Source organism: Mixophyes fleayi, chromosome 1, assembly GCF_038048845.1.
Source record: "Mixophyes fleayi isolate aMixFle1 chromosome 1, aMixFle1.hap1, whole genome shotgun sequence".
Taxonomy (NCBI): domain Eukaryota; kingdom Metazoa; phylum Chordata; class Amphibia; order Anura; family Limnodynastidae; genus Mixophyes; species Mixophyes fleayi.
In genome coordinates, this window is record NC_134402.1 from 83,401,527 (window position 1) to 83,473,615 (window position 72,089).

Below are 72,089 nucleotides of genomic sequence, written 5' to 3' on the forward strand. Positions count from 1 at the left end.
TATACTGGCCTGAACTTTGACCTGTGGAGCCTGTCCTGGGCCTTTCACTGGATGGATTTGGATGACAACTTCACATACTGGTAACATTGGATCTCTTTAGACATACTAGGGGGTTGAGGTCCCAGTCAGACCTCTCGTTGGTGTACGCTGGGCAGAACTTTGACCAGGGGAGCCTGTTCTGGGCCTTCTACTGGATGGATTTGGATGACAACTTCACAGACTGGTAACATTGGATCTCTTTAGACATACTAGGGGGTTGAGGTCCCAGTCAGACCTCTCGTTGGTGTACGCTGGGCAGAACTTTGACCTGGGGAGCCTGTTCTGGGCCTTTTACTGGATGGATTTGGATAACAACTTCACAGACTGGTAACATTGGATCTCTTTAGACATACTAGGGGGTTGAGGTCCCAGTCAGACCTCCAGTTGGTGTACGCTGGGAAGAACTTTGACCTGGGGAGCCTGTTCTGGGCATTCCACTGGATGGATTTGGATAACATTTAATATAAAAACAAAAACGACACTGTGCAGCCACCGAATGGACCTCATGGGCTTGTTGGAAGAGCTGCTAAGCTGTTAATTATCTTGAAAATGTTGACAGTTACATCTACATAATTAACAAGACTTTGATCACTGGAGTGGCAATTGGGGTGTTTGAGAACGTAGGAAAGCACATTTCTATTTTATTTTAAAAACTACTTCAAACAAAGTATTGTACATGGGTTCTGTTCATTACAGTTGCCATTTTTTTGTGAGAAGTGCATTACATTACTTGGAGTGCACCTGCAAATGGGTTTCTCCATCAAATGGGTACAATAAATGTACAGGACAAGACCCAACCTCTGCCATTCGAGAAGTCTATTTCAAAGTGCACTCTGAGCAATGTAATAAAGAATTACACATTCACAATAGTGACATGTAATAAAAGAACCACAAACAAGGCTATGTAGAGCACTATTTTAGGAGAACAACTCAGGTTGCTTCCAAGTGGGGAGAAAATATTGTTATTGTTATCTTTGACTTATAAGGCGCCCCAAGGGTTCTTCCGCACTGTATGTTCGGCTTTGGAGGGGGTGAATGATATATGAACTCTAACATCGGAAATAAATGTAAAAAAAACATAGAAAAGAGGAAAATTAAATAAGGGAAAATATATTCAGACTTCACACTGGAAGCCTTAGATACCAAATTGAAGATTTGTTTAACATTTATGAATCTGGCTGCTATGGTAAACTAGGTCTCCTCCTCTACTACTGAAGTTATAATTGGGTGCTTTTAGCAGACAGCTTGAGTTTTATGTCTAAAGTTCAATATTTAAAAGGCTCACATGAGAAATGAAAAGAATGACATTTTAGTATGTACTTAAACAGGTTCTGGGATATAGAAAGATTGATCTAATCTGTAATACATACACCATCTGTAATTCTTAGCAGAACATAACATTGCAAGAAATCCTTAGACTTATCTGAGCATAGAAAGCATTTTATGAGTTTGCTGGGAAGCAGATCAGTGTTTAGTAAAGGATTAGACTTGGTCCCTGCTGGAGGTTGTAACTCATATCCATTTATTAGATTATTGGGTTTCATATTCGTTAAAGGTGGAACTCCAGAAATGTGCATGGAAGATTCAGTGTTTTTTACTTGCGCTGTCAAACAAACAATACATTATTTTACCTACAGAAGAGATGGGAACATGTTTGCCATCACCTGCAAGGGAGACACAATGGGACGTAATTTACAAACAAAACTACAAAATACATATGTGCAGTGACCATCACTGGCAATATTTAAAGCATGCTATATTAGTTACTTTAGTGACTTATATTAAACAATTTGTGAATATAGATGGGTGAAGTTCATGTACTTTATTCAAATGATTTTTACATCTGCACTGAAAACACCCTGCAGTCATTTTGTGCATTCTGGACTACAACCCCCTCCGTTCGATCCAGGTGGCAATATTGCATTGTATGAACGCTCTGGGGACACACACAACAAAAAAATGCCCAAACCTTTTAACTTTAGTTGAGACCACTCTAATCAAGGAAACCTGTTACAATACAGCGTTCAATGATTCAATTAAAGAGAACTTAGGGTTAGTGTATTAATCAGTGGTTATCTAAAGCCACTAATTTTATTTTGCCACCGTTATTTAAAACTGCAATTTTATTAAAGGCATAGCCCAGTGGATTAAGCCTTTAATATAAGTGGCATTTAAAATACAATAACAATCTACTCCATTTATATCTTGTATATACATTGGAAATAATTTCCCTAATAGATTAAAACAACTCAGTTAAAAATAGCAAATTTTAAAATAGCAAATTAAAAATCAGTTTGATACCCACTATGCATCTAAAATATATAGCGCTCTCCACAGTGAGATGTCTTCCTTTTTATTGGTATTGAATTGAAGATGTTACTCTCAATCTATCAAATTGGTCCATCTGTGTGACAGGTATTATTTTCACATATAAATGCCATAGTTAAACAAACTCATTCCAGGCACTGATCCACATGGGCCTCCACACCATTCTGCACTATTGCTTTAGGGGTCCCCTTGGGCTTTTTGACCCTGGAGAGCAGCCCAGTTTACCCCTTCCCCACAAAAGCTCTATTACAGTGCAAAGAACCCAAACAATTTTTTTTTAACACAAATATGCTTTTTAAAGTAACATACTTAGTAATACTTCAAGTGCATAGCATTGACTTGCTTCTGAGTTATTTAATATATTTAGCACTTTCTAGAAGTGCAGCCTGTTAGGGACAGGTTGTAAATCAAAATACTAGACTAGGACATGGAAATCTTCAATGTAAACAGCTTAGGCCAATTTGCACTTACAGTTTATAAGCTATTGCTTAATGATGCATTCTACCATTTTTATGGTAATTGATCCTCTGGGACGCACAGTTCTACAATGATTTTTCTTTCAACATCTGGCAGCACCTGTTAATATTAATAAATACAAGAAATAGGAAAAATATTTTTGTAAACAATAATTTTAAACGCATATGTTGAACTCATTATTTAGAAAATAAAATGAACCCTACTGTTAAATAGGGAATGTTCCCCCATTTAAAGCCCAGACACTATTGTATATCTGAGGCCCACTGATATTGAACAATGCAAGATCAAAGGCTAATGTATACCAAACACAAATGCAACTAACTTGTGGTTGTTAACTTGCGTTATTACTCCTATTTCACTGCATTGATTTCAATGTTTTTAAGTTGAGTTAAACGCATTTTGCAAACGCTAAGTTACCATTTGAAAAGCCACCTGTAACCACTCTTCTATCCATTTCTTAAAAATGTGAAGGTTGAGTTTGCACCTCTAATCCTGGACTGCTGTTGTGTATCCATGTTTGAGTTACAGATTACCAGTGATTATGGAAGGGGTGGCCAAACTTTTAGACTCAGTGATCTGCCGATTTAACGTCAAAAATATGGTCTGGGCGCACATAATGCTACAGCAACAGTGTTGGCATACCTTTCGCATAGTAGAGGGAATATATATAAATATTATATATATATATATATATATATATATATATATATTGAAAATTCGTAGCAGTCCAACTCATTACTGAATCAAATTCATAGATATTCCTGCTTAAAAATATAAACACTGGTTTATTGGGAATAATAATTAGAGCAGTGAGATCATCTGTGTGTGCAAGTCTGGGGAGGACACAGCCATGTGGATGCGCAAGTCAGGGAGGGCACAAGGATGTGTGTGCACAAGTCAGAGGTGGGCATAGGAGTGTGGATGCGCAAGTCAGGGAGGGCACAGGGATGTGTGTGCACAAGTCAGGGAGGGCAGAGGCATGTGTGTGTACAAGTCAGGAAGGGCACAGGGATGTGTGTGCACAGGTCAGGGATGTGTGCGTACAAGTCAGGGAGGGCACAGGAATGTGTGTGCACAAGTCAGAGAGAGCACAAGGATGTGTTTGCACAAATCAGGGAGGGCAGAAGCATGTGTGTGCACAAGTCATGGAGGACACAGGCATGTGTGTGTACAAGTCAGGGAGGGCACAGTCATGTGTGTGCACAAGTCAGGGAGGGCAGAGGCATGTGTGTGCACAAGTCAGGGAGGGCACAGGGATGTGTGTGCACATGTCAGGGAGGGGATAGGGATGTGTGTGCACAAGTCAGGGAGGGCACAGACGTGAGAGTGTGCAAGTCAGGGGATAGCACAGGTTAAAAACTCAACTTTCTGCATGATCAGTGTAGTACAGTTCACCAGTCACAGTGTACGTCCCCAATTGCAGATATCAATGAGTAGTATACTGGGGGCTCCAATGTGACAGCACAGCTTGGTAATTGCTGGCCACCTCCTACGTCCACAGGAGCAATAGTATATGGTGTTTAGTAGATGTTGCACTTGGGGGGAGGTGCGGACAGCAGTCTTGTAGTACCAGTGATCAAGGGCTGGTGGTCTAGAGGGGTGTTTCAGATGAATTGGGATCATCTGTATTTTTATGAGAGCATTCCCCCGAAGGGACTTACCATGTGTGATGATTTGGAAGCTGCACAGCCAGTAATGGCTGGTTGCTCATAGTGCAGGGGGAGTGTACAGGTCTAGGAAAGTAGTGCTTCCAATAGTTCTTATAGCAACTTGCAGCATCACCTCCCCTCCTTCCCACTGCGAGAAAGAAGTTAAATGGAGGCAGCAAGAACCCTGGAGCCGTTGCCAAGACAGGTATGGTGGAGTAGAGAAGACCGGGCTCTGGTAGTATGGGTCAGGGAAACTAATGCCATAATCTACCAGCTAACTGGCAAACATTTACTAGTAGATAGCGATCTATTGTTTAACTACCTCTGGATTGTGGTATTTACACTCGAACAATACATATTACTCATTGTTTCTTTAGTTTCTACATTTATGAGTGAACCTTCTTTCCCTTTCCTAAGATCTGCATCTAGTCCTTTTCAAAATCAAGGCTTGGCATTTAGAAAGGGGGTGTACAACCCATTTAAGTATTACTTGCATTTACTGAAATATAAGCAAGTGTCCCTTTAAATGAACTCCTTGCCTTGCTCAAAACAATCATCTATAGAAATATTAACAATTTTACAGTCAGTTATCTTCAGATACCCAAAATGATTTTTATATGCATACTGAATAATATTTCTAGATAGTCATTGATAATTTTTGCATTTTACTTTTAATCAATTAGTATTGCTATTGTGAATTTATATCTAAAAAATAATAACCCAAATAAGTGTAAAAATTAATTTGTGTAGTTGGGTCAAATCTGACCCCATTTTGTGTCATGACTTGCACCAGTGCGAATATTATTTCTTTCTCTAGGTTTTACAGTTAGCGCAGCACATAAAAGGAGGGGTTACCTCCTTCGCACATTATAATGGTCAGAGGTGACACATGCCAGTGCATCTCATGAACTTGTGGTGTGTCTAACAAATCATCGATTTCACATGTTTATGTCAAAGTTTCTTGCGTAATGTCGAGATGTTTGACCCAAAAAAAGTTGGAGGAAAAAGCAGAAAATGTGGATTTGGATTTTTTGATGCATTTAAATGCAGAATAACTAATTTTAACTTTGACCCCATTTCGAGCTAAAGTACACAAGAAAATATTTTGGGTATCCGAAAGTTATAGATTGATTTGAAGTGCATGTGAATAGATTATCGATTAGGGAATTTAGACTGTGAGCTCCAATGGGGCAGGGACTGATGTGAATGAGTTCTCTGTACAGCGCTGCGGAATTAGTGGCGCTATATAAATAAATGATGATGATGATGATGATGATTATCAGTATAGCTTTAATATCCATGAACATTGATGGCAATCTACTCCATTTATACCTTGTATATACACTCTAAATAATTTCCCTAATAGCTCAAAACAACTAATTTAAAAATAGTAGGAACAAAGGAAATTAACCAGAGTACAATCCAACAAATTACTGTATGTATTAATTTCTTTTATTTTTGTTTGTTATACCAGTTTGAATGCTGTTAAGCAAATATATTATTTGTGAGCTTTACTTTTATATTTTAAACCAGGGGATTTAAACGTACATGTGACAGCGGAAACATTTTCTAAACTAACCAATAAACCAAGTGACAATGGAAAACATGGTTCATAATTTATGAGCTCACTTTAGGCAAGAAATCTACAAGTCTAAGTCGGTAAATCTCTCTGCTTTGTATAATGACCCTTTTACTAGGGGAGTCAGAGAGAATAATCCTCTTATAAATCCTGTGACTTGTAAAGGGCAGGATGTTATTTTTTTTCCTCCTTCTCCGAGAAAACCAGCGCAGTTTAACAAGACTGTTTCGGGGCATATTTTAATGCTGATCTATTTAAACAAGAATAAAGATAACCCCGGGTTAATGGAAACAAATTAGTTTTTGCCTTTTTTGTCACAAAATGAATCCTCCTGGCTTATCCCTACTGTACACGTCTGTTCTTTTAGAGAAATGTGTCATTATGCTGAACTGTGTCTGTTACTTTAATTGAGCAACTGGGTCAGCTAAACCTTAAACAAATCACCTTTACAAAGTTTATAACACATACCAGTAACATATGTGACAATTACAACATGCAGATGCTGCTGTGCATGATGATTATGTTATCATAGTTTATGTAGGTGTGTGTGTGTGTGTGTGTGTGTGTGTGTGTTTTATGCACATACCATAGTGATGCGTTAGATTACAGTCAACCCAACATAATTTACGTTCTCTGATTTTACTCTTTTTATCAGTCACCTTATTCCCTAATGCAATCCACTGGGCCAGTTATATAACAAGTTTTATCTCTGCAGATGGAAGTTTTTCATGGACAGTGTGCTATCAATTTGACTAACTAATCATGGGTGCAGGGTCTAAAGGGTACCGCAGTTTTCACCAGAGACCCCTTCAAGGGAGTGATGGGTGTCAACCATGAGGAACCCAGATTGCAGCATTCAAGCTTGTGTCATGGGCAGTGTCGGACTGGCCCACAGGACTACCGGAAAAATCACCGGTAGGCCCCTCTGCCTTTTGACCACACCCCCTTCTAGAAGTGGGCGGAGCCCATTCAGCTCACATGTTCGGTATCCCCGCTGCCCTCCCCGGCGTCCCTGCTGCTGTGTGTACAGAGTTCATCTCGTCTGCTTGTTATAAACCTTTGTAATCATTCTCACTGCCAGCCTGGTGTGGAGAGTTCCCCAATCACCATCCTGATATCACCCGTGTTACACGCAGTACGTGTGCCCAGATCCTCCCAGCGTGTTAGACAGAGGAGCGTGTGCCTGCTGGGAGACCAGGTCCGGGGATTCTTGTCAGATATTTCCAGATAAGGTTTGACCACAGGGAACAGTTCCCCCTACGCACATCAGACTTCTTGTCTGTAAGTGTGTTACACACAAACTGTCTGAGCGTGAGCGGAATAATAAAGGGAATACTCGTAGAATATTTAACTTAAACCAGGAATTAATGAATGGCTGCTGAACATACGTATCCTGTCATCCAGCCGGCAGCCACGTTCTGGATCAAAGGGGGGGGGGGTCAGCTCACCTGGTGATCGGCGTCCCTGCTGCTACAGATGACTGGCTACAGTCATCTTTCAAATGCGATCGCAGCTGCGATCATGTGACCTGCCCCCTCCTCCTCCTGTCAGCTGACTGTCTTATGATCCCGCCGCCGCTGAAGGACTAAGGAGCAGAGGCTGCATCAATCCAAATATGGGTAAGTAGATTTTCTTTTTTTTATTTAATATTATTGGATATGTCTTTTAATTTCCTCCAAATTCCAGGACTTTCACTTGACACAGAATTATCTTATATATATATCCTCCATCTGTTCTCTAGCTACTGGGTAAGCAGAGGCTTACTGCAGAGAATATATATATATATATATATATATATATATATATATATATATATATATATATATCTATATCTATATATATATCTATATTAGTGTGTGCGCGAATTAAGAGAGCACTATTCCATGGCATAAGTGAATTTGGGGGCACTATTGAGGGTATAATTTGAATTGGGGACACTATTGTGGGCATAATATGAATTGGGGACAGTATTACGTGGCATATGTGAATTTCGAGTACTACTGTGTGTCATAACATTGTTTGGGGCACTACTGTGTGGAGTAACATTGTTTGGGGCACTACTGTGTGGAGTAACATTGTTTGGGGCACTACTGTGTGGCATAATATTGTTTTGGGGCACTACTATGTGGCATAGGGGGGCTGCCTATCTATATTAAACTATAGTGAGGGGGGGGCTGCCTATGCTAAACTATAATTAGAGGGGGCTGCCTTTGCTAAACTATAGGGAGGGGGGTTGTACAGAGAACACTATAGGGAGGGGGTGTTGGGACCTTTAATTTAATGCTGGGGTGGTTTGGGTCTATAATTGAATGTAGGGCTGAGTGTGGTGAGGAGGGCTATCTATTAAATGTGAATATTAATAATTAATGTGGGAAATGGATGTATTAAACGTAAATGCTATTAATTTCTTGCTGGGGCTGTTTGGAGGGAGGGTAATAGGTTTATTTATTAAATGGGAATAGTATTAATTTAATGTTGGGGTCGGTTAGAGGGAAATAGATCTATTTATCAAATGTGAGTACTATTACTTTAATGTTGGGGCTGGAGAGAGGCCTATTTATTAAATGTGGGTGCTGTTTATTTAATAGCGGGGATGGTTGGTGTTTTCTAAATGTATCCATTATTTTTTCCAAATAGGACCCTCAACATTCCAGGATACAGACAAGCCGCAACTAAAGAAACCAGAAGCCACAGGTGGTAAAAGTGACAACAACAGGTAGGACAGTTTGTCAAATGTTCTGAGTCTAGTGCAAGCTTAGCTAACCTGTGGCACTCCAAGTGTTGTGAAACTACAAGTTCCAGCATACCCTTCCAGCAATAAGCTGCTATATATTGGCAAAGCATGCTGGGGCTTGTAGTTTCACAACACCTGGAGTGCCACAGGTTAGCCAAGCCTGGTTTACTGGAACAATCCCAATTTTTGGTGACTGTTCTACCCAATCTAAGGGGCAGGTCAAGACTGTGTACTCTATATACACACTGCATTCTTTATATACTACCCTATGGTACTAGCTGTCCTTCGTGAGCTGACCACTCCCCCTCTAGTGTCTGGTCCCGCCTCTATGATGGCCGGCCACACCCCCACTGGTGGGCCCCTAGCGTTGCAGTCCCCCGGTGGGCCCTTCATGCCCCAGTCCGACACTGGTCATGGGACACAATGGGCCTGATTCATTAAGGAAAGTAAGGCAGGAAAAGGAGTAAGTTTTCTCCTGGACAAACCATGTTACAATGCAATGTGTGCAGATGAGTTTATTATTTTAAATATACGTAAGTAAAATACTGGCTGTTTTTTCATGTAGCGCACAATTACCTGATACCTTTATTTGTTCATTGAAATTTAAAGTTGATCTAGGGCAGGGTTTCCCAAACCCAGTCCTCAAGGCTCCCTAACAGTGCAGGTTTTCCATATCTCCTTGCTGGAGCACTGGTGTATTCATTACTGACTGACACATTGTAACAGATCCACAGGTGGTCCTAATTATGTCACATGTGATCCGGAAAACCTGCACTGTTAGGGAGCCCTGAGGACTGGGTTTGGGAAACCCTGATCTAGGGCATTCCCTACCCCAAATATAAATCTGCCATCACTTTTTAAATGTACCTCTCCCTCCAATGCAACATGGTTTTGCCAAGGTGCAAAGTTACTACTTTTTATTAGCCATATTCTGTCACCAGATATTAATGGGGTCACCTTTCTATGGCATTAAGATGTTTCCCTATTTGACAGGAGAAAGCTTTGTGAACATATTGAATTTTGGGGCCAAACACATGGGTGACAGTAGAATATGGTGGAGAAATCCCAAAGAAGAGGAAGAAGCTGGATTATGGTTTTAGTACCATTGACAATTAAGAAAGTTGTTTTGTTCAGAAGAGCCATGGGGTGATTGTTCTGGGTGAACTCCACCCTGGAAAGCAGATCAACCTTGTCATTATGGTGAGAAGACATGTACATTCTTAGGTATTGTTCCAGGATCGGCTTAAATTTTTCAGTTTTTCTGTTGGATTGTGGATGTAACGTTAAAGTTTAACTCAACTGAATCTCTGGAAAAAGGTTCTCCAAACCATAACATAAATTGCATTCTGCAGTACAAAAGAATTTGAAAGGGTTGGTCATGTAAACAACCACAGCCTAAATGGTAGTAAAGCCTCTGGAAGAAGGAAGATTATATATGATCATTTATTTATGTTTCACTCCCATATTACAAAGCACTTAAAAAAGACTATGTAATCATTCACACCTGTCCCTGCCACATTGGAGCCTACAGCCTGCAGTCTACATTCTCTAACACACAAGGGTCATTTTTTTCATAAGCCAATTAACCTGTCAGTTTGCTTTTGGACTGTGGGAGGAAACCGAAGCACACGGAAGAAACCCACACAAACAGAACATACAAAGTCCGCACAAATAGTGCCCTGGTTAGTAGTAAACCCATGTCATCTGTAGTATAATCTGTACAGATATGAGTCAGTCCAACAACAAGCATGTTTTTTTTGTGGTAAGTGATGTCAATTATGTGTACATTTTATTTAGTAACTAATATTGACTGTGTTTGGAAATTTACCTTGAGGGTAAACAGTACACACACTATGTGGTGGAAGCAGCTAATTTCACCATAGGATGCTTTTGTATAGTATGTAAAGGCCATTATTCTCTGTAAAGAAATTGTACAGTATTACTACTTTTGTTTAACAGTTGGTGAAGCTTTTATGTCCAGTATTCACCGCATGGGATCTGATACATTCATTGTATCCTATGAAATAAATATTTTCCTATGCGATGGCCGTGGGTCCAAAGCATAAGGATTTTATTCGTAAAATAGATTACAGGGCAAAGCATTGCATGCCTACGCCTGCGCGGTCGGCACCGACAACAAGCTTCAATGAGAAGTCTCTGGTTTAGAAAGCCAGATATGAACAATTTACACACACTAGTCATAAAAAGCAGTGACATCACAAATACAGTTACAGTATTAAGGTCCATATAAATAGGTTGATTGGTCATGACCTCCCAAGAACTTGACGCCCCATTGGCTGATTTCTCTGGTCACTGTTCCATGAGGTGGGGGTCATCTCTTCCTGTGTGCCCAGGTGTCCTTCCTCAGGCTTCTGCCTTTGGACCTGTATAAACTGATTCTTTAATGACATCTATGGAGCTGTTATTTGGTGTATAAAAAAGTAATATTAGTTATACCTAGCATTTGCCATGTGCGAACGCTTCATAAATACTATCGAAAATGTTCTCCTGCGATTGCAAACACAATGAGGCCAAACTCAATTTCAGTTAATATAAAATATAATGTGGTGGAAAAGATAATTAACATTTCCAACATTATATTTCATGAAAGGAATAGATTAAACTTATTTAAATGTTGCTAAGATAATGATTCATTTGCTTATTCATCGCATCATAACTGATATTTGTGTGCAGAAATTATTGATTACCACCTTCATCCAGTTATCGAACTTCATCAAATCCCTTCATATATCTTTTGCCCTGTGTCTTATCTAATTAAAAATTCAGCCCTGGAGTGGACTGCTTCTTAGGTGCAGCTATTACCTTGTTTAAAATATTTCTTTATGAACAATACATTTATAGAAATGTCTGTAATAAAGATAGAGACTCAACAGTTTTTATTGCATCATCAGGACCCATATATGGAACATTCCTGATAGGGAACATCTTTACTAATAACCTATGAACAGGATAATTAGATCGGTATGTTTAGGAGCTGTTTGGCACCAGTTATCAAGTGAGATTTTCAGTTTGACCTAGATCAAATTGACCTAGACCAAATTGACAGTTCACTGCATTGTGGGGACATTTCATGTATTCTGGTATGGATGGCTTTCAGTGCATATGGCTAGGCGATGAATCATGCGATGCAATCATGCTTTCCAGGCACCCTGCATGTATAACGGACTTACCCCGCTGCTCCGGAAGCCGCACTTCCGCATCCAAGACCACGTGACCGCACCCGGAGGCGGTCACATGACCTCAACCTAGAGACGGGGATTTTGAATCCCTGTCAGGATAAAAACCTCACTCTGACACTCGCTGAGTGTCAGAGCAACACTTAACTGTTCCTGGCTCCTGTGCTTCGTGGATTGCTGTGTCTTCCAGTCTCTTGTGTCTTCCTGTGTGCTGATCTCTGCCTGTTTGACTACTCTGGCTCTCCTATCCCTGTGTACCGACCCGGCTTGCTGACCATTCCTCTGTTCTTGTGACCCGTGTACCGAACCTGGCTTGTTGACTCCGCAACCTCCGCTCCACTCCGCTGTACTACATCTTGGGGCGAACCTGAGGACCGCGACCTGCGACTCCTGGCAGCAAAGCCCACCCCGCCTTGCGGCGGTTCTTGGTGAACACCGGGGAGATCGTTAGACTCCGCACATCAGGTAAGCCAGCGCTAATCAAGATTAGTAGTAGAAGTATCCAGAATCTGTTACAGTTTGCTCTGACCATGGATGCCACAGCTAAAGATCTGTTGGAGCATTTAGTGGGAAGGATGGATAAGCAAGAGGCTAACCAAGAGCAACTTTTAAAATTCCTCAATAGTCTATCTACCTGGTTGGATGTTGTCCAGAACACCCTAGTGGCTGGTGGACCACCTGGGCCGGCAGTGGCCCCTGAACCTCAGGTCGTAGCAGCAGCTTCTTCCTCGCAGTTACGGATACCTAACCCACTCAAGTTCAATGGGGACCCCAAATACTGCAGAGGATTTTTAAATCAATGCTCCATACAATTCGAGCTATTACCAGGGAACTTCCCTTCCGAAAAAACGAAAGTGTCCTATGTGATTTCTTTATTGTCCGGTCAAGCCTTAGCATGGGCTTCCCCTTTATGGGAGAGAGATGATCCCATTCTATATAACTTCAGCGTCTTTTTGTCCACTTTCAAGAAAATATTTGATGAGCCAGGAAGGGTGTCCAATGCCGCTTCCGGCTTATTACGTCTTCGCCAGGGAAACCAGTCTGTGGGACAGTATGCGGTCCACTTCAGAACTATGGCCTCTGAACTTAGCTGGAACGATGAGGCCCTAGTAGCTACATTCGGCAGGGCCTTTCAGACCGGATGAAAGACGAGCTGGTATCTCAGGAACTCCCTACGTCTTTGGATGATATTATCTCTCTCTGTGTCAAGGTTGATTTGCTTTTTAAGGAACGTAATTCCGAGAAGGAACAATCTCGGTGTAGTATGATTCGCTTGGCCCCCAACTTCCAAACCCCTGTTCTTCCTCCAGAAGAGCCCATGCAACTGGGAGGACCCGACTGTCAGCCGAAGAAAGGGAGAGGAGATTTTGGAACAAGTTGTGTTTATATTGCGGGGAGGGCGGCCATCTTCTGAGTTCTTGTTCTAAACGCCCGGGAATCGACAGGGCCTAACGAGTTCAGGAGCTGTATCGTTGGGCCTCTTCTCTCAGTGTCAGTCAGTTCCTGGTAGTAATGATTGCCTGTCTATTCCCATTTCCCTTCAGTTAGGACAAAAGACTTTCCTGCAGTCGGCACTTCTTGATTCCAGAGCCGCAGGAAATTTTATCTCTGCCGCAGTAGTTAAACAATTTGTTATTCCCACACAAGCTTTGGAACAACCCATCTCTCTGCTGGCCATTGATGGGGGAAGAATTCCTGAGTGGTCCATTGTGGTACGCACCATTCCCCTCCTGCTTAAGATAGGAGCGCTTCATCGGGAGAAGATTTATTTTCTAGTAATTCAGAAATCTACCAACCCAGTCATCCTAGGACTTCCATGGCTTCGTCTCCACTCCCCCACCTTAGACTGGAAATCAGGTCACATATTGTCCTGGGGACAGTCCTGCTTCTCTCACTGCCTTTAGAAAGTGGTTCCTCCGAATAGTCCCAGACGTTCCCAAGAATTTCCTGTGACTCTTTTGCCTGAACCATACCAAACCTTCTCGGATGTTTTTTGTCAACAAGAGGCCACTAGACTTCCTCCTCACAGAATCTGGGATTGTGGCATTGATCTGATACCTGGTAAACCCATTCCCAGGGGCCGGGTTTACCCCCTTTCCCTCCCGGAGTCGAAGGCTATGGAGGAGTACGTCCAAGAAAATCTAAAAAGGGGCTTCATCCGCAAGTCTGCCTCCCCAGCTGGGGCTGGCTTCTTCTTCGTAAAAAAGAAAGATGGGTGCCTCCGCCCTTGCATAGATTACAGAGGCCTGAATGCCATTACCGTTAAAAATCGGTATCCTCTGCCACTGATTTCCGAATTGTTTGACCGGATTAAGGGTGCCACCATCTTCTCTAAACTTGATCTCAGAGGAGCGTATAACCTTATACGCATTAAGGAGGGGGATGAATGGAAAACGGCGTTCAACACCCGAGACGGCCACTTTGAGTACCTGGTCATGCCCTTCGGGTTATGCAATGCCCCGGCCATCTTTCAGGGCTTTATGAATGAGCTTTTTCAAGACCTCTTGTATCAATCCGTAGTCATCTACTTGGACGACATCCTCATCTTTTCTCAAGATCTAGTATTTCATCGCAGTCATGTACTGGAAGTCCTCTGTCGTATCCGGGAAAATCATCTGTTTTGCAAATTAGAAAAATGCACCTTCGAGCAGAAACAAATTCCTTTCCTGGGATATATTATTTCTGGCACCGGTCTGCAGATGGACCCCACCAAATTGAAAGCCATACTTGACTGGCCCCCAACCTTCTGGTCTTAAGGCCACCCAACGCTTCCTAGGATTCTCCAATTATTATCGTCAATTTATCAAAGGTTATTCTTCTCTTGTGGCTCCCATCACGGCATTGACCCGTAAATCTGCTGATGCTAGTATATGGTCCACTGAGGCTATCCAAGCCTTTATATTATTAAAGTCTCTCTTCTCATCTGCACCCATTCTTCAACAGTCAGATTGTTCACGTCCGTTTGTCCTGGAGGTAGATGCCTCTTCCATTGGTACTGGAGCCGTACTGTCACAACGAAGCCCTTCTGGAAAATTTCATCCCTGCGGATTCTTTTCCCGTCGCTTGTTACCTGCTGAGAGGAATTATGGGATTGGCGACAAAGAGCTCCTGGCCATCAAGCTGGCTCTCTCTGAATGGAGACATCTACTAGAAGGGGCGCAATTTCCAATCACCATATATACCAACCACAAGAATTTGCTTTACTTTTGTACTGCCCGATGTATAAACCCTCGGCAAGCAAGGTGGTCCTTATTCTTCTCACGCTTTGATTTCAACATCACCTTTCACTCTGGATCCAAGAATACGAAGGCAGACGCCTTATCTCGCTCTTTTGATCCAGCCGACATGGAACCCTTGGAATACAATAAATTCATTGTAGACCCATGCCAAGTATTGGCAACTACACACCTGAACAAGGGTTGTCCTCCGGGCAAAACATTCATCTTGCCACGTCTACGCACTCAACCCCTTAGCTGGGCTCATCACTCTCTCTTCTCTGGGCATGCCGGTATCCGCAAGACCTGGGACTTCTTGTCCCGAAGTTACTGGTGGCCTTCTTTACTGGATGATGTGAGATTTGTTTCTGCTTGTTCCAAATGTGCTCAACACAAGACCTCTAGGAAAAAGCCTTATGAATGTTTGCTCCCATTACCCATTCCTGATTACCCGTGGTCACAGATCTCAATGGACTTTATCACAGACCTTCCTCCTTCCAAATCCTGTACTGTGGTGCTAGTGGTCACGAATCGCTTCTCTAAAACAGCCCACTTTATTGCTCTTAAAGGCCTTGCATCTTCTTCCTCCTTAGCCAATATTTTTATTAAAGAAATATTTCGCCTCCATGGCTGTCCTCAACATATTGTCTCCGATCGTGGATCACAATTTATATCAAAATTTTGGAGGTCTTTTTGCAATAAGTCCGGAATTAAGCTGGACTTCTCTTCCGCATATCATCCCCAGTCCAATGGGTCTACAGAGAGAACTAACCAAGAATTAGAGAAGTTTCTAAGAATATTTATCTCAAGTAACCAAGATAACCGGGTGGACCTTCTCCCTTGGGCCGAGTTCGCCCAGAACAACCATTTCCATGAGGCCATCTCTAACTCCCCCTTTTTTGTCTTTATGGCTGCCATCCTAGACTACCCACCTTTTCGCAAATCACATCTTCTGAAGTTCTGGCGGTGGACTCTCTGTTCTGTAACTTCTCCGCTATTTGGGAACAGACCAAGATAAATTTAAAGAAAGCAACCACTCGTTCCAAAAAATTCTACGATAAAAGGAGGAGAGTGACCCCAAGTTTTTCAGTCGGTGACAGGGTATGGCTATCCACCCAAAACATTTGTTTAAAGGTTCCCAGTAAAAAATTTGCTCCCAAATTCATTGGCCCATTCGCTATTTCTGAGATTATTAATCCCGTAGCCTATAGATTGAGTATGCCTCCCTCTTTACGCATACCCAATGTTTTTCATGTCTCCTTGTTAAAACCAATGGTAACCAACAGATTCTCCACCTCATCTAGAACTCCTCCTCCTGTTGTGGATCGGGATCAAGTCGAATACGAGATTAAAACTATCCTAGATTCTCGTAAAGTTCAAGGTGCTATACAGTTCTTGGTGGATTGGAAGGGTTACGGCCCTGAGGAGCGCTCATGTGTAAGAGCCATTGATCTGCATGCTCCCCGTCTACTTAAATTATTCCATAAAAAATTTCCTTTAAAACTCTATTAGGTGTTCGGAGTCCACCTTTATGGCAGGGGGTACTGTAACGGACTTACCCCGCCGCTCCGGAAGCCGCACTTCCGCATCCAAGACCACGTGACCGCACCCGGAGGCGGTCACATGACCTCAACCTAGAGGTGGGGATTTTGAATCCCTGTCAGGATAAAAACCTCACTCTGACACTCGCTGAGTGTCAGAGCAACACTTACCTGTTCCTGGCTCCTGTGCTTCGTGGATTGCTGTGTCTTCCAGTCTCTTGTGTCTTCCTGTGTGCTGATCTCTGCCTGTTTGACTACTCTGGCTCTCCTATCTCTGTGTACCGACCCGGCTTGCTGACCATTCCTCTGTTCTTGTGACCCGTGTACCGAACCTGGCTTGTTGACTCCGCTCCACTCCGCTGTACTACATCTTGGGGCGAACCTGAGGACCGCGACCTGCGACTCCTGGCAGCAAAGCCCACCCCGCCTTGCGGCGGTTCTTGGTGAACACCGGGGAGATCGTTAGACTCTGCACCTCAGGTAAGCCAGCGCTAATCAAGATTAGTAGTAGAAGTATCCAGAATCTGTTACAGCATGTCTGAATAAACTTCATCATGTGCCTCTTCACAGCTTTGACCTCATCTCTGTCTCAGGATATTTTTCGCATTTATTTATTACTTGAAAGAAAGCAGAATTGTCCATTACAGATGAATCTGCAAAAGATGCTTTGAGTAACAAAATATTGTTACTCAGGTCTTGGTTGTCCCTTGTTGCCAGATCCTTACATTGTCTCCCTTCTATAAGGAAAGTGGTGAACGAATATATGCCCACTTGTCTCTCTGGCAGGTGATTGCTCATCCTCTGACTCGTCACTCTGTAGCTGGACCAGTTCTAAAGAAAAATGGCTATATAAACGGCCGTTTTAAATGGTAAAAATCAAATCCATATATCGGATATGAGACTTCAGACCTACCATATGGATGTTCAACTTCCATCTTCCAGTCTTTGAATTCCTTAAAAGTTTGCCGATCTTGGCAAGTTGAAGGGTACCATCCGGGAGGCAGTAAAATTGCCCATGGAAGTCTGCCAATTGAGCCAATTCTGTGTCGTTAAGCTTAAGAACTTTAGAAAGAATAGCAACATTCTTTAGAAACTTTGTGGAAGACCTTGTTTGGGGATTTTTAGTTCCTCATTCCTTCATTCCTAAGCAAAAACACATATACAATTGGAACCTCTAAAATGTGACAAAGCAGCTGGTCTTGCAATGATGAAGACATTTTCAGTGACCACACTAAATTCTTCATGCTTCTCTTCTGAGTCCTTCTATAGCTCAGAAAACACTAGGGCAAATTCTTTGTGAAGATCCGAAGTGTTTCTGGAAGAAAAGATAGCTAAAAGTATCTTGGAAACTTCACCTTCCCTTCTTCGATTGAATAAGATCACCTGTGCCAGGGTGACCTTGGCAAGCAATGCCCAGGTTTTAAGTCGGAAGGTCGTTGATGAATTGTGCACTTGCTGCTTCTCATCGAGATACTACTGCATCTTTTTCGCATCTTCCGTGAAAGGTAAGAGCTGAGGCACGTTCCATTTTGACCGCTTCAGAGTTTTTAAGGCAGACGATGAGATCAGCACATTTGCTCTACTTTTGCACTGATTGGGATGAAACCAACGCAAGTTAGTCCAGTTAGATCCTGGCCTGGTTTTAGTGGTGGTCAGGGTCCCGGTCAGACATCCCATCAGTGTACGCAGTGCTTAACTTTAACCTAGAGAGCCTGTTCTAAGCTTTCCACTGGCTGGATCTGGAACTACTAGTGGTTGAGGTCCTGGTCAGACCTCCCGTTTGTGTACACCGGCCAGAACTTTCACTGGATGGATTTAGATAACATTTAACATAAAAACAAAAATGGCACTGGGAAGCCACCTAATGGGTTTGTTGGAAGAGCTTCTAAGCTACACACACCTAAGAAGAGATGCTTGGTAATGGGCACTCTGCAAACCAGAGAGAAAAATTTGTTACACTGCAAAAGACTGTTCTTCATAGTAGATCTCTGTGGTCAGTTGGAAATGGTCTTGTATGTTATTACTCTTATTTAAAATTTCTTTAATTTTACATTTTCCAGGATACCAATACAGCCAGGTTCTTTGAAAAAAAATAAAAGTGGTGGTTTGACTATATTTCTTAAGAAATAAAACATAATTGGCTTGAGTCATTAAGGAAAGTAAAGCAACAACAACAAAAAAAGACTAACTTTGCTCCTGGACAAATCATATTACAATGCAAGGGGTGCAAAATACTTTATTATTTGTCAATCTGGTCATTTCTTTCTGAGAGCTGTATGTCACCCTAGGAGTTGTAGGTTGGGTATATGTGGCTTACGTTGGGCATATGCTCCATTTGCTTAGTGTAAAATACATACATTTCCACATGCACGCCCACACACACACAAAAAAAAGGAGTATGCTTACGGTATGGAGATTTTGTACTTGCACCACTTGCACCACCTTACACTTGGAGAGGCGGGAAGTGGTGTGCAAATGCAAACTATGTACAGTAATGTTTGCTTAATTACAAACTGAGGCAGACCCACATGTAGACGCATATATATGCCTATTAGTATCCAAATCAATTGTGGGTGCTTGTTGGTTAGGGCAAATGCACGCTGATAATTATGACCTGCACTATCCAATAGCTTCCGATTGACCGACTGTGAATGCACCTCTTAAGCAGATAGGGGCTTTCCTTATTCATTGTATAATTTTTTATTCTGATTTTTGTGGGCATATCTTAAAATGAATTTATTTTGCTACTTTCACTCATATGTGAGAAGGTATATTATATATTTTATCTGACTTTTTATTGTATTTATGAGATGAATGCATCTTGAGATGCCTACATCTCAACATATGGGCATAAATGCGCCATTTTTACATGCAGCTCTTTGCAGCTTAGTTTTTGAATGTATATTTGTCCAACTTAGCATCAGCCCCTATAATCTTTAATTTAAGCCTGATAATAGAATTGTTTCCTGGGAGCACTCCCATTCCTTGTTAAGGAACACTTTTATCCTTTATAAAGAGACAACACTTAACACTGTATTGTACAAGAAGAGGATTAATGTACAGATGTTCTACATATAATGATATTAAATAGAAGGTCAATACCCATACAGGCTTAATTTAGCATACTGCCATGGTTTGATGACAACTGGGAATTCTGTACATGGCAGGAGTTTAGTCAGGCACTCATTGGTTGAAGTAATAATATTATAAATATACATCATTGAGTCTATCTGGGATTACATAAAGAGACAGAAGGATTTGAGCAAGCCAACATCCACAGAAGATCCCAGACAGACTATATGATGTTGAGAAAAGGACTCTGTGGGGGCCATATCAGGGAGGCACCTGATTGGTTCCATATTTATTCAGCAGCAGGACAACACCAAACATACAGTCAATTTCATTAAAAACAATCTTCATCTGTCACTCCTGTCGGACAGTACGCCCCACCTCCCCTCCCAATTTGAATCTCTTTGCCTCTCTTCCCCCCTGCAAAGAGGTATGATCTCCTCCCTGTATAGTCTCCAATTAGAGAAATTGGTCATGGCCGGGAATATACATGAGAGGGAGTGGGAGAGGGATCTGGGCCCTCCCCCGGAGGAGGACTGCTGGGAGACCATTAGACTAAATGTGGCCTCTAGTTCGATCTCCACACTTATCAAGGAAAATACATATAAAGTATATTATAGGTGGTACCTTACACCTGATAGGCTTGCAAAGATGTATCAGTCGGCTTCTCCCGATTGCTGGAGAAACTGTGGTCACCGAGGCACTCTCGTACATATTTGGTGGTCATGCCCTGTTATTTCCTCCTTCTGGGACAGGGTCGCGAGACTTCTCTCCTCCAATGCCCTATTAGGAAGAACCCGTGGTCCTTTTTACTCTGTTACCCTATACAGGACCTTGACACCCACTCTGCGAAGCTAGCTTCACACGTGCTGGCGTCCGCCAAATGCCTGATAGCTAAATCATGGAAGCGGGTGGAGCCTCCTCGTATCTCTTCTTTAAGATCATACATATGGTTTATAGCCAACATGGAAAAGATCACCTCGTCACTACGGGACATGGAAGACAAATTTCATCAGGTTTGGGCCCCTTGGCTCTATGCCTAGAGTCCGTAGTCTCTCTTCCTTTAATTACTCTCCCCTTTACACAATCCTACATAAAATTGAGCCTATTGTTTCTCTAAAAATGTCACCTTAGACTTGTTAGCGCTCCCTCCTGAGAGAGAGAGCACGCTTCTCTTAGCTTATCTCATTCTACGACCATGTCCTTTCCCCCTTCCCTACCCCACACCCCTTTAATGCCCACTGCCTTACCCCCCTCCCCTGCCCACCACTAACTTGTTATACTGTAATGTATACTTTTGTCATGAGTGTGACATTGCTGGATACATGTATTTTGAATGTTCTGTTCAAACTTTTTTCCGCTCTGTTTTTGTCACTCATGTTCTTTTTTGTTTGCAATAAAAGTTTGAGTTAAAAAAAAACCAAAACAATCTTCATCATATAGAAAAACAAGGGGTCCTGGAAGTGATGATATGGCTCCCACAGAGCCCTGATCTCAAAATCATATAGTCTGTCTGGGATTACATGAAGAGACAGAAGGATTTAAACAAGCCTACATCCACAGAAGATCTGTGGTTAGTTCTCCAATTTTGTTTGGAACAACCTCCCTGTCGAGTTTCTTCAAAAACTATGTGTAAGTGTACCTAGAATAATTGATGCATTGATGCTGTTTTGAAGGCAAAGGGTGGTCACACCAAATATTGAATTTGATTACCTTTCTGTTCATTCACTTCACAATTTGTTAGTTGATAAAAAAAATAAAACTTAATACTTCTATTTTTGAAACACTTCTATTCTATTCTCCTCCCTACCAACCATCTACTTAACCCCCATCTCCTCCCTTTAGCTTGTCCTCCCTTCTCTCCTCTTGCCTCAACTGGCTCCTCTTGTGCCTGGTCTGTTTACCCTCCCTTAGGATGTAAGCTCGTATGAGCAGGGCCCCCTCCCCTCCTGTCTCCCTACCTGTTCTTGCGCTCCGTCTTTACTTCATATGACTAGCCAGAGTTTCTGAAGTATTGGTACTTTTTGTTCATTGTTCTGTATTGTTTCACCCTGTATACTCTACTGTTAGTACTGTGTGCGGCGCTGCGGATACCTTGTGGCGCCTAACAAATAAATGATAATAATAATATTGTATATTTGGATTTCTTGTCTCAAGCCATAGTCCTATCTCCAATAATGTCCTCATAAATTTAGTACTAACTGCCTAAGTTACAGTTGTAATTTAATTGCAACTTTTAACATATATTTTTTGATAATGATTTGAAATAAAATATTTTATTTGGAATAGAACAATAAAATTAGAAAAATGTAGTAATAAAGCACACATTTTACTCACGATTATTATTAGATAACTGGTGCTCCCCAAGGAAATTCCCAAGTTTATTTACCGATTTCTCCCATTTATTTAGGTATGTCCACAAACACATACTGTCCCAGAAAAAAACATTTTTAACTGTCTATAATCAGGCCCGTCCAACCTTTATGCTTGAGGACCAGAGACAGGACATGATTTCAGGGACACTCAAGCACATTGTGCAGAAAGAGCTATCTAGCAGCTAATTGACTGGTTGCCTCTTCATTACTGAATTCCTAAAATTCTGAAACAATTCCAGGCCTGGAGGACTAAACTGGACATTCTTCATCAAGAATTAAAATGTATTATTATCCTATGCTAACTTCGTCACCTTTCTCTCACTTCACCATAATATCTGACTTACATGACCAAATCAAAATATATAGACTGTATTTTCTGGTCTTTCAATAAGTTATCTGTTCTCTGCATTTCTACTACAATTGAAAACTTAGAAAATGAATAGAGGGTTCCATTATTTCACACCCATTTATATCACATGCATACCAAGTCTGTTACAAATATTTTATGAAGAACTGCGCATGAACAGATGAAAGTGTATTACACCTTTAATACACTGCCTCTTGAATGCCAGTTATCTATCAGCTCTACATTCTATTTATATAAAACAAAATGAGCAAAACTGTACAATAATGTACCCGATTCAAAATTACTTGCAGTATATTATTGCTTAAGCAGTGAAAAATAACAGGGTCTTAAAAATTCGAGCTTAAAATCAAAGATGTTCTGTGAAATCTTACAACTTTGACAAGGTTTAGGCCCCGTGGTATCTCCGGAAAGCCGTAGCTGTTTACCCCCTTTGGCTCTCTCGTCCTCTAATGGTATATAAACTCTGGGCCGTCTCCGGATCCTCCAGGTTGGTCGTCGTGTGCCATGGGTAAGAGATCCATATATCTTGCAGTCTACTTTTTATTTTCTTATTTATTTTATAGGTCGTTATTCTGTAGCTACGTTGCTTACAACCTCCTTTGTAATAGGTATGGTGATATATGTGCCTGTCCTTAACAACCCTCCCACCCGTTCCTCCTCCTTAAGCCGTTTTGTTTCCTGTCTCTTTCCTACCCTTTCCTTCTACTATAAAAATTTAAAATAAGAGACATCTTGCTGTCTTAACACAGTTGTTTTTTACTTGTTGTTTGCTCTTTTCTATGCTGTTTCCTCTTGTAACAAATAAAGAGTTTAAAAAAAAAAAAAAAAGTGTTCTGTGAAATATTCACTTCAATCTACGTTGGGCCACAAAATTACACAACTTTCTCAATTTAGCCTTAAGTGCTCCAAGCTCCATCCAACCTTACCACACAGCAGAATGCATTGCTCACTCTAAATTCCGAGAGATGGACATTGATACAGTGAGAAAGGCATTCCGCAAGTGGCAATGTGAAAACAGAAATCCATGATTGTATCACTGGACCTTCATACGTCTGTTACATACACTGCAAATCTTAAAATGCACAAAAGTTTGCAGCAACTTTGCTAATTTTTTAAAAATATCCAAAGTCAAACTAGATTTTTTTTGTGCCAAGTTTAGCTGTCTCTTTATTGAACTTACAGGTATTTTTTTTGTACTAGTTTTAATTATCAATTTTAAGAAAATTATAAGCGTCAGGTACCCCAACATGAAACAATTGGCTGTGGATATAAGCTGTCTGCATTGCCAGGTAAAACTGAGAAGCTGGAGACTTTGGTTTTCCAAGCTAGATTGATGATTGCAGATATAGGGTGTCTGGAGGCACCAGATGATCCATGGGAGAATTAGGCAAAAAGGAGGGTCAGACCAGCCAAACAAAGCCAAGGTCTTGGTCACAACAGGAGGTACAAAATGTAGGAACAAGCAGGAGTCAAATGCCAGGGTGGAAGTCGGGATCAGTTCACAGGTGTTTTCACAGGGAGACCAGCAGTGACAATTGATGACCTAGCTCAGTTTACAGGGAAAGGAAGTCCTATATATGCCAGATACAGCTGATCATGATCCAGATCCAATAAAGAGAACTTAACCCTTGCAGGCAGGAACAGATAAAGGCACAGCAGCATCTAGGGAGAAAAAGCTGAACTGCAGCCAGGGGTAAATCATGACAAAGGGTGGCTGCCCGTAGTACAAAATAGTATCATAATTATTATCATCATACATAAAACAGGGACATACAAGGTAGACAAGATAAATGCAGACATGAAAACAAAGGGTATGGAGAGCCCTGCTCATGAGAAAGCTTACATTGTAAGTGAATGAGGACACAGCATAAATAAGAGGAGCGAGTGTGGTTCAGCATGGAGATAGGGACAGTTGTGAGGATGTACTAGTGTGAGTAGTATCATTAGGGATAAGGCAAGCACTAAAAAAAGATGGATTTTCAAAGATCATCTAAATATTTGAAAGCTGTGGGAAAGCCTGATTGGACATGGGAGGAAATTCCATAAGTGGGTAGCAGCACAGTCTTGTAGGCAGGACTGACAGGTGGTTACCAGAGATGAGTCAAGGTGCAGGTTAGAGGTAGATCTAAGAGGGCGAGTATTGTGATTTGAGATGTATGAATGGGTGGTGGTGTTGTGGGTGAGTAATTGGAATTGGATTTTGGAGAACTTAGGGAGACAAGGTAAGGATTTGCAAACTGGTGTACCAGATGTGGAGCGGTGAGAGAGGAAGATCAGTCTTGCAATAGCATTTAGGATGGACTGAAGTAGGGATACATGGGTGTGGGGAATGTAAGACAGCAAGTGGTTGCAGTAGTCAAGACAGGAGATGAGAAAATGGTGGATAAGACTATTGATAGCACGCTGGACAAGAAAATGGCACATTCTGGCAAAATTTCTAAGGTGGAGTCAACAGGACTGGGAGAGAGTCTGGATGTAAAGAATAAATCGGGGCGGAATCAAGTGTTACATGACGGCAGCAGACTTATGCGAATGAGGAAATTGTGAGAGCAGTTCCAATGGCGTTTTGGGGGTAGAAGCTTAAATGCAAAGAGTGGACAGAAAGTGAGGCAGTTGTTCACCAATTGCTCAAGTAATTTGGAGGCAAAGGGAGGACAGAAATAGGGCAGTAGTTGGAGAGGCTGCATTGAGAGATTGTTTAGAATTGGTGAGATGAGCGCATGTTTACACGAGGATAGAAATGTGCTAGCGGAGAGAGATATGTGTAGAGGGGAGTTAGAGGTGGGCATGCAGTGGGGGAGAGGAAGTGGAGAAGTTGGTAGTGAACACAGTCAAAAGGACAGGTTGTAGGGTGAGATGATGAGATGACTTTGTCTTCAGTTACTGGAGAGAATGAATTAAGGGTGGATTGGGTTGTGTAGGTGAAGGAGGGTAGAGTGTGTAAAATTTGGCATGAGGAAAGCTCTTGTCCAATGGTGTCATTTTTGTATTTGAAGTAGGTGGCAAAATAAACTGCTGTATGAGAGAGGAATAGGGAGGAGGTGGGCAGAGAAGCGAGTTGAAGGTGGCAAAGAGGCAATGTGGGTTAGAAGTCTGGGTGGATATTAGAGGTTTGAAGTATGCTTGTTTGGCAATTGAAAGGGCAGTACTGTAAAATGAGAGGATGGATTTATAGAGGAAATCGGGCTAGGAACAAGATTTCCTCCAGTGGCAATCTGCCGTGGTTGAGTTTTGGATTATCGCAGACTGTATGTGGTAGCTGGTGCTGTATTGTATAGTGCTGAAGTGCCTGTTTTCTTGCAGAGGGGGGCAGCCTAATTATGGCAGGACAATGAAAATGAGAACTGGATAGAGTTACAAGTACTTAGGTGTAGCTGTGTACGGGTGGATTCGGGGGGAGTTTAAAGTGGGGCTGAAGGTGGTTGAACAGTGGGAAGACTAAGTTGGAGAAACTAGAAATGGAGCAGACATGGGAAAAAACACAGTCAAGGGAGTTTCTATAACAGTGAATGGTCCACTGGTAGAAACCAAAGGAAGAACTACGTGAAAGAAGTATATTGGCAGAAGAGACAGTGGGATTATCAATGGGAATATTGAAGTCGCCTAGTATGAGAGTATGCAGGTGAAAGGCTAGAGAATAAGTGAACCAGTCCACAAAGTTGTCAAAAAATTGTGAAACTGGACCTGGGGGGACGATAAATGACAGCAACACGAAGATGGAGAGGATAAAATAGGATATGACTCGGAAGATGCAGCTGGAAGAAAGTAGAATGCATACTATACCACCTTGTCTGTTTCTGGGTATGGGAATGTGGCTAAGGGAAAGTCCCCCCAAAAGAGAGAGCTGCATGGTATGTAGGGTCAGAGGAGGTGAGCCAGGTTTCTGTAATGGCAAGGAGGCTGAGGGATTTAGAAATGAATAGATCATAAATGGATGCAAATTTCTTACAACAGATCTGGCGGTCTATAGTGCACTAGAGAAGGGAAGAGATGGTAGTGGATATATGCGAGTGAGGTTGTCGAGATTGAAGTACTGTATAGTTTTGTGGAGGAGCTTAAGCAGATAGTAGGGATTGTACGGGGTCCAGGGTGAAATGTCACCAACAGTTATGAGAAGGAGCACAGCAAGAAAGAGGACATGCTAGGTGATTTGTCTATGTGAGGTTTATATCTATTTATGTAGGCTGGTGAGTTCAAGCAAAAAAAACAGAAACGGTACATGTCTGCAGACTAGCGAGAGGGGAAGTAGCAGGGGCGGATCTAGGAAATTGTTATACCGGCGGCGATTTCTGACTTCTGAGGCTGCCGGCGACTGCACAGTATGTGCAGGTCCGCTCGGCAGTGACAGTGTGCTGCCTGCCCGCTCTGATTGTGTTTTAAACACAATCAGAGCAGACGGGCAGCACATTGTCCCTGCCTGTCGCTGCCGAGCGGACTTGCACATACTGTGCAGCCGCCGGCAGCAAGCTCCTGCTAGGGGGGGGCGATTGCCCCGTTCGCCCCCCCTCCTGGATCCGCCACTGGGAAGTAGTAAAGGGGAAAAAACAATAGGGGATGGAGAATTAGGATGGAAAGAGAGGAGGAGTTTGGAGAGAAACATGGTGAAAGTGAATAGGAGAAAGAGAGCGTGTAAATTGAGTAGTTGCATGATGAAGAGATTTGGATTAATGTGTATTAGCTAGGGTAGGTATTGAGAGAGTGGGAAGGAACAAATGCTCCAAATTGTGCAGGGCAATGTAGGAGGTGAAGGATACTTTCAGGGGCAAACGCAATATTCAATGAGGGGGGTTTCCACGCCACGATACCAGTGGGCGTGACCAGAATGTGTAGGGGCGTGGCTACAAACACACATCGGGTCAAACACACAGACATGTAAATTGTCCCATACACAGACAAGCACAGACAGGATCAAACACAGACATGTAAGCTGTCATATACACAGACACACATTCCTACCTTCTGCTGCTGCCTCCTGCATTACACCCATGCTGGCTGTGTGGGAGGAAGGGGCAGGGCCAAACTGCCAGCAGAAAGCTGTGCTCACACAGCAGGGGACTGACTAGGAGACGATCCTCCCAAGCTACAAGCAGTAGTGGCTGGTCCCCGGAGAGGGGTCAGCCACTGTAAGCATACAGCACCCAGGTAGGACAGGGGTTTCTGGGGACTAGGAAACCCCTCCTAGGTGCGCCTCTGACTTTACCACCCCCTGGCTGGGGTTAATAAAGTATGCAGTTTCTGCAACTCTGACACAACGAGGTCCAGGATGCTGACTGCTGGGTGCAGAGGGTCCATCTGCCAAACAGAGATGGCAACAGCAAATCACAATTGAGCTCAGTGGACAGCTAAATAGATGTTGAAACATAGTAAAGTTCTTTTTCTAACAGGATGACCCCCATATGACCCAAAATGTGATAATGAAACACAAATAACTGAGAAGGGATTTAAAACAGCAGATTTCCTTTTAGTTTTATTTTATAAAATAATACTTTATTGTACACATCCCCAACCAAAATTTACATTTGCTTACAAAAAAATAATCATAAATACTATGATGTATTTGAAAATTTCAAAAGTGTTGATGTCTCTTCCAGCCTAAGGGAAGGGGGACACAGAAAGAAAATGTTAATTATACTACTAGTTGCCCAAACAAAACACTGCTAAATGTATTGCAACTTAGTTTAAAAATATATGTTCAAAAACACAAAATATTCTGAAAAAAAAAGTATTTTATTTTTTCTTAATTATGTAGAATGTTTTAAAAAAAACAAAAACCAATAGGACCAACAGGGGGGTGGGAATCATTAACCCTTTGTTATTCACTTGACAGACTGAGGTAACCATTAAGTGTAAAGTGGTCTCCTAAACATATTAGACTGACTCATTCTAAATATTTTATTTTGTTCACACTTCTATGGGACACTACACAAACACAAAGCAATATTCTCACATTCCTATGTTGCGGCTCCTATGCTCTGATTAGTTGGTCCATGGAAGGTAACAGGAGTTCTGTGCAACCTCAAAAAGCTAAAATCACAACGCTGAACACTTACTCAGCTCAGGCAGTTTAATGACTTGTATGCAGCTTACAGAAACAAAATTAAAAGAGAAGAAATAACAAGTAGGCAGTATTGGCTACTTGTGGTAGTCAATTCTGCACAAATTTTGCCAAGATATTGTTTCAAAGGGTCTTTTCAAGCATTGCCTATTGAAATAGTCTACAGTGAAACGCGTAGCAGGGACACAAATCGTGGTTAGCTTGATCAGAATCACTTGTGAAATATTGCTAAACTAATGGCCAAATTATCTCTTGGCATTGATAGGGCAATTTATGTTTAACTTTTTTTGATTAATAAATTAATTTAATAGATATAATCAATAATGTCCTAAGTATGTATTAAATTGGCTTCTTGCTTTCTGAACAGGCTGCATTCCTGGGTTGTCATATATGTGGATCTAACTGTACATTACTTCATTGTGGCTGTTGAGTACATGAAGGATGGTATTCCTATGCACTAGTCTTCAGGTGTTCAACGTGCAGAGGACACTAGCAGGTATAAGTGAGGACTGATTGTGGTGTACTGTGGGATACAATGGTATTGGTCTAATGTGAAGAGGTAGCTGGGTAAACTATGCAAATCATTTGTCCTTTTTTCTTCAAACTTTCTGGCTTCTAACATTTGGCAATAGCTAGTTGCTGGGGGAAATCATTTCATGCAAACTCCATGTATGGCATTCTGCAATCATATAGTTTCAATATCTATCTAGCAAACCTAGAGAAAATGTTAAACGGCACTTTAATGAATAGTAAACAGACAAACTTACATTTTAGTTAATCTGTCCATTCTTTGTCTTGTGGTCTCCTGTAAACATATAGGAGTTGTTAGTTGACATCATACAGAACAAAGCTATGACCTAGGCTAATAGTTGACACACAATGCAGCTACCTTTGGTAACCGATGGGCATGAAATTAAATACAGTGGAAGCTTGCTGATTAGGTGCAGTATGATATTTGTGCCTCTAGGGTTGAAACACTTTGCCCAGGCACTGTATTCACTATTGGTGCCAATTAACATGATAATCACTGTAGAGCTGTGGCCAAAAATACTGGCACCCTTGTAGTTTTTTGTAATAATGGTCCATGTCTTCCAGAAAATTGTCAAAATAAAAAAATATTTTGGTATTCACATATGCATTGCTTTGGTTTGCAGTGGAATAAAACACAAAAACAGAACAATGAACTAAGTCGCTCACACAGAAATCCTTAAATGAGCTGGACAAAAATTATTGGCTCCTTCTTCGAAGTAGTTAGAAATCATTCAATTTCAAGCAGGTGAGTCTCCTTCAATTTGGACACTGAGCTGACCTATCTGGAGTAGCTGCTACCTACAATATAAAAATCACTCATTAAACCAGCTTGATTAGAGAAAATGACCCATACTCCTGGCCTGTGTCATTGTACATACTGCAATGAGCAAGGTCAGACCGAACATTGTAGCCAAGCATGGACAATCTCAAGGCTACAAATCAATCTCCAGAGACCTTTCTGGCCTAGTTTCCACTGTACGTAATGTTATTAGAACGTTCAAGGCCGATGGCACTGTAGCCAACCAACCTCCTTGAAAAGAGACAGAGAGAGACCAACTGAACAAGCCAAATTTCTACTTTGAACCCGTCTACAGTGTCTAAATGTTGGTGGATTAACTGTGGAACAGTCTCTAAATTTTGTTGGAGTAACTGTGGAGCTGTAGGAGACCTAGTACATGTGTTCTGGTCATGTTGTCATTCAGTCCCTCTGGCAGGAGATCTTTGATCTAGCCCAGAGAATTACCTCCATATCCTTAAGTCCAACCCCATCCTCTTACATCTATACCCCGACTAACTGCCTAAACACCATCATTATGTTTCAGGTCCCATTTTAATAGCCACTAGAGCAGCAATAGTGCAGTTTTGGAAAAAAAACATCTCCTCCTACCATCCAAAGTTATTGCGAAAATCCACTTTAGTTTTCAAATGGAGATATTAGATGCCCCAAATTCTATGGCACCACCCTCCCCCATTGTTAAATGGATGTCGTGGCACGTATTTACAACAGATGGTGAAGGCTTCAGACTTATCATCCTATTGAACAGTCTAGTTCCCCCAGCTCCCATCTCAGTTAATATACCCCTGGTTTCTAGTCAAGTTCTCCCTGCTGTGTCAACTTATCACCCCCTAACTAGTTAGATACTGCTTGTATGTACTTTGCTTAACGCTATGTGGCTAGGTATATATTATGTCTGCTCCTCACTCTGTACCCCCCCCCCCCACCTCTAAAACACTAAATTCTACTAAAAATTATTGATGACAAATTCCTACTGGGAACATGTCCTGTGGACAGAGGAGATCAAGTTCTAGAGGCTTACTGTTTGCTTGTTTTTTAGAGTACATCATCCCTATGTTTACAAATAGAAAAGAACACCTTCCTTACAGTCAAACGTAGAGGAGGTTCAATTATATTTTGGGGTTGCTGTGCTGCATCGGCTCCTGGATGTCTATGTGCATGGCATCATGAAATCTGGAGATTACCAGCCCATTTTGAAGCACAATGCTAAATCCACTGTCAGAAAGCTGGGTCTCTGTCTAAGGTTATGGGTCTTCCAGCAATGACCCAAAACACAATTCAGTACAGTCCAATGTCTTGCTTGAACCATTCCTGGGTGCTTTTTGCAGTGGCCAGCAATGAGCCCTGATGTCAATCCCATAGAAAACCTGTGGAGAGATCTGAAAAGGGACAAGACACCCTTCAAATCTGGGAGAACTGGAGCAGTTTGCACAAGAAGCTTGGACCAAACTGTCATCAGAGAGGTGCAGGACGCTCATCCCTAACCCTGTATTGTCTACTGTTTGTGCATTGTACGGCGCTGCGGAACTCTTGTGGCGCCTAGCAAATAAAGGATAATAATAATAATAATAATAATAATAATAATAATAATGGAAGAGGTTGATTGCAGTTATTTTGACCAAAGGCTGTGCTACCAAATATCAAGTCTAAGGTATCAATTTTTTCAATACCATTTCTTTTAATCTTCTGATATAAAAGCATATACAGTATTAAATTCAGTATCAAAAACAAAGGTTCTATATATTAACAGAGAAAGAATTGTGGAGACCAAATACAGTTGTTAATTTCAGCTTGTGTTACAGGAAATTGTGTGATATTAGAAAAAAGTGCAAAGGTGCCAATATTTTTGACCACAACTGTAACGTAAAAAACATTTATCAGCACTAATGCTTACTTGTTCTTTTGACCCTGGAATGGAATTCACTGAATCATTTGCCTATTTTACTTACTGTTGAGTCCTCTGTGAAGTTCCTATAATTAATGTCAATAGCTATGGGAGATGTGTCTGGAGATAGCAGAGAAGTATATCCAGAGGACTGATGATTGTTCTCTGAAATATCTGCCTTGACGTTCAAATCTGTGGAAAAAAAAAAATCATTCTAAAATAATCTTTGTCTTTGTCTAGGGTTAACTATCAAAACAACTTGATTTACTGCACTCATAATGAACAAACTGTGTTTATATGAAACACTACTGTTACTGGTCCAACTGGGGTTATCCAGCAGTTCTTAGTGTTAAATTATAGACACACAGAGAAATGCCAAGCAGCCCAGACAACATGAAATCCAAACCTCTAACCTCAAGAATGTGCTGCTGATCATTTCTAGAGATAAGAAAACCATCAGTGCTATTAATAGGTAAACATTAGAACACTGTTTGTTAAAACTGTGAAATATTATTTTATGGAATTAAGACATTATAATACATTCTAAACACATCTTCACAAAATGAATGTAATGTTAATAATGCATATTAAATCATATGATTTCTAACCTGTGTCTAAATTTCACTGTACAATACTGAATACTGAATTTATTCTTCAAACCACTAGATGGCAGTAGAACTACATGCTGCAATATAGAGACTTAGAGGAAACTCAGTAAATACTAATCTGCAATATAAAATCAACATAATATGTGATTTCATTATTTAACATAGATAAAAAATAAAATTAAAAAACAAAGGAAAGAAAAAACACAACTACTTACAAATCAAGCCAACAGTGCCAATTTTGAGAATTTAGATTTACCATGTTTTCTGTTTTTTTTTTTTAACTTTACGTTTTTAAGTTATGCAAACAATAGGAATGCCTCTTCCTACCAGGCTGTGAGTGCTAGAGAAAAAGAGCATCCTGTATATTGTGGACGGCATTTGGGTACAGCTGCTCATTTATCAGCTCTGTGCTCTACCTCCCACATAATCATCTTCTTCTCACAAATATAAGACAGTTGTGTGGCGAGTTTGATTCCCGACCAGGCCATATCTGTATGGAGTTTGTATGTTTTCAGTGTGTTTGCGTGCAGGGGCGCATGCAGTGGGGGAAGGGGGGTTACCTAGTCTCTGAAAACCCCTGCCCTGCCAGGTGTGCCTTATGTTTTTATTAACTTTCTTTTTCCCCACCCCTCCCCCGCTCACAGCACTCCCCGCTTAATAAAAACATCATTGGTAGTCAGTGGCAGCAACAGGCAGCCAATCGTGAGGCTGCCTCTTGCTGATTGGCCTCAGGAAGTGCAGGGAGTGCTCATTTCTTTTCCTGTCTGAGCAGCGCGAAGTGATGCAGCAGATAGCAAGGCAAGTGTGTGTGTGTGTGTGTTGACAAGGGGCTTGTGTCAGTCTAATGTGTGAGGTAGGTAGTGGCTAATTAATGGGTGTTATTGTGTTTGTGGGGTGATGGAGGGGCAATTTAAGTTAATAGTGGGGTTGGTGCAGACTTATCAATGTAGGGTGGGATGATTAATTTAATATTGAGGTGGTTTGGGCGCTATTATTAAATGTGTGGCAGAGTTTTGGAAAAAGGATTGCCATTTCTTAAAAGTAAATGCAAGTTATTTAATGTATGGTAGGAAATAAAATTATTTAATAAATATGATTACTATTAATTTAATGTTGGGGTTGTTTGGGGGAAATGGGTCTTTTTATTAAAAGGTGAATAAAATTATTTTACAGTGGGGCTGGTTACAGGAAAGGGGCACTAATAATAAAACATGAGTGGTTTTGATTTAATGTCGGACTGCATAGAGGCAGGGAGGCCTACTGTGTCCACTCATTGCTGATATTTCTATATGTCATGTACCTATTCTATTTCCAAACAGGGAACCAATATTCCAGGATCCAGACAAGTACAAATGAGCCTAGGACCCAAGCGGCAGCAACAAGTATTGAAAGCGGGAAGAACAGGTAGGAGAGAGCACGACATACTGCAAACTGTCCTGATTCTGGTGGGGCAGTCCTGAGTTTGGGGACCGACCCACTCAGTCAGGACTTTGTCCCGACTACACGGACAGTTGGGAGGTATGTCCCACGTCACACTGCTCTACTCATGAAGGGGGAGCTGCATGCACCTTACAGTAGTGCACCCAGCATTGCTTGTGTATTTAAAGGGAAATTGGAAGAGTTGGAGAGCTACCTAGCACTGTCTAAAATTATAGCAACGCCCCCATACATGCTGGTCACACCCACTGGTGGTGTGCTGTGGAAACCCCCCTCCTCAAATCCTGCGTTTGCCCTTGGCGTGGGTTTCCTCTGGGTGCTCCGGTTTCCTTCCACACTACATACTAGGAAGTTAAGTGTGTGTGTGTGTGTGTGTGTGTGTGTGTGTTCGGACAAATATCCTCTACAGCGCTGTGGAATTGGTGGTGCTATATAAATAAATGATGATGATGAGCAGTTATAAAGATGGTAAAGAGTGCCATACCGGACACGCAGTTACTCCGAGCTGGCGGATGACCACAATAGTACTCATGCAGCAAAAGAGATAAGTCTTTTCCAGAACTTGAAGAGGAAGGAGGTTCAGTTGACAAAAATTTTGAAAGACTATCAAGGCTGCCAGCAGTCTTAAGGCTTTTACAAATGACCAATTCTTCTTAATCTTTCATCTCTCCACATTCCAGTCTCTCCTCATTCCAACCATAACACACTACAGATAGCTGCACAATAATGTCAGTCACCAATGACGGCTTTAATATTGGTGGCTGATCACGCTTCTGCCTTACAGTCGCCACACCATCTCCCCAAGAGCTACAACTGTTTTTCCACTACCTTATATACCCATTATTCTGCAAGCCTCTTAGATTGTAAGCTCATTGTGACAGGATCATATATACTTTGTTTCATGTGAACATAACTTATTTATTTCTATCATGATCCTCTCAATGCACAGTGCTATGTAATATGTATTGATATTATACAATATTAAACCAGGAATCATTTTTATTTGGAGGTTTTAAAAAGTTTTGATGTTAATTTTCTTTTGATAGATTTGAATTTGAAAATCGCCAAGAAATAACCTTTTGAATAACAACTTCAGCAAATCTTCATTTTACTAGATTCCTCCTCAATTAAACATAAACATGAAGCGAATGATCAACTAGGAAAAAAAAAAAAATGTACAGAACCGATGTGCTTGGGTTACAAAGCAAATTTGAGTTTCATAAGAAATCTGTAGCTCACATCAAACAGTTCCCTATAGCATTACATCTATTGTTTCATGGAAAGTAAAGATTTCAAACTCAGAATCTTGATATACTACTGCAATAATGCAAATAATATTATCTGTACCACAAACATTTTGGGAGATGTCAGTGGAAAAAGGAATTTATACTCTGCAGAGGCTAGGGATGCTTTGGAGGTCTCGATTTTTAACTGTGGTGAATTACGGAAAAGAATAAATAGTACACGAGTCCTGTATGATTGTTAGTATTATACACTATGGTGTCATATTATTTTAAGACAGAAAGAAAGCTGTGCGGATCTATACATTAGATGATAGCTAGGAAAAGAGTGATGGATCACTGGGCAGCACAGTGGCCTAGTGGTTAGTACTTCTGCCTCACAGCACTGGGGTCATGAGTTCGATTCCCGACCATGGCCTTATCTGTGTGGAGTTTATATGTTCTCCCTGTGTTTGCGTGGGTTTCCTCCGGGTGCTCCGGTTTCCTCCCACACTCCAAAAACATACTGGTAGGTTAATTGTACTGCCATCAAAAAAATTGACCCTAGTCCAGGGGTGGGCAAACCTGTCCTCAAGGGCCATATCCAGTTCATGTTTTTAGGATTTCTTTAATCATGTACAGCTGAGTTAATCTATTTGGCTGGGTCAGTAATTATCCCACCTGTTTCTACAGACAGAAATCCTAAAAACATGAACTGGATATGGCCCTTGAGGACAGGTTTGCCCACCCCTGCGCCTAGTCTCTCCCTCTCTGTCTGTATCTGTGTGTGAGTGTGTGTCCATATTAGGGAATTTAGACTGTAAGCTCCAATGGGGCAGGGACTGATGTGAATGAGTTCTCTGTACAGCGCTGCGGAATTAGTGGCGCTATATAAATAGATGATGATGATGGATCAGCTGTTTTAACTATAAACACAGCACACTGCAGTTATATTATACTCACCTTCATTTGTCATTCTGCTTGATGGACAGTCCTCACTTATAGTAGTGAACTCACATGTCAAATCTCTCTGGAAATATTAAAGAAACATTTTTTTTTTTTTTATATATCATTTTCTTTAAAAAGTATGTTGCACCATATCATTTTGTAAATAAAGTTGCAAAAAAAAATAAATAAAAATGATTAGTTGACCAGCAGCCTTTGCGTTGCTCAGACCAAAGTAAACACAAATATTTAACACCACAATTGCAAACGTTTTCTTATATAAAAAGCAAAGATTTCCTGAGCTCAAAGCTAAAATGGTTATTTAATTATTTTTTTTTTAACTCTTTTGCTAAATAATGTTCTCTTTGTTACAATATTGTGGTGTTACATACAGGGTACAGCACATTTAGCACAGAATGTAGGAGTAGAAAATAAATGGTTATGTGCTCCACATCCAGCAACCTATCACAGTCTCACATACCATAAATACATAGTTGCCTACTCTCCCAGAATGTCCAGGAGACTCCTGAACTTCAATCTTCCGGAAGTTCGGTAAATTAAATGGAGGGGGCGGGACTTAATTACGAGATTCACGCGTCATCACGGCCCCGCCCCTGTTGGTATAGGCCAAAAATGGCAATGAAAGATTAGGGGACGGGAAGAATCCTGGAAAATGATTTGCCAAAGGGTAGCAAGTATGCATGAATATGAAAGTCGAACAAGTAACAGCCAAGAGTTAGTACCAAAAAACCCAAAAAACACAACTCTATAATCATTATAATAATGATAAGTACAGATAAAAAGAAACCAGAACATACTGCGTCTCTGCCAGCATGTTCCCATCCATCTTAGGAAGGCTAGAGATCCTCTAACCATATTTTAAAGAACCTTACCCTTTTATGGGGGTAAATATATCAATCTGCAGAAATTTAAAACATCGATTTTCTGCAATTTGCTCGCGTTAATTAAAATGACAATGACACGTTCCCCCTGGTGCTCATATAATATCCTTTAATATTGTAGCATTTGGTTTACCAAGTTATCCCATTGTGTGGGGAGTATCCAATAAGTACAGCACACTTTCTAGTTAAAAGTATAAGTTTATGGATGGGAATCAATTAAAATTTGGTGATTTTCAACATCTCCCATTAGCCCAAAACACCGACTAATGACAGGACTGAGCTACCAAGGCATAAGAAGAAGAGTCGGATATATAATCTGTTGCTGTGGTATACAGGATACGCCCCATACCTCATCTGTTACAGTATTTACATCTCTTCTTAACAATTCCCTGATCGGGCAATATTCCATTCCTACATCTGGGCTGTATACAGATACCTGACTATGTATTACTGTCTGAAGCATTGACATAATTAATGATTACTTTTTAAGTGGAAATCTAGTGAATGGGAGCGACTTATCTACAGGCTGTGCTGATCTTGATGTACAGGAAGCATATATGGAATATAATCATTATAAGAAATAAAAGTAATAATGACATGCACACTGAATGAAATGGCTTTGTGCATGCCAAGTATGCTGCAGGTGGCCAAAGGCAGGCGACGACTGTCATCCACGAGTCGGGGAGTTATTTACGCTGTATTAAAGAGGTTTTACAGGTTTTATTGATGCCCAACAGCAAAAATAAACTATGTTGCAATTTAACAGTGTTAAAGTGGATATGACCTGGGCATTTACTACAATTCGTGATAGGGAAAATAAATCCAGTTGACAAGGGTGCCATGGTGAATAAATTTGATGCAATTCTTTTGCTTTACACAGATACACGGACACACATTTCGCTTGTTCTACCATATACAGAAGGAAACTGGTGTTTGTAAAGGGGTGTCCACTACTGGACAACCCACTCTTTATGTACTCTCCTCCCACTTACAGCTAATGGAGTGTGAGCTCCTCTGGTACCGCTACGGTTACCTGCAGACAGGGGCTGCACCAATCTGTTTATGCAGCTCACAGCTCAGCCCAAATGACTGGGCAGACGGCATCTTTCTGCACAATACATTACAAGAGGAAGGGTCTATAAGTGGACGGTCTTAAAAATTGAAAATAATTTTGCACAGAACCTTATATTTTTATTGAAGAAAGTCTATGTATTACTGTACTCTTAATAACTATGAAATGTACTTTAACCTTACTTTGCCCTTTACATTTGTCTAATGGGAACAGTTAGAGATGACTGTATGATCATATGCGTTTTATAGGTGTTTCTTCAAAGGTGTTACTAAGTCTGCTTGTAGAGTTTATCATTCTTTCCATCTGTTCCATAATCCCAGAGCCGTCCTGGCAGCTTTAATCATGTGTGATAAACCCCCTCACAATACAAAAAATTGGGGGTATGGCCTGGTGAAAAGGGGCATATATCCCTTAATGGTTAGACAATAGGCACAGAGGTGGCAGTCACAACTCCCTATGTCTGCTCCATGCCCTGCACACAAACTACGTCTAGCACATGCTTTCCCCAAAATAGGCACAATTAAGAAAGGACAAAGTGTATGGTTCTAGCACATAGCTACAATGACTGCATCATTAGGGACATGGTTTTGTTTTACAGACCTGTTTATGTTGCAACAAGCGATCTGTTTCCAAAAGAAGAACGCGGCTAAGGAGGTTATTCCAGTCTGTCTCATCAATAATTATTTTGCCTTTCGTACTGGTCTCCAATGCCTGCAGTCTGTCCTCCATCCAATCTAGCCGTGCAATCTTCTCTTGACATTCAGCAACCTGGGCCTTTAATAACTCTATCTGTACGTCCTTTGTCACCTGCAATGAAACAACTTCTTTACATTTCCCAAAACATATTTAGATTAGCATCTCACATAAAAGAACTGCCGTTACATCACAGTTTCTTCACTTTTATGTCAGAACAGCCATATCTAAATAATTCATAAGCTACTTGCTGACTAAACTGCACAGTTTACATTATTTTATGGTCACTGACCTGAATCAACAAATATATTCGCTTGCTAGCAACAATATAGGTTACAACAGACTTTTTACAATTCGGTTACATTAAGTTATGGGTAAGTTATGACAAGCAGGGCAAAGACATAATGTGGTGCTGTCCACGGAAACTACTCAGATCACTGCTATAATTTATAAACTGCACTACAATAATGAGAGCATCTGATGGGCCGATATGAGCAACAGCACATTATTCCTTGGTGCACTATGTATCATGTGTATCCCTCATTTCTGTTGTCATTAGGAATCCGCTGAAAAATGTGGGTGAAAAAACACCTATAGGGAGTACAAAAGCTAGTTCAAAAATACAGCACAACACCATGACGTCGGATGGATATCAATAAACAGAAACCGTGTAACCAAGGAGACAAGAGACACGACAATATGAACTCTGCCCAAAATGTTCATGGGGCAGTACAGTGGTTTTGTGGGATAACTGTACCGTGTTACTATTTAACCTGTGTAGGTCAGAGAGATTCAGCACGGTTGGCTAAGTGGTTAGCACTTCTGCCTCACAGCACTGGGGTCATGAGTTCAATTCCCGACCATGGCCTTATCTGTGTGGAGTTTGTATGTTCTCCCAGTGTTTGCCTAGGTGTCCTCCGGGTGCTTCGGTTTCCTCCCACACTCCCAAAACATACTAGTAGGTTAATTGGCTGCTATCAAATTGACCCAAGTCTGTGTGTATGTGTGTATGTGTGTATGTGTGTGTGTATGTGTGTATGTGTATGTGTGTATGTGTGTGTGTGTGTATGTGTGTGTGTGTGTATGTTAGGGAATTTAGACTGTAAGCTCCAATGGGGCAGGGACCGATATGAGTGAGTACTCTGTACAGCGCTGCGGAATCAGTGGCGCTATATAAATAAATGGTGATGATGATGATTTTACCAAAAAGCATCTCAGAGCCCATTACACCAGTATACAATGCAAAGCTCAGACAATTCTACTCACCAACTTCTGTGGTTACATCATGGGTTGGCTGTATCCAGGTACAGATTAGAGAAAGTACACCATCAGTAAATAACATGCATGGATATACTGCTCTCACCCCCCTTACTTTCTTGTAGCACCGTAAAAGAATATCAGTATCTAGATTTTCAGGTCTTTTCTTACCACGTTCTCACTTTGATTTTCTGCTTCAGAATCAGACATATAAACTTCTCCTTCTTTCGGTGACACTGTTCGTGACACAAACAGTTCAGCTGTCGGCAATGATGGACAATGAAGATTGCTACTTGTGTGCCGCTCCACAAGGGAATTTTTCTGTAACAAAAATGACATGAAAATATTAAATATAGACAGACCAATCAGGGGCAAACGCAGGATTTGTAGAGGGGGGTTTCCACACCACGCCGCCAGTGGGTGTGACCAGCATGTATGGGGGTGTGGCTATAATTTCAGACAGTGCTTGGATGCTCTCCAACTCTTCCTATCCCCATAATATACATGGGCAATGCTGCGTGCACTACTGTAAGGTGCACGCAGCTCTCTATTTTAAAACAGAGCCGTGTGAAGCGGGGGCAGGGTCCTGCACCTCAAATATACAGTGCCCCAGGCTTGGAGGGGGTTTTCCAGGCACTAGAACCCCCCCCCCCCACCCCGTTTGCCTATGCCAATATAGACTGGTGCGGAAGGAAAGGCATAATGGTTTAATGATGCCAAAGATCATTAAACATCTTTAGAATAGTGTCATGATGGGCGAGATACCGTAAAAAACCTATATACAGTCATTTCAGCTACTGTGATATCACAGTGTATAAATCAACCAAATCACACAGTGCATATGTGCAAAAACAAGGCTGACAAGCTGACAGTCACTGCATGTCTGCTCAGTAAGAGAAGCATCTCCTTCCTAACATGTCAATCTCCTACAGAGCGCTGAAATAGAGCATGATGAAAGTACAGGATACATGATACAACATTTCAGTTGTATCATGTATATTTTTCAGCTAAGGAACGGACAGGCTTTAAAATATTAATATCAAATAATAATACTTGCACTTAACATTGGTCTCATCAGCCACCCCCACAGATGCATCCATTTTGTGGCTATGCACTTATCAGTATAGTAGCGCTCAGTGACTTCACCAAGGCACAGCCTTGTTATTCACTAGGCCTGACCTAGAATCATGAGGTACTGCTTCATTCTCATGAATATTCATTCAGTTGGCAAGGTGGCAGCTTCCACCATGTGCAGATGACAGCTCCATTATAAGGTTGGTTTCTACAAAGAAGACATATTCTTCTCACACAATATTTACACATAAAGCTCCTCAGCTGCCATATTGATAATAGTTGTGACTGGTAAGACAACACAGAGTGTATAGACCAGCCATTTATGTGAATAAAAGAAGACAGCCAAGATCCTGAGCTCATCAACACTATACAGGGTAGAATCAGAGTAAATACTCTTAGAATTTCCAAAAGTGCAAATACTTCTATACTGGGAACATTTCAGTTAACAACGTAAAGAAATCAGAACTCCTCCATTCATAAAATTACAAACTGAGATAACCCAATATAAAATGATTCCACAGGGACTCGTAGATCCTATAGTGAACATATAGGCTGCATTCCTATGAAGATTTGTTCACTCACAAAATGGCTGCCTCCACTGTGTGCAGGCGACAGGTACAATTAAAAGGAAAGAACCATTTCACTTTGATGGTGTTGACATGAAGCAGACACACAAAGAAATACCAGTTTATCTTGCGACCTGTCACAGAGAAGCCCAGCATTCTAGGGAGATTTTTACATGTGGTTTCAAGACATGGGTTGAACATACTACTTACTTGGGAAAGCTTTTCAGTTTTCACCGACTCTTCAGGATAAAATGCTTCACATTTATCTTTTACTGAAACCACTTTCTTAATTGTTTGTATTTTAACCTTTTAAAACAAAAAGTAGATTGCCACCTGTCATTAACTGGAGGGAAAAACCACCACCTCTACAAAAGTTCTTATTTAAACAACAAAATCACAAAATATAAAATTAAAATAAGACAATAGGCAAGAAATCTTGGGAGATTTTACAGAAGACAACAAATGAGAAGTATTCTTTGTAGTAAAAGTGGAGAAGTCAGGACCATCGATGGTCTGTAAAGGAGCTGAAGGGAAACATCCAGTGGTGCAATATAGAAAAAACACAGGTGATAACAGCTCCAAGTGATGCAGACACAAACACTGTATTCAATTATTTTTATGAATATGCTATTCAATAATCAAATATGCAAACCAGTGACAAGGTAAAGGCCAAAGCTGCGATAGGCTTTATATATAGGCTTGTTTACTCCTAGGAAACCTTGCATGTAGGCTTGCTAAGTATTTGCATAGAATACAAACACGGCATAATATAGAAAAAAAAATGAGAGAGAGAGAGACACAGACAGAGAATATATCTAAATCTCTCTCTGTCAATGTCACACACACACACACACACACACACACACACACACACACACACACACACACACACACACACACACCTCAAAAACAAAAAGGCATTTACATATAGAAGATTCAATATTTGCTTTACCACCTAGTCATAAGAAACACACAAAAAAAAAAAAAAAAAAAAAAAAAAAACCCCACACACACACACCAACAAATCAAAGCTCAGTTTAACTGCGTAACTATGCTTACACACTAGGGGCTAGATTTACTAAGCTGCAGGTTTGAAAAAGTGGGGATGTTGCCTATAGCAACCAATCAGATTATAGCTGTCATTTTGTAGAAGGTACTAAATAAATGAAAGCTAGAATCTGATTGGTTGCTCTAGGCAACATCCCCACTTTTTCAAACCCGCAGCTTAGTAAATCTAGCCCTAGGTATCTGTCAGATGACACATGATTTTAAAAGGTTTGGCCTCAAACGATGACAGCTGTTCCTGAAAGCAGATTGTAAGATGAATATCACTTGCATGGCATTTTCTCATAACTTAATACATTTCTATTCTAGCATAATTTCAGCATATACCAACTTGATTTTAACTACGTAATCCAAGTCCATGTGACACTACCCTTATTGTCTGCTGCCTACACCATTGCCTTAATATGTTTGGTGGATAAATAAAATGATGCACAGGTGGTAGCACACTAAAGCAGGAGAGGCATTAAGAAATTACAATGAACACTGAGTAAAATTTGAACATGAACAATGAATCAATTTCACTTTAAGAAGTAATGCAAATATTTACTCATGGTCATTCTCCTTCAATAGCTTGCTAGTGTTGGAGAAGTAGCTCACAGCAAGCCTTAAAAGTATCCTCTTTGGACACTAGAACATCTTGTACAAAACATATACACCAACTTGAAGGTGAAGCCATGAGTTATTATCTCTCCACTTTTAGTTAAACAGAACTTTTTAAGTTTGACGCACAGTTCATTTTATATTGACAGAAACAAATGAGGGTTTCACTGGATTATTCAACAGTTCCAAGATGTTATCACTACTAACATAACAAGCTCAGTGTGTATCAGCAGGTAGAAGGATGGGAACTTAGTGTAACATTTATTCAAACAAAATCCATTTCAATGGGAAAAGGGAGACATAATTCAACAGAGTAGACTGTGACCTTCAAAGATATCATCAAATATATGGAAAAATACATTGTTCCCCCAAGTGCTATGTCCTTTTCCAGAGTATTCTTGCCTGGAATACTTTAATGTATTACTCCAGCACTTTCCTACATGCTACATCATTACCTGCTTTATAACATATTTAGTTTATAAAGCTGCACATAAACTACCTGGGTGGCCATTCTACACCGCATAACAAGTTTATTCCTGGGGACTGTCCATCATCTAACGGCATCACAGCTGCTTTAGATCTTCTCTATGTAACCAGTAGGACACATCCAAGACAAACCTTAACTTAAGATGTCAGGGAATGAATGCACCCAATGAGAGTAAGAACACTGGATCTATTGTAGGTTTTGCAAGTTAGAGTAACAGCTGCTATAAATACAAAATAATGGAGGCCAGTGGTTATCAAACACACTGAAACTGAGTCGTCACAGTTTAACTGGGGGGCAAGGCCGTGAGCATGTATTGCTGCATGGGCACTAGAGTGGTCAGGGAGCAAAACCAACCTGTAGCCAATCAGAGCATAAGGACTTTTTCAGTACTAGCATGAAACGTAAGTAATCAGAGCATCACAGGTTCCCAGGGATAGCCCAACCAGAAAGTTTGCAGGTCTACCGGTAACCAATCAGCTTTAGAATTTGCAAAGGGCTTGACTAACCTGTAGCCAGTGCATTAAAATGTGCACAATTCAAAAGCTAACAAGTCCAACTGCAAAACAAACCGCAACAAAGGGCCTAAATTAGAGTATATCAAACATTCCATCATTGAGAAACCATGTGGCGCTGCAGATGGGGGCGAATTTTAGTGTGTTAATAGATATAGAGTTGGGAGAGGGGCATACCCTAGCCTACATCAAAGTGTTTTTTCCAGCATACAAAAAAAAATGCATATGCATCACAAAATTTGTCCAGGCGCAAATGTGTTCTTTTTAGCTGAATTTGCTCCTAAATAAGGCCCAAAATGTGTGAGGAATGGACCACTGCATGTAAAAAAAAAACAAAAAAAACAAACTGTATATAACTTGTTTATTAAACAAAGTGATTGGTTACTCATGAGAGTAGATGAAAGGGATAGAAATGTGTGCACTTACGCAAGTAAAGTGTCCATTGAGGAAGTACAATCAAACAAGACATCTTCAAACTGATTCTCACACATGCAAACAGCTAAAGTACATAGACAGACATTTAGGGGCAGATTCAATTGGCCGCGATTTTACCAAGAACATCACAGCCGCGCTTTATTACCGTTTTTTGCTTGCTCCTCTAAGGGGTGAGAGCAATGGTAACCGTTAATTGCACTAAAAAAAAATCATTATCAATTATCGTGTAGTATCTTGTGGCCGTTCTAGGACACTACATGGCGATTTTTTTACTAATTGAATCTGCCCCTTAGAACTAGAATTATACATTTCTCTAGAAATATGTAACTTACATTATCGCAAGTTAGCAATTTAATTTCACGTGGCAGGACAAGATTTAAAATAGATTCAAGGGCTGGAGAATCCACATTTGATGGCATTCCTCATTCAGCCGACAGCTGCAAAGCATTTCTTCCCCTGCTTAAGGACTTTATTTTTAACTAATCACCCGGAGGCACTGGATACCAGGCCTTGGCCTTTACTTTCAGTTGACCATCTTTTGTACCATCCAGACATATGTTAAATAGGAAAGAGCTTTTTTAGGTGAATTTTTACCAATGCAGTAAAAAAATTCTAACATACACAACAGACAAGTGTAATAAAAACAGTGGAAACAGCCTTATAATTAAAGACATAAGAATTTCAACCGCAGTATTTTAGGATAAAACGGATATGTTTAAAGTAATGAAGGGGTGGTCCTAAAGTGGACACTGCCCTCATCCCGAATAGCCGATCAGCAGAGGTCTAGTCTCCATGGGACCTCTGGCATTTTTCCGCTAGACTTCGCTCAGCGAGAGCAGACTTATACTATTTGAGCACAGTATTCCTGGACGAATAGGTAAACAATCACGTCACACAGCTTCATTTACCGGTGCCACCCAGGCTGAAACGTGTTAAATTAACAACAAAGTGTCACATCTGGTTATTCCTTGTCACATAGCTGCTGATCTATACATTACGTAAATGACATAAAAAGACATACAAATAAATACAAATACTTGTGCCACTGCCATTACTTCCCTTTGGAAGTCCTGCACTGCAGAACACATTCCCTATAATAAGACAAGGTTAATGGGAAAATTGTGCACACATGTACTTCTTAAAACAAAATTACACTTCCTAGGCCACAAACAATTTCATCAGCCGCTAATGGACTCCAGATCAGCTGGACAAAGAACCACGGCCAATTCATAATTAAAGATGTTTCAATGGTTTAGTCCAAGTGTCATTGTAAAAAGACACGTTGCGTTACTAGCAATATGAATTGAAGTCAGGTTACATTTATTCAATATGGGTTTGAGTGGTCTTTCTGTAATTTAAGACAAAAAACAAACAGTATTGCACAAATAATAACAGTAATTAACTCTCCCTTGATATATATACTCCGATGTCTTAGCTGATAATATTTTTTAGCAAATGGAAGTAAAAATAAATGTCTCTGTGTTTTTTGCTCTTATACTATACAACACAACAGATAGAAAAAGAAATATTAAACAACCACTACTAAGGCGCTATATGATCCTAAATGCAGCCAAAATCCTAAACTCAGGTAATACAATCTGAAATAGTCAATAATAACAAAACATTAGAACATTCAGTGCATAAAAGTTCCCATAGAAAACAAATGGTTAACAGCAGTCCATAATCACAATTCCGTTCTTATAGTAGGGTGATTATTTCTGTGACATAGATGTAATCTCTTTCAAAGTGATTGAGCCCTTCCCATCACCTTCCGTGGGAAATAATACAAATGGATTCCTACCAGGGTTCCTGATGTTCTCAGCGTATAGGATATCCAGCGGAATCCTCTGGATGTCAAGCAGATCTTTGGAATATCACCACTTTTCCACCTTATTACAGTCCTCCAAACGTTGCTCACATCCTTTGCTGGCCTCTCAATCTTGCTGAGTCTCCCGCACTGTCCAATTTATCATTAGTAAATTAAACTGAGAACAAATGTCCAAAATATTGATTTAGATGTCCTGGGCTGTCATTTGCACTCTCTTAAGGGCCCCAAGGTTATTTTTATAACTCCTTTGGTGGCAATGTGTGTAGCTCGATACCGTTTTTTCTGCAGCCAAAACTGGGATGCTTAAAGTAGTCAACAGCCAGGACAGTCTCTCATATCCTGCATTACCATTGATGCTGTGCTAAGGGGGCCCTTAAGAGTGCAAATGACAGCCCAGGACATCTAAATCAATATTTTGGACATTTGTCCACAGTTTAATTTACTAATGATAAATTGGACAGTGCGGGAGACTCAGCAAGATTGAGAGGCCAGCAAAGGATGTGAGCAACGTTTGGAGGACTGTAATAAGGTGGAAAAGTGGTGATATTCCAAAGATCTGCTTGACATCCAGAGGATTCCGCTGGATATCCTATACGCTGAGAACATCAGGAACTCTGGTAGGAATCCATTTGTATTATTTCCCACGGAAGGTGATGGGAAGGGCTCAATCACTTTGAAAGAGATTACATCTATGTCACAGAAATAATCACCCTACTATAAGAACGGAATTGTGATTATGGACTGCTGTTAACTATTTGTTTTCTATGGGAACTTTTATGCACTGAATGTCCTAATGTTTTGTTAAGATAGAAAAAGTGACTACTAGCACCATACCAAGGAGAATTGACCGGATCATGACAGTAAGAAAACAACTGGCCATAAAGGGGTTATGTATGAAGTGAAAAACAAATTCACCAGTCATGCAAATTAACATTTAGAAATGTATTAATTGTCCACAAGAAGATGGTCTGATCAGTCTATTGGGCATTTTCCCACCCGTCAATAACCCACTGAACACAATATGAAAGCATTCGGGATGGTCTAAGGAAATCCTTTAGATTCTTAATTAACAGATAGCCATTAGGTATCCCGGTACTTGGTACAATTAGATATATTTCATGTACAAGAAACAGGTAAAAATTATTGAAAAGTGCTGCATGAAAAACATTAAAAATATTTATAAAAACAAACCAAGAGACAAATGTGAAATATTGTACCTTGTTCTGACTTGCAATTTCCTTGTGTTTTTTCACTACACAGTCGATAATGTCACAAACAGTCTGTATCTTCCTCTCCGAAAATGCACACTGAAGAAACTGCTGCTTTGATAATACAGGCTTGTAATGAAACACATCTCGGAGAACCTGCAGTATCAAAGTTTCAATAGTGTTCACAATAATGATTTTTTTCACTTGGCAAAAAAGACCATTAAAAAAATATATGGGGGGTATTAATATGGGTTCAGTTACGACCAGGGCAACTATCTGTGTTGAGTTTCTATATTCTGCCCAAGTTTTTGTGGGTTTCCTCCAACACTAGTAGGTTAACTGGCTTCCGATGAAATTAACCCTGATATGTTTCAGTGTGGTAGAGAATATACACTGTAAGCTTCACTGGAGAAAGAACTGATGTGAATGATTAAATATTCTCTGTAGAGTGCCCTTAGCCCGGGGCCTCCCTTCCCTTAATCCGGCCCTGTGGACAACGTAGGCACTACATCATCATCATCAACATTTATTTATATAGCGCCAGCAAATTCCGTAGCGCTTTACAATTGGGAACAAACATTGATAAGACAATACTGGGTAATACATACAGACAGAGAGGTAAGAGAACCCTGCTCGAAAGCTTACAATCTACATAAATAGACAACTGTTAATAAATTATAAATAATAAAAATGGAGCATACGAAATTGCACTGCAACTCTTATTAAATCACATTGGGCCCGATTCATTAAGGAAAGTTAAATAAAAAATTGAGTAAGTAGTCTCCTGGACAAAACCATGTTACAATGCAAGGGGTGCAAATTAGTTTTCTATTTTGCACATAAGTTAAATACTTTGTTTTTTCATGTAGCACACAAATATCAACTTTACATTTCAGTGAACAAATAAGCTATCAATTATTTGTGTGCTGCATGAAAAAACATAAAGTATTTAACTTATGTGCAAAATATAAAACTAAATTGCACCCCTTGCATTGTACCATAGTTTTGTCCAGGAGACTACTTATTCAATTTTTTTACTTAACTTTCCTTAATGAATCAGGCCCATTCAGTCCTTTATTCTAGTAATTTAGAATATTATTTTTCTCTAGTTACCAGAACACCACTTTTTCAAAAGGCTGTAAAAGTTTTTAGAAGGGAGGAATTGTCTTAGGATGGGGCGGGGTAGGCAAGTGTGAAAATGTGAGTTTAGAGGGAGCACTTGAAAGATTCGTGCTTGGGGGAGAGTCTAATCAGGCAAGAAAAACAGTGAGGCGAAGGTCATTGACAGAACATAATAGGAGAGTTGGGGAGTATTTCTTGACAAGGTCAGAGATGGAGGAGGGGTAGGTTAAATAGGGCTTTATAAGTGAGGGTAAGCAACCTGAACTGTATTCTGGAGGAAATGAGGAGCCAATGGAAGGCCTTGCAGAGAGCCACACAGAAAGAGGAAGGTTGTGAGAGAAGGAGCAGTCATGATGACGCATTCTGGACAAATTTCTGGGAGGGGGGACAGATGTTTGACAACAGCTCAGAGAGGAGAAGATTGCAATAATCAAGGCAGGAAATGACAAGAGCATTTATGATGGTCTTGGTGGCATCCAGAGAGAGTAAAAGGCGAATCTTGGCAATGTTGCTAAGGTATTTCTCCTATAAATACAATCATATTACAACTCTCACATAATTTAATAAATGTAAAAGACACACAAGTTTTATTGAGTCAGTCTACAAAAACAAAACAAAACTGGAAGGGCGCCCGAACTTCGCAAATGCTGTTTTATTTTTCAATCTGTTAAATTTAAATAGTAATTCTGCATTCCAAATGTACAAAACTGTGTGATGGGTAACGGTGTAATGTGCAGAGGATGTGCAGCGAAACATTTAGTCTGACCCTGGGTGTCCAAACTCTACTTACGTTACTTAAGGGTCTGTCAAAAAAGTATGCTCTATTGATTATTATGAAAACATTGTTACTGTACTTGGGCAGTGTTTGCAAAAGCTAATCGGGTCATGGAAGGTGGTAGGAAGATTCCCAAACACATTTCGTTTGTAATTTAGAGAACTGCCATTTTTGCTAAATTATGCAATAAAATAATTTTACCTTGTAAACCGCGTCGATAAATCTTAAATCACTCTTTCCTGCAAGTTCAATATCTAAAGACGCCAAGATCTCTGCAATGTATGTTGAGTAACAAGTGAATGTGTAGCTGATAATAGGCAGCGAGGCTGCAGGATCACCCTTCACCAACCTATAGGTAGAGAATAAAAATGGAAAAATAATTAATATCAAAGTTTACGAATATACATAAACATTCAATAGTCAAAAGTACTGACAACATATAAGATGCAATAAAATAAGAAGTACCTAATAAAAGGTTTAGATACCATTACCCAAGTAGACTCAAGTCATTTTTAAGATGATTGAGTTCAGTGTTTGGTTAATGGATAATTCTCTTTTGAAGAATTGTTGTCACATGATAGGGATCATGCTATTCCTTTTCTTCATAAGTGCTATTCACAATGTAATTGTGCATGGGATGGCAAAAGTTAAGAAAAAAATAGCAGTCATGTACACAAGTTCTGTGTTGCAGAGTGAAATGTCTTGCGTAGCGGCAATGGTTTTTTTTTTGTTTAATTCCTCTACCGTAATGTAATCTACTGTTGTGAAATTGGTGAGAGACTTAAAATAATTTTAAATTTGAAATAATAGCCTGAATTTTCATCATTGCAGGATTGAAAGTCTAATGTAGCCGATTATTTCGTATACTGCAAATATTATATATAAAACTTTTCTCTCCAATCTAAATGCAGACCAATGTAAGGCCATTCTTTTCTTAAATTGTCCAGTGGTCTCCCCAACGTAATAATGCCCACATGGGCAAATTCCAACTTGCTGGAACATGTAAAAAGAAAGACAGAGTAACAGGTCAGCTTTAGAGGTGGGTAGGACGAGGGAAATCACATTAACCTTAATGCATAGAACTTTTACATTACACTGTGCATTCTGTAGTAGCACCTTCTAGGAAAAGAAAAAAAAAAAAAAAAGTGTATAAAGGGGTCTGTTCCCTTCCAAACTTCAATTAGACGAGCTGGTGCTCTAACCTCGCACTACAGGGTTCAGCCACCTCCTGAACAAATATCAAGCTCTCAAGTAATGTAGCATGCCAGACAAAAAAGCTTCAAACAGTGATTGAATCAAAATTTCAGATTTAGTTTGTTGTTTATGTTTGTTGGGCAATGAATGCATCGAATGATAGGTGGACGTCATGAAGCACAACATTTTGGTGGGGCTTCTTATCCCTTCAGTGAAGCTCCCTGAAACATGCATCACGCCATCCACCTGTCATTTAAAAATGAGCTGATGAGCTGTTTGAAGATGTGCGGTCTACACGTTACCTTTCTTGAAAATATGATAGTCCTGCCATTGGCAACAAGTAGCCCCAAGAAGTCATTTTCTTGTGTTTGCTAAACGTTCCCCTCACCACCGTCTTTACTCTTCCTTTTCAACCGCAGGTAATTACTTTATTTTCTTAAGGACACTTGTTTAAAGGGGAAGAGGATGGGAAGATGATGATGCACAATAATTTCCATTGTGTTTAAACAAATATATTGGGTCCGCAAGCAAAAAAAGCTGGCTGTATTTTTACATTTACTTTCTTGCGCAAAACACAAAAAAAAGGAAAATAAGTTCAGATTGCCTCTAATTAGAATTGTACGTTTAACAACCACTAAACCAGAAGTAACATTTGAATAGTATTAATCCAAGCTGCACAGCACTTTCATTAGGAGCACCCATTTGTACTCTTTTAAATGCTTAATGATCCTTTAAATAATTTTGTTTATACAAACACTGGGCCTCATTTACAGCTGGGAGTAAATTCAGCAGAAGGTGCAATGCTGGCAAAACCATGCTGCGTTGCAGGGGGGGGGCAAGTATTCAAAATGTGCATATTTAGGGTTAGGATGGGATGCACGTCCTAGCTCAAATCTAAATCACAGGCTAAGAAAAAAGCTGTCCTCCATGCATAAGCAGACAGTATTTTCCATGCATCAAAAAAAAACAAAAAAAAAACATGCATTTGCACCCCTTACATTGCAACATGTCCTTAGTGCAAGTTTGCTCCTAATTCTAAATGAGTCTTACAATTGTTTTCCTGTATAACACTTTGGGGTGGGGAATTCAATTCCCCCCAGAATAAATTTGCGTTAAATGTATTACTGTTAATACAGTAAATTTAACCCGGATTTCTGCTTGTGGCTCCTTGAGCCGCACGCAAAAAACAGTGTTAAAGATTACCGTACTAACAGTAATTATGCGCACTATTACCCTAGTAGCAGTAATAGCGCGCAGGCCGCGTTACTTTTGTCAGTAACGCGGCCAATTGAGCCCCCCCCCGTAAACGCATTACACTGTAACCAAATAAGTAGCTCGATTACTGACTGGCTCTTCAATTCTACAGCATTTGCCCACCCGTCTTTACTGTGGAAAAATGCAAATTCAACAAGTTTTCTGAAGGTGGTGTTATTATTAATCTTCTAAATCAATTTAATAGAAGATTAATACTTTAGGATTTTAAAATTGTATTGTCAGATATCGAAATGGAACATATTAAAACAATTTAAAAACTTTGGAAAAAAAAAGCTTCACAGCTTAAACATGGAACTTGAAGGACTTTAAATGTTAATTTACACAATTTCTCATATAGAAGGGAGTAAAGAGATTTTTGTTTATGTGTTTCAGGCCATGAGACATTTTTTTTTTTTTTTTTTTAAATAATGAAAAACATCTTACCCTGAATAGTCCACATCCCTTGGATAATTAAGCAATCTTAGTCTTTGTTCCATTTTTCGGACGACCCCTTTAACATCCCCTGTGGTCATGGTTACTTCTTTCACGTTCTTGATTAAAAATTTCCTGAAAAAAAAAATAGCTTTCATTTTCAGATATTTAAAAATGAACACATTACATGTGACGATTACACGCTAAAATTTAGATCCAGACTGTAGAGTAAGAAAAAAAAATTAAACATATTTTTAAAGATTTGCATTAGTCTTCTGTTTGGCAATTGTGCGGTGTTTGTTCTGGTCCAGTTATTCTCCATTAGGGACATGTTACATCATTCAAAGCTATTGTTCTCTATCTTGGATTAGCAGTTTATTTAAAATGTCTTCAGAAGATGGGCTACAAGAAAGTTGATGGAAGGTCAAAGCCATCCATATAGTTTAAACAAATTTATATTTATTTTTTTTAAAGTAGATTTTAGTGGTGATGCTTTTCAAAAGAAATAAGATAAATATTTTAGGTGAGCACTTTTATGCCTAAAATACACATTTCAGTACTTTGTAGTTTGTGCCTTAGACAGACTTCGTCAGACACAGATGCATATACGAGTGTCAGGAGGCATATATTTTGTGAGTGCCTGATCCCTGGTAAAAAACACGCATTGATGATGACGATCAGCAGTAATATCTAGCCATTTCTCATTGGCAGGTGTGACGCGGTTTATAATTAAGGACTATTTTACTGTATAAGCGCAGTCAGCGCAACTGCTAGCACATATTAGAAAAATATTTTTTCTTAAAGCTATGCTCAAGAAATATTTGCTCCAACAAAGGAAACAACATTGTGGGTTTTTTTTTTTGAGTACTGAAGTCAGCACATTTTCCAAACACTGCAAGAGCCACCATAGGAAAGATTGTTTTCCTTCTTAAGGCTATATTCAGTAAATAACCACAAAAGGCTTGGAAGCCTGCTGGAGGGCTAACTTTGAGCACTAGATGCATTTTTTTTTTTTTTGAGATTACTAAAAGTTTGTTTTTAAAAAATGCATCTTTTACATATATTACATTAAAATTTAGTGTCATTATAACATTAGGAAAAAGTACAAAACGTAATGTTGAGAAGTCAGACATGTACCCCAGAAAGATCCGCACAATTGATTAATTGTAGTGTGTCATTCAGTAATTGTAAGTCCGTCCCATGAATTACACAATTCTATAGTTCTATATAATTATATAGGATCTGCATAATTGACTAGCTGATTGTAGGATGTGTTAGGTCATTAGGTATCACAAAGTACACAAAGCTTGACTTGTGAAAAGCAGTAAAGTAAGAAACAGTACCAAATCATAGATACTACTGACATAGTAGCACCCTATTCTTATACAACATCCTGTTAAACACATAATGGACAATAATGTATCAACTCTGAGCTAGCTTCTATGAGCTATTTCCATTGAGAAATACAACATAGGCTCTGCAGGATATACGCCCTGCTCTGAATCTTCATCTAGCCGTCTCTTGTGGATATACGCAGTGTTCTCCCCAGAAAATTTTGCCAGTCGGGTGGGGACAGTTGTAATACATTTTTTCAATTATAATGAAAACAATGTTGGAAGTTATTGCCCACACCTGCCAGGACTGGTCAGACTGGTGGTCTAACACACACTGCTGACTCTAGTACTTGTTATAATAAGAGAAACAATTTATACTATTATAATAGGACTTCAAGAGCCGGGTGGCAAGTATAAACAGCCTGGTGGAGCACCCGGGACATATGTGCTGGGGAGAACACGGATACGCCTGATGTCACATTGGTGCATATACAAATGATGCAGACCTCGACACATCTAGAGGTACATTTGACTCAGCATACATACGTAATTGCATCTTTTTTTCCCATACGGTTTTAAGTCTGCATTTCTTTTATTTATTTTACATAAAATGTGTCCAGCTCTACATGAGGCCCTCAGTGTGCCAGGAGCAGAGGAGCTTCTATGACAGTGTTTCTCAACTCCAGTCCTCAGGACCCCCTAGCAGTACATGTTTTCCATATCTCCTTGCTTGAGCACAGGTGTATTATTATTATTATTTATTATCATTTATTTGTTGGGCGCCACAGGGTTTTCGCAGCGCCTTACATAATACGAACAGTAGACCATACAGGGTAAAACATCACAGAACAATAAACACTAAGTACCAATGCTTCGGAAACTCCGGGCAGACATATGGAGTGAGGGCGGAGCAGAAGAGTCGGTATGAAGACAGGAGGGGAGAGGGGCCCTGCTCATAGGAGCTTACATCCTAAGGGAGGGTGGACAAAACAGGCACGAAGGGAGGCAGTGATGCAAGGGAGAAAAAGGGACCAGGGGAGAGGAGGGAGAACAAGCAGAGTGGATGAGGGGTTAAGTGGATGGTTGGTAGGCTTTCAGGAACAGGTGAGTTTTGAGTGCCCGTTTGAAGGAGCACAGATTGGGAGCGAGACGGATGGAGTGAGGGAGGTCATTCCAGTGCAGGGGGGCAGCTCGGGAGAAGTCTTGGACTCGGGAGTGGGAAGAGGTAATGAGAGTGGAGGAGAGGCGACGGTCGTTTGCCGAGCGCAGGGAGCGAGCGGGAGTATGAATGGTAAGGAGGTTAGAGATGTAGGGAGCAGTAGACTGGGAGAGAGCTTTGTAAGTGGTAGTAAGGAGTTTAAAGAGGATTCTGTAAGGGAAAGGGATCCAGTGTAAGGCCTGGTAGAGAGGGGAGGCAGAGGAGGAGCGACGTGAGAGAAAGATAAGTCTGGCAGCTGCATTGAGTACAGATAGGAGCGGGGCGAGATGGGAGAGAGGGAGGCCAGTGAGAAGGAGGTTGCAGTAGTCCAGGCGGGAGATGATGAGTGCATGGATGATGGTTTTGGTGGCGTCTTGTGAGAGGAAGGGTCGGATGCGGGCGATGTTGCGCAGTTGGAAGCGACAGGCTTGAGCAAGGGATTGGACGTGGGGGCAAAAGAGAGAGAGGAGTCAAGGGTGACACCCAGGCAATGGAGTTGGGTGACAGATGAGATGGTAGTGTTGTTAACAACGATTGAGAGGTTGTGGTGAGAGGGAAGTCTGGAAGGAGGAAAGACTATGGGCTAGATTTACTAAGCTGCGGGGTTGAAAAAGTGGGGATGTTGCCTATAGCAACCAATCAGATTCTAGCTTTCATTTATTTAGTACATTCTACAGAATGACAGATAGAATCTGATTGGTTGCTATAGGCAACATCCCCACTTTTTCAAACCCGCAGCTTAGTAAATCTAGCCCTATGAGTTCCGTTTTGGAGATGTTAATTTTGAGAAAGCGTGAGGACATCCAGGAGGAGATGGCAGAGAGGCAGTCAGATACACAAGAGAGGAGGGTGAAATTCATAATTGAATTCAGTACTGACTGACGCAGGAGGGTGGGTGAGGAGAGGGGGGTGTATTCATTACTGACTGACACAGTGTAGCAGGTGGTATAATTATTTCACTGGTCACCTGGCAATCCTGCACGGTTAGTGGGTCCTGAGGACTGGAGTTGAGAAACACTGTCCTATGGCTATGTGCAGACGCACAAAGCAACAATGTGATACTTGAGATAAGATTAGCAAACTCACCAGAACATTTTGTACCATTCTCAACAACAAGCAAAGATGGGCAAATGGTCATCACAAAAATGTTACACTAAAATATGGGGTTGAAACAATTATGTCACACCTGAGTACCAGATATTTGTGGGTTTCTCCCCTATAACCTGAAGCAGGACCTCCTTCCATAAAGAAGGAAACTCACAAAAGGTATTTAATAGGATAATAAAATATGTTTGTAGTGTAAACGTGTGTTCAGGTGCTGGGGGAAATCTGCCCCCCCAGGCCGGTCCCATAGTGGGCTATGCTTATAAAATCAGAATTGTATTCTCAACCGAGAATGGAATGACATTTTCCAACACACTCACGCTAGTTCAGTCATCGTGCGAGTGATCGAAACACAATACAAGGTACTGACTCGGTGGTACCGAGGTCCCAGTCTTTTGGTTAAGATGTTTTCAGGGCTCCCTGACCTATGTTGAAGATATCAACTGGCATCTGGCACTCCACTACACATCTGGTGGGAGTGCACAGCTCTCAGACACTTTTGGGAGGCTGTGTTACTCATTTCCAAAGAATTGTGAGGAAAGAAGTACCCAATTGTCCAAAATATTGGTTACTCAACTACATCAAATTGCCCATTTCTCAATATAAAAAATCCACCTTGAAATACCTTAGTTGCGCTGCAAATGCTGCGATACCGGTCCACTGGAGATCTCCAAAGCCCCTTCAATAAAGGAATGGGTCGCGTGTTTAGGCTTTTATATGACTATGGACGACATGATTTTCTCATCAGCTGACAAATATAGGGAATATTACCTACTATGGTTCGAGTGGATTGAATTTAAAGATTCTCCACTGTAGTTAATGGAGCAGAGCTGGACATAACGAAGAACACAAGTTTTAGCAGCATTTCGGATGTCAGCTGGCGTACATTAGCACAACAAGTTCCCGAAAATAAGATTTTTTCGGGACTTGCTAAATTGCGCCCAGAGCAGTCACCATAGTGTTGTATGGTGACTGCTCGCAAAAACGATCAGGAGTAAAAAGCAGCAGATATCAATGATATCTGCTGCGATGCACCGTTAATAAATTTGAGTTGGACACATCGTGGACTAAATTACACGGTAAGTGCACGATAGTGCACTACCGTTGTTTCTTAAATATACCCCTTAGTCACATTACGTTTGCTTTATTTGAAAAAAATAAATTTCCTAGGTTGCCGAATGAAAGTTATACTTGTAATGTACGCCACTTGAATGTTGTTGCCGTAGATCCAGCTCACTGCACTGCATACTATTGAATTGAATCTACCTTGACATATGACATGCTGTATTATTTTCAATAAAAAAAGGACTGAAATTGTGTGTGTGTGTGTGTATATATAATATATATATATATATATATATATATATAATTCAGAATTGTTCATTACATGCCTTTGTTGAACAGTGAATATATTATGGTTCTATGAACAATTGAAGGATGCTTCATGTTATTTAGTACTGGTCCATACAAATAATAAACTGACTTAACAATAGCTCTCCAGTTGTACACTACATCAACAAATACTTCTGAGAGTTTCCATTAAAAATCATAGTGCATTGTGCAAGTTTTCTTTTAACCATGAACTCTGATTACCACTATACATAAATGGCAATCATGTCAGCTCAGTACCACAATGTCACATCCAGTAGAGCCGTACATCTAGTAAAACAACAAGGTAAACTTAGTACAGAACATGTACAGTAAATCAGTGACTCGCTGTCCTTGAGACATCACTAACATGTTTTCAGTTTACCAGGACAATGAACGGGATCTTAACCTGTGAAGGAACTATAAGTCCCAGCATGCTCGTGTCTCTCGCACCTGGAATGCTCCTTGTTAATTAAGCCTACTAGATTCTGAAGCTCCTGCAGACAGCGATAATCGTAGTGAATACACACTGACATACCTGATCACACTGACATACCTGCTCACACCGACATGTACTATAACTCAGTGCTGTCTGTATCGGAAGTAACGCAAAAGCAATATAGCAACACAGCCCAACGTTTCTAGGCGGCCCCGCCCACCTCATCGCCCATAGCCAATGAGGAACCTGTCTATGAACTACCAATGGTAATTTATCTTACACCAGGATCCAGCGCTGTATGAATGTGACATCAGCATTGCGATTGGCTCAGAGATGCAGGGACGGTTCAGAGGGGTGGTTGCGGGATATTTGACGGTTAGGCGCCTGGTGCTTGGCGCTTGGTGTGTGTGTGTCAGTCATAGACTGTGACTGGCTTGTGTGTTGTCTACCTGGACGAGCCTACTCGCAGCATGTTAAACTGTGTTGTGTAGTACTGACTGTCAATAAATACATTTATTTTATTTTACAGATGGTTCGCAACAACACCCATCAGGGACTTGGCTTCATATTCTTACGGCTCTGTTATGATCAGATATCACTGGGTCAGGACAGGGAAATGCGCTCAGATACTACCCTGCTGGAATACAACTCCCAAGTCCTACTCCCCCCCCCAATTTGCTTATACTGAATTTCACCCAATTCTCCGGAATGGTAGGCCACCCTCATGGATCTTCATGTGCAGGGCAAGATTAAGGGAATGGAGGCCCCTGGGCTAAGGGGGCCTCCATTCCCCCGTGAGGCCCCCCCTGTGTGCTGCCCACCATGAGGCCCCCCCCTGTGAGCCGCCCACCGCCCCCAAGCGTTTACCTCTTCTCCTGTCACTGTAGTCCTGCGGCACGCTATGAGCTCTTTACTGAGGAGATTTCGTGAGAGTGAGACTGAGTCTCACTCTCACGAGATCTTCTTAGTAAGGAGATTACTGAGCATCGGGGAAGGACTACAGTGACAGACTTTCAAGGGCCCCCTGGATGCCCGAGGCCCCTGGCCTGTAGCCCAGTTAGACCTCGGGTCAATCCAGCCCTGTTCATGTGTAGTGGGGCAGTGATGAAGTGTTTAGCTGCAAATCGTGTCCCCCTCCCATACTATGTCATAACTTGAATCGCACAATTATACAATAAAGACTTGATCAGGTTATCATGATTTCCCACCCCCCCTTCTGCACTTACCATTTGCTAATTGGAACTCGCTTCTAAGATCTCCCACAGGGGAGGTCCCAAAAGTGGCCAATTATGATTTTACTCCTGCAATTTTGCTTCCTGTTTTGACAAGTTTTCCAGTCCTTGACACAGAGAAGCTTTCTCATAGTATTATACTACAGCCATAGTGCTTCATGGTAGGAACAGTATTCATTTGATGATGCAGTCTTAGGGTTGTGCCAATCAAAACACCTAGGGGTATATTTACTAAACTGCGGGTTTGAAAAAGTGGAGATGTTGCCTATAGCAACTCATCAGATTTTAGCTGTCATTTTGTGAATGTACTAAAATAAATAACTAAAATCTGATGGGTTGCTGTCTTTACTACAACATCTCCACTTTTCCAAACCCGCAGTTTTTATTATTATACTCCCTAGTCTTGTGTTAAAAATTCAATATTCCCTTCATCTGGTACTTGGGTTCCCCATATGCTTTTTTGCAAAATCTAAGGAAGGTTTTGTTTTCACAGTGATAAAATTAGTTGACAGTTATAGTTACCAATTTCAGCGAGAGCCCACGACGCATCTGGCAGTATTTATTTGCTAGTTTTAACAGTCATTTATTGGTTTTTCATACCACCTACATTTTTTAATTATTCGCTAATGTTGTTTAAGATATACATACTATCATTCTTATTTTAATGCATATCAATAAAGTGTATAATATATTTTATTTAGGTTCTTGAGTGCCCTGTGTACACATCTTTTTCCCTCCCACTATACTAACTTTCAAATCCTTGATATTGTGACTGCTATATTTAAGCAGATGAATAGATTCATGGGGATAGATGATACTCCAGATAACATCTCCAAAATTCTCTATTTCAGTATCAACAAAAACAAGGCAGGCTATTTCTGGTACACAGAGTGATTAAAGAGCTTGTCAAAAGAATGGGAGCCCCTTGGCAGACGCCAGGTTAATCCTTAATCTTTTAAGGATAATGAAGTTTTCAAGTGTCTTTCAGTACCAAAACTTGATGCAGTAGTGGCTAGTATTTCGGCCAGGACCACACTCGCTCATACTTTTCCTTCTTGACTACTAAAATTTCTGCTGTAGTTCCACAGGTTTCCTGAAGAATGCCTTAAACAGATCCTTTCTCTTAATACAATGAAGGTTCAAGTGTCTGGCTTTAGGATTTTCCTGGAAATCAGATTAGCATATCACAATCTTTTCAGATTATTTCAAGTAGTAAGGACAGGTATTAAACCTTTTGTTGCACCTTGGGATCTTAATATAGTTCTAGAGGCTTCAATGTCTAGTCCAGTGGTTCCCAAACTTTTGCAGTTCGCGGCACCCTTAGTGTCTCCATAAAATAATTACTGAGCAGTCCTATTTAATAAGTAGCTGGGTCAAAAACCGTAATAAGTATTTAGGTCAGGACAGAAAACTTATTTAGTTGTATGTGTATGCAAAAATACACATAAATCCAAGGGAAAATAATATTTTTCTATATTTTTTTCAATTATATTTCTGTCAAAGAATAATTTACAGCTAACTCACTATGTGCCCCTGCATCATCTCCATACTCACTGTGCCCCTGCATCATCTCCACACTCACTGTGCCCCTGCATCATCTCCACACTCTGTGCCCCCCTGTATCATCTCCACACTCTGTGCCCCCCTACATCATCTCCACACTCTGTGCCCCTCTGCATCCACACTCTCTGTGCCCCCTCTGCATCCACACTCTCTGTGCCCCCTCTGCATCCACACTCTCTGTGCCCCCTCTGTATCCATACTCTCTGTGCCCCCTCTGCATCTTCGCTCTGCCCCCTTTGCATCCCGCCATGGCCAGGAAGTGAGCAAAAAAACAAGAAAAACCTTACCAATCCGCCAGCGCCCGGGACCCAGATTCCTCTCTCCTGCCGCTTGTCACTGAATGTCGGGTGTGATGACGTCACGCCCGACATTCAGTGAGGAGGGAGGAGGATGCTGGGTCCCGGGCATCGCCGTATTGGGAAGTTTTTTTGTTTCTCTTCCAGTCCACGGCACCCCTGTGACAGCGCCGCGGCACCCCTGGGAGCCGCAGCGCACAGTTTGGGAACCTAGGGTCTAGTCCCTTTATACCTTCACAGGCAATTCCACCCAAATGGCTTACACTTAAATACTATTCTTAGTAGCAATTAACTCTGCCTGTCAAGTAGGTGAATTACATACCCTGTGGCATAAGGAGCCTTTCCTGAACATATATGCAGAAAGCGTAGTGTTCAGAATGAATTGTACATTCCTTTCTAAGGTAGGTTCTTCTTTCCATATCAATTCCATACATACTCTGATTCTTGTCAGAGCAATCTCAGTTTATGTTTCAAGAGTAAAAGAAGCCAGAAAGTTTTTGTTCTGCCCGCATAGCCTCGGCAAGGGCATGTTTCAGCTCGCAAGATGAATCAGAGGTCATCGTCCCGACTTACAAAAGGAAAAAACATAAGGTGACAAAAATCCAAAGGTGCACTCTACAAGGGAAGTGGCACCCTCCTCATCTTGGAATGGCACAAGCTTCTCCACACCTTTACAAGGCATTATTTCTTGGATGTGACATCTGCTGATGCTCAGTTCATAAGAGACATTATTCAATTATTGTATAAAATGAAATTATTTGTGTTAGATTGAATTTGTCAATCTTGATTATGCTTAAACCCACCCTCTCTATTTATTGCTTGGGTATGTCCCAATCATTATGGCTGCCTTGGAGTTTGAAAGGGAGATGTGAGAATTATTACCTGTTAATTTCCTTGTAATACTTCATGGCCGCCAAGATTTCCCTACCTTTGTTCTTTGTTTGCATTGTGGAAGTCAAATACTTTGGTTAAATTAATTAATTGTCACGGGCACTAGGAGTCTTTACCCAGGGATCACCAGGTGATAGGCTTACCAGAGCAGTATAGGTGGTAATATGGTACTCTGGTAGCAGGGTGATCACGGAACAGGAAATAGCAGATGATGAGATGCTCAGGAAAGTCTATGACTAGCGGCACTGGCAATATGGAGGTAGTAATACACGAGGAACTGTATGGACAAAGGACACGTGAAGGTAGTCAGTGGTCTGCGGTAGCAAGTTGTACCACTGCTATAGTGAGGAGGAATGTCCAACAGAAACGAGGAGGTGATGAGAGTCAGCGGTCTGCGGATAGCAAGTTGTACCGCTGTCTGAGTGAAGGAATGGAATCCAAGTGGAGGTATCCGGGGAGTCAGTGGTCTGCGTTAGCAAGTTGTACCACTGCTATGTGAGAGGATACTGGAGCAGGTGAAACTGGAAACAGGGGTCAGTGGTCTGCCACTAGCAAGTTGTACCACTGAATATATATGTGAGGAGGTGCACGGGGAGAGACTGCAACACAATATATACACGGGCACCTTGACTTTGATCCACAGTAATATGCACAATATAAATGTATAAATGACTGAACAACACTGCCAATATAGAAAGTCTCTTGAAGTAATCCAGCATGAGATAACACAGTCAATGATGGCAATAGCCTCAGCGGATAGTACACTCCAGAGGAGAACCAACACAGTCCAGCAAGGTTCAGGAGAAGGCAGTCAGACAGAAGTGCAGAGATACCTGAACGGCAGGAGGCCGGCAGGATGCAAAGTCCCTGGATGGGTGAAGCGGTGGTCTAGCAGGTGCAGCGCCCAGGTAGGTAGACCAGCAGGGAACCCAGGAAGGCGTGGAGAGCGGATCAGCAGTAGATGGATGCGTAGCGCTGAGAAGTAACAGCAGCGGGTCTCTGCGGGAACACGGACGTAGCCAATAGCAACCAGCAGGTGCTGTAACGATGGGACACGGGAGAGCAGAGTTGAACAGGCACTGTTGATCACGGAGAATAGCGGGTAGCAATAGTGGAGGCAGACTCAAGGAAACACGGGAGCGTTGACAAGGACTGAAGACTGAAGCGCACAGAGGCAGCGGATAGGAATCAGCCAAACAGTCACGATGAAACACAGACGGGTTGCAGGTTGAAGACTGTAGTGCACGGAGGCAGCGGATAGGAATCAGCTAGCAGTCACGATGATGAAACACAGACGAGTTGCAGGTTGAAGACTGTAGTGCACGGAGGCAGCGGATAGGAATCAGCTAGCAGTCACGATGATGAAACACAGACGAGTTGCAGGTTGAAGACTGTAGTGCACGGAGGCAGCGGATAGGCATCAGCTAACAGTCCCAATAATAAATGGTAGAGTAGAAGTGGTTAGAAGACTGTAGTGCACGGAGGCAGCGGATAGGAATCAGCTCACAGTCACGATGATACAGTAGATGGTAGAAGTGGTATGGGAACCACAGTAGGAGAAGTGGTTTGAAGACTGTAGTGCACGGAGGCAGCGGATAGGAATCAGCTCACAGTCACGATGATACAGTAGATGGTAGAAGTGGTATGGGAACCACAGTAGTAGAAGTGGTTTGGAAACCACAGAGGTAGAAGTGGTTTGGAAACCACAGGAATCAGCTGGGCTGAATAAACGAGGAAACACAGGAACACCTTCAGAGACTCATGGGGAATGAGACTCCAAGATCAGGCAACGTGGTGTTGACCACAGGTGCTTAATATAGGGAGGTTGCCTGATCTGCCAATTAAGTTAAAGGAACATACACTGGAGGTATAGAAAGGGCTGCGCATGCGCAGTCCCTCAGGATGGAGGACGGCCACGGTTCCTAAATGTCCGGGAAGAAGCACTCACAGTCCGGTGAGTGACAGTACCCCCCCTTTTAAAGGTGGGCACAGAACGCCTGGAACCGGGCTTGTCCGGATTTTTGGAATAAAACTTCTTCAGAAGGGCAGGAGCATTAAGATCTTCAGCTTTGATCCATGAACGCTCTTCAGGACCAAAGCCCTTCCAATGAACGAGGAAACGGAGGACTCCTCGCGAAATTTTTGCATCCAATACCTCAGTAATCTCGAAATCCTCCTCCTGATGAACTTGAACTGGCTGCGGTGCTGAGGGAGGAGTCGAGAAACGGTTGATGATGAGAGGTTTGAGCAAGGACACATGGAAGGCATTGGAAATCCGAAGATTCTTAGGAAGAAGAAGTTTAACACATACTGGATTGATAACTTGAATGATCCTATATGGACCAATAAAACGAGGGGCGAATTTCATAGATGGAACCTTCAAACGAATATTTTTGGTAGATAACCAGACACGATCTCCAATTTTTAGTGGTGGAATAGCCCGCCTCTTCTTATCTGCGAAAGACTTATATTTATTAGATGTCTTCTTTAAACAGGTTTTGACCTGAGACCAGATATTTTTGAAGGTTTGACAAGCAGTCTCCACAGCAGGAACTTGGGTGGGCGGGAGGGCAGGAAATTCCGGAAAAGACGGATGGTGACCGTAAACCACAAAGAATGGAGTTTTGGATGATGACTCATGGTACATGTTGTTATGGGCGAATTCAGCCCAAGGGAGCAATTCTACCCAGTTGTCTTGGTTGGCTGAAGAGAACATCCTAATAAAAGTCTCAAGATCTTGATTGACTCGTTCCGTTTGTCCGTTAGATTGCGGATGGTAAGACGATGAGAGTGCTAATCGTATGCCCAAGGTTTTACAAAGGGCCCGCCAGAATCTGGAAACGAATTGTACTCCTCTATCCGACACAATCTCAGACGGACATCCATGGATGCGGAAGATTTCTTTAATGAAATGTTCAGCCAGAGTAGACGAGGAAGGTAAACCGGACAGAGGGACGAAATGGGCCATCTTCGAAAATCTGTCTACCACTACCCAAATAGTATTGTGATTCTTACTTGGTGGCAAATCAGTAACGAAATCCATACTAATATGGGTCCAAGGCTTGGACGGAATGGGTAGTGGTCGCAGCAACCCTGCTGGAGTTCTGCGGGAGGATTTGAACTGAGAACATAAATCACAGGAAGCAATAAACTCTTTGACGTCTCTCCTCATTGAAGGCCACCAGTAACTACGAGAGAGAATCTCAAAGGTCTTGTGTTCACCGGCGTGTCCAGAAAAACGAGAGGCATGGAACCACGAAAGGATTTTCCTCCTCAGAGTAGGAGGCACAAGGGTCTTCCCAAATGGTAGCATTTTGGTGGATGAAGCAGCCAGAGAAATACATTTGGGGTCTAGAATAGCATGGTTGGGAACCTCTTCTACATCAGAGGACGTCACAAAAGCTCGAGATAGAGCGTCAGCTTTCTTGTTCTTAGCGGCTGGTTTGAAGGTTATAATTAATTCAAAACGGGAAAAGAAAAGAGACCATCTTGCTTGACGAGGGTTCAAGCATTGAGCAGATTGCAAATATGACAAGTTCTTATGATCCGTGAAGATCGTCACCGGATGGCGAGCTCCTTCCAACAAGTATCTCCATTCCTCTAATGCAGCTTTGATGGCCAGCAACTCCTTGTCCCCGATAGTATAATTTTTCTCTGCGGGCAGAAGACCCCGAGAGTAGAAGGCACAAGGATGTAATTTTTGTTGCTCCGAGCGTTGGGAGAGAATAGCTCCTAAGCCCACATTAGAGGCATCTACTTCTAGGAAGAAGGGGAGTGTCACATCAGGCTGTCGCAGAATGGGAGCAGACGAGAAGGCCTCTTTGAGGATTTGAAAGGCTTGGAGAGCCTCAGATGACCATTGCTTAGTATTAGCCCCTTTCCGAGTTAGGGCCACAATGGGAGATGCAATGGATGAAAAGTCTTGAATGAAGCGTCTATAGTAATTGGCAAAACCTAAAAAACGCTGGATGGCACGAAGAGTAGTTGGCTGAGGCCAATGTAGTACAGCATTTACTTTGTCTGGATCCATCTTCAGGCCAACTCCGGAAACTATATACCCCAAGAATGGAATCTGGGGTAACTCGAATGAACATTTTTCCAATTTACAGAACAATGAGTTTTTCCGTAGTCTGGAGAGGACCTCTGCCACATGTTGGTGATGAGAAGGCAGGTCCTGTGAGAAGATCAATATGTCGTCTAGGTAGACAACGACACATACATATAATAAGTCCCGAAAGATCTCATTGATGAAACCCTGGAAAACAGCGGGGGCATTACACAGCCCGAAGGGCATTACTAAATATTCGTAATGCCCATCTCTGGTGTTAAACGCGGTCTTCCATTCGTCACCGGAACGGATTCTAATTAAATTGTAAGCACCACGAAGATCCAACTTAGTAAATATCCGAGCTCCCTTGATGCGATCAAATAGCTCAGTGATCAGCGGAATGGGATACCGATTCTTGATAGTAATGGCGTTGAGTCCACGAAAATCTATACAAGGGCGTAATGATCCATCCTTCTTTTTGACGAAGAAGAACCCAGCTCCAGCGGGAGAGGTGGAAGGTCGAATGAACCCACGCTGGAGATTCTCCTGTATGTACTCAGATGTGGCTTGAGTTTCAGGTAACGAGAGAGGATAGACCCGACCCCTGGGAGGAGTCTTGCCAGGTAGAAGGTCGATCGGACAATCCCAAGAACGATGAGGAGGAAGACGTTCAGACTGAGCTTTATCAAACACATCGGCAAATGAAGCATACTGAGGAGGGAGTCCCGGGGAGGAAGATGAGATGGAAGATCGCTGTACTTTAAGAGGAATAACTTGAGAGAGACAACGATGGTGACATTCAGACCCCCAAGACGTAACTTGAGGGGTGCGCCAGTCAATCTGGGGAGAGTGACACTGAAGCCATGGAAGGCCTAAGACAATCGGACTTGTCGTAACTGGAAGAATTAAAAACGAAATTTCTTCATGGTGTAGTACACCAATCTGAAGGGTTACTGGAGACGTACTCTGGGTGATGAGACCATTGATGAGGCGTGATCCATCTATAGCCGTCACAGTAATGGGTGTTTTTAAAGTGATCACTGGTAGGGACCATTGATTCACTAGTGATTTAGAAATGAAATTTCCTGCTGCTCCGGAATCAATCAATGCCTGTGACTCAAAGGATTTGGTAGCAAAGGAAATCGTAACATCAAAAGCGCAGACTTTAGATTTCATAGACAATGGAGAGGACTCCAGGGACCCTAACTTCACCTCTCCAGAACTAGTTAGGGCCTGGCATTTCCCGATCTCTTAGGGCAAGAGCTGAGCATATGCGTGGAATCAGCACAATAGATACAGAGTCTATTCTTTACTCTTCGTTTCCTTTCCTCTGAAGATAATTTGGAACGTCCTATCTCCATGGGAATCACAGAGGATGGAGCTGGACGAAATTGAGGGTTTAAACGAAGAGGTGCTTTGACAGCTGTTGTTTTCTCAGACTCTCTTTCACGAAATCTCATATCTACACGATGGCAAAGAGAGATCAAATCTTCTAGTGACGAAGGAAGCTCTTGGGTAGTCAGTGCATCTTTAATTTTATCGGAGAGCCCCTGCCAGAAGGCGGCAACTAATGCTTCAGTGTTCCACTGAAGTTCAGAGGCTAAGATCCTAAATTGAATGACATACTGTCCTACTGTATGGGAGCCTTGTCGCAAACGAAGAATGCTGGAAGCAGCGGAGGTCACACGACCTGGTTCATCGAACACACTTCGGAACGTGGAAATGAATTTGGCACTATCTTGTAGAATTGGATCGTTTCTTTCCCACAGGGGGGAGGCCCAAGCCAGGGCTTGTCCCGAAAACAATGAGATAAGATAGGCCACTCTGGAACGATGGGTAGAAAAATTTTGAGGTTGGAGTTCAAAATGGACTGAACATTGGTTAAGGAAACCTCTACAAGTTTTGGGGTCCCCGTCATATTTTGACGGAGTAGGCAGGTGAAGCGTAGGAGCTGTAGACACCTGGGATGGCACTGGGGAAACGGAGGAAAGCACAGGAGCTTCAATATTAGCTGTAACAGTCTGTCCAGATGTTCCTTGGGAGGTTAATGATTGGTAACATTGAAGTAACAGCTGTTGGCGAGCATCCTGTTGCTCCACACGGCTGACCAGATGCTGCAGCATCTCTTTAGCGGTAGGTTCCGTATCTGGGTCTGTCATGGCCTGATCTTACTGTCACGGGCACTAGGAGTCTTTACCCAGGGATCACCAGGTGATAGGCTTACCAGAGCAGTATAGGTGGTAATATGGTACTCTGGTAGCAGGGTGATCACGGAACAGGAAATAGCAGATGATGAGATGCTCAGGAAAGTCTATGACTAGCGGCACTGGCAATATGGAGGTAGTAATACACGAGGAACTGTATGGACAAAGGACACGTGAAGGTAGTCAGTGGTCTGCGGTAGCAAGTTGTACCACTGCTATAGTGAGGAGGAATGTCCAACAGAAACGAGGAGGTGATGAGAGTCAGCGGTCTGCGGATAGCAAGTTGTACCGCTGTCTGAGTGAAGGAATGGAATCCAAGTGGAGGTATCCGGGGAGTCAGTGGTCTGCGTTAGCAAGTTGTACCACTGCTATGTGAGAGGATACTGGAGCAGGTGAAACTGGAAACAGGGGTCAGTGGTCTGCCACTAGCAAGTTGTACCACTGAATATATATGTGAGGAGGTGCACGGGGAGAGACTGCAACACAATATATACACGGGCACCTTGACTTTGATCCACAGTAATATGCACAATATAAATGTATAAATGACTGAACAACACTGCCAATATAGAAAGTCTCTTGAAGTAATCCAGCATGAGATAACACAGTCAATGATGGCAATAGCCTCAGCGGATAGTACACTCCAGAGGAGAACCAACACAGTCCAGCAAGGTTCAGGAGAAGGCAGTCAGACAGAAGTGCAGAGATACCTGAACGGCAGGAGGCCGGCAGGATGCAAAGTCCCTGGATGGGTGAAGCGGTGGTCTAGCAGGTGCAGCGCCCAGGTAGGTAGACCAGCAGGGAACCCAGGAAGGCGTGGAGAGCGGATCAGCAGTAGATGGATGCGTAGCGCTGAGAAGTAACAGCAGCGGGTCTCTGCGGGAACACGGACGTAGCCAATAGCAACCAGCAGGTGCTGTAACGATGGGACACGGGAGAGCAGAGTTGAACAGGCACTGTTGATCACGGAGAATAGCGGGTAGCAATAGTGGAGGCAGACTCAAGGAAACACGGGAGCGTTGACAAGGACTGAAGACTGAAGCGCACAGAGGCAGCGGATAGGAATCAGCCAAACAGTCACGATGAAACACAGACGGGTTGCAGGTTGAAGACTGTAGTGCACGGAGGCAGCGGATAGGAATCAGCTAGCAGTCACGATGATGAAACACAGACGAGTTGCAGGTTGAAGACTGTAGTGCACGGAGGCAGCGGATAGGAATCAGCTAGCAGTCACGATGATGAAACACAGACGAGTTGCAGGTTGAAGACTGTAGTGCACGGAGGCAGCGGATAGGCATCAGCTAACAGTCCCAATAATAAATGGTAGAGTAGAAGCGGTTAGAAGACTGTAGTGCACGGAGGCAGCGGATAGGAATCAGCTCACAGTCACGATGATACAGTAGATGGTAGAAGTGGTATGGGAACCACAGTAGGAGAAGTGGTTTGAAGACTGTAGTGCACGGAGGCAGCGGATAGGAATCAGCTCACAGTCACGATGATACAGTAGATGGTAGAAGTGGTATGGGAACCACAGTAGTAGAAGTGGTTTGGAAACCACAGAGGTAGAAGTGGTTTGGAAACCACAGGAATCAGCTGGGCTGAATAAACGAGGAAACACAGGAACACCTTCAGAGACTCATGGGGAATGAGACTCCAAGATCAGGCAACGTGGTGTTGACCACAGGTGCTTAATATAGGGAGGTTGCCTGATCTGCCAATTAAGTTAAAGGAACATACACTGGAGGTATAGAAAGGGCTGCGCATGCGCAGTCCCTCAGGATGGAGGACGGCCACGGTTCCTAAATGTCCGGGAAGAAGCACTCACAGTCCGGTGAGTGACATTAATATTGGTTTACCGTGCTACGCAACATCGCCCGCATCCGTCCCTTTCTCTCTCAGCAGGCCACCAAAACCATCATACATGCACTCATCATCTCCCGCCTGGATTACTGCAACCTCCTCCTCACCGGCCTCCCCCACTCCCGTCTCTCCCCCCTCCGCTCTATACTCAATGCGGCCGCAAGACTCATCTACCTCTCACGTCGCTCCTACTCTGCCTCCCCTCTCTGCCTTGCCCTACACTGGCTCCCCTTCCCCTACAGAATTCTTTTCAAACTCCTCACCACTACTTACAAGGCTCTCTCCCACTCTACTGCCCCTTATATCTCTAACCTCCTCTCCATTCACACTCCCACCCGCTCCCTGCGCTCGGCCAATGACCGCCGCCTCTCCTCCACTCTGATCACCTCTTCCCATTCCAGAATCCAGGACTTTTCCCGTGCAGCCCCCCTTCACTGGAATGACCTCCCTCGCTCCATCCGCCTCTCTCCTACTCTGTGCTCCTTCAAACGTGCACTCAAAACTCACCTCTTTCTCAAAGCCTACCAACCATCCACTTAACCCCTTTCTCCTCCACTCATTCTCCCCTCTCTCCCATTCCCTCAACTGGCTCCTCTTGTGCCTGATCTGTTTAACCCTCCCTTAGGATGTAAGCTCGCATGAGCAGGGCCCTCTTCCCTCCTGTCTCCTTACCCGTTCTTCTGCTCCGTGTCTATTGCATCTGCCTGCCTGGAGTTTCTGAAGTATTGGTACTTTTGTTTATTGTTCTGTACTGTTATACCCTGTAAATTCTACTGTTTGTACTATGTGCGGCGCTGCGGAAACCTTGTGGCGCCTAACAAATAAATGATAATAATAATTGCGATCAGTACGCCATGACGGACTGTTTCTGGATCCAGGGGCTGCGCAGCGTATGTATCGGTTGTACTTTGTATTATCATTGTGTTCTGCTTAATTTTGCTATTAACTCTCTTTTGTGCTTTGGAAACACATTAATCGTATCAAACAATATTTATTGATAGCGACAATATGTACATTACAATATTTTGTAGGACAGCTTGGGCAGTTACTCAAAGACACTGAAGTGAAGAAAAAAACACTATAAATCTACCAGGAGCCACCATTTGATGTGAGCTGCAAGGACCCGTTGGACTCGCTGGGATCCACTAAGCCCCAGCATCATAAAAATAATAAAATGCTACACTACATCCTCACTGCGCATACTACCTTACTCAGCTGAGAGACATAAAAAAAACACTGAAGGGAAGGAGATGTCACACTATATACCTTCCGAAGATGTTATCTTAAACCTGTCTCTACTCTAAGTAATTAACCCATTTGTAATGGCTGCCATTGAGTATTTCAACTAAATGAAATTAGCAGGTAATAATTATCATAGTTTATTGCATCTTTCCCTTGATTGGTGCATTTCCATAACATTTTCTCAAATTTGCATTGAATGTTCTTTGATCTTCATGATGAAGTTCTTGTTTGTAAATGCACTAACCCAGGGTTTTCCAAACCCAGTCCTCAGGGCTCCCTAACAGTGCAGGTTTTTCATATCTCCTTGCTGGAGTACAGGTGTACTCATTACTGACTGACACATTGTAACAGATCCACAGCTGGTCCTAATTATGTCACATGTGATCCGGAAAACCTGCACTGTGGGGGAGCCCTGAGGACTGGGTTTGGGAAACCCTGCTCTAACCATTTGTGAGCCCCTCACAGAAATGTTTTTTTTTCTCCCCATCAATTTAAACACTTCATTGTACACAAGTGGACTCGTTAATATGTGACATTTGAAAACAAATTATTGCATAAGGATTTATTTATGTGTATCTTAGCAAAAAGGAGTAAATATTATTTTCTTACTAGACTACGGCATTTTTCAAAATCTGTGTCTTGAAGACATTCCCAAATGTGTCTGCTACATCGAGCAGTACTGTAGTTTAGTGCCTGGTGAAGTACTCATGCCTCACTCTTTGACTGGGAATCAAGACTGTGCTGACTGCAGTATGGCCGGACAAACTGTACTGCAGTCAGTGAACTG

At 41.7% G+C, this 72,089-nt stretch overlaps 1 protein-coding gene across 4 annotated transcripts; it reads right to left on the reverse strand.

Moving 5' to 3' along the window:
• Positions 1-1,555: 1,555 nt before the first annotated feature.
• Positions 1,556-58,156, reverse strand: CEP44 (centrosomal protein 44). Of its 4 annotated transcripts, XR_012688255.1 has the most exons (12): positions 56,785-56,869; positions 52,536-52,658; positions 49,845-49,992; positions 47,756-47,902; positions 41,822-41,917; positions 40,143-40,292; positions 38,622-38,828; positions 36,066-36,132; positions 31,902-32,029; positions 29,393-29,430; positions 2,839-2,943; positions 1,556-1,642 (listed from the first exon to the last, which is right to left on the reverse strand). XR_012688255.1 is itself a non-coding variant. In XM_075197625.1 (11 exons), exons 2-11 carry the CDS (start codon positions 52,622-52,624, stop codon positions 28,117-28,119), a joined length of 1,116 nt encoding a protein of 371 aa, XP_075053726.1. In that variant the 5' UTR covers positions 52,625-52,658; positions 58,084-58,156; the 3' UTR covers positions 28,035-28,116. The 4 variants fall into 4 exon arrangements, 3 of the variants coding, with proteins under 3 accessions (XP_075053737.1, XP_075053726.1, XP_075053718.1); XM_075197625.1 differs by lacking the exons at positions 1,556-1,642; positions 2,839-2,943; positions 56,785-56,869 and adding exons at positions 28,035-28,162; positions 58,084-58,156; XM_075197617.1 differs by lacking the exons at positions 1,556-1,642; positions 2,839-2,943 and adding an exon at positions 28,035-28,162.
• Positions 58,157-72,089: the final 13,933 nt, after the last annotated feature.

Excerpts from the sequence above, each read along its gene's own strand:
- CEP44 (XM_075197625.1), bottom strand. The coding sequence starts at position 52,624 with ATGACCACAGGGGATGTTAAAGGGGTCGTCCGAAAAATGGAACAAAGA. Across the intron at positions 49,993-52,535 it reads AGGGATGTGGACTATTCAGG|GTTGGTGAAGGGTGATCCTG; the intron begins GTAAGATGTTTT and ends CTCTACCTATAG. Across the intron at positions 40,293-41,821 it reads AAACTGAAAAGCTTTCCCAA|AAAAATTCCCTTGTGGAGCG; the intron begins GTAAGTAGTATG and ends TTTTTGTTACAG.